Source organism: Bufo bufo, chromosome 5 (assembly GCF_905171765.1).
Source record: "Bufo bufo chromosome 5, aBufBuf1.1, whole genome shotgun sequence".
Classification (NCBI taxonomy): Eukaryota; Metazoa; Chordata; class Amphibia; order Anura; family Bufonidae; genus Bufo; species Bufo bufo.
The window spans coordinates 228441624-228513712 of record NC_053393.1 but is presented as its reverse complement, the minus strand read 5'-3'; positions in this window follow the sequence as shown (position 1 = coordinate 228513712).

The following is a 72089-nucleotide window of genomic DNA, read 5'->3' as shown; positions in this document are numbered from 1 at the left end:
CCTTCACAATGCTGGTTCTCATGCTAGAAACCTGGTAGCCCCCATTATAGTGAATGGGATGCGTCTGACATCAGTAGTTTACACCATATGTAACACATCCGGCAATTCTGGTATTCTGTTCCTTTGCCAAAACAGAATACCAGGATTTAAAACGGCAATTTGAACCTAGTCTAAGCAAGGATTAAACAAGCAATTGCCAATGGTTAACATACTTCTTTTTAACATACCTTAACCACTTCAGCCCCCAGTGCTTAAACACCCTGAAAGACCAGGCCACTTTTTACACTTCTGACCTACACTACTTTCACCGTTTATTGCTCAGTCATGCAACTTACCACCCAAATGAATTTTACCTCCTTTTCTTCTCACTAATAGAGCTTTCATTTGGTGGTATTTCTTTGCTGCTGACATTTTTACTTTTTTTGTTATTAATCGAAATTTAACGATTTTTTTGCAAAAAAATGACATTTTTCACTTTCAGTTGTCAAATTTTGCAAAAAAAACTACATCCATATATAAATTTTGCTCTAAATTTATTGTTCTACATGTCTTTGATAAAAAAAAAATGTTTGGGTAAAAAAAAAATGGTTTGGGTAAAAGTTATAGCGTTTACAAACTATGGTACAAAAATGTGAATTTCCGCTTTTTGAAGCAGCTCTGACTTTCTGAGCACCTGTCCTGTTTCCTGAGGTTCTACAATGCCCAGACAGTACAAACACCCCACAAATGACCCCATTTCAGAAAGTACACACCCTAAGGTATTCGCTGATGGGCATAGTGAGTTCATAGAACTTTTTATTTTTTGTCACAAGTTAGCGGAAAAAGTTCTATGAACTCACTATGCCCATCAGCGAATACCTTGGGGTCTCTTCTTTCCAAAATGGGGTCACTTGTGGGGTAGTTATACTGCCCTGGCATTCTAGGGGCCCAAATGGGGTGAGATAAATATCTTGGTCAAATGCCAACTTTGTATAAAAAAATGGGAAAAGTTGTCTTTTGCCAAGATATTTCTCTCACCCAGCATGGGTATATGTAAAATGACACCCCAAAACACATTCCCCACCTTCTCCTGAGTACGGCAATACCAGATGTGTGACACTTTTTTGCAGCCTAGGTGGGCAAAGGGGCCCATATTCCAAAGAGCACCTTTCGGATTTCACAGGTCATTTTTTACAGAATTTGATTTCAAACTCCTTACCACACATTTGGGCCCCTAGAATGCCAGGGCAGTATAACTACCCCACAAGTGACCCCATTTTGGAAAGAAGACACCCCAAGGTATTCCGTGAGGGGCATGGCAAGTTCCTAGAATTTTTTATTTTTTGTCACAAGTTAGTGGAATATGATGATTTTTTTTTTTTTTTTTTTTTCATACAAAGTCTCATATTCCACTAACTTGTGACAAAAAATAAAAACTTCCATGAACTCACTATGCCCATCAGCGAATACCTTGGGGTCTCTTCTTTCCAAAATGGGGTCACTTGTGGGGTAGTTATACTGCCCTGGCATTCTAGGGGCCCAAATGTGTGGTAAGGAGTTTGAAATCAAATTCTGTAAAAAATGACCTGTGAAATCCGAAAGGTGCTCTTTGGAATATGGGCCCCTTTGCCCACCTAGGCTGCAAAAAAGTGTCACACATCTGGTATCTCCGTACTCAGCAGAAGGTGGGGAATGTGTTTTGGGGTGTCTTTTTACATATACCCATGCTGGGTGAGATAAATATCTTGGTCAAATGCCAACTTTGTATAAAAAAATGGGAAAAGTTGTCTTTTGCCAAGATATTTCTCTCACCCAGCAGGGGTATATGTAAAATGACACCCCAAAACACATTCCCCACCTTCTCCTGAGTACGGAGATACCAGATGTATGACACTTTTTTGCAGCCTAGGTGGGCAAAGGGGCCCATATTCCAAAGAGCACCTTTCGGATTTCACAGGTCATTTTTTACAGAATTTGATTTCAAACTCCTTACCACACATTTGGGCCCCTAGAATGCCAGGGCAGTATAACTACCCCACAAGTGACCCCATTTTGGAAAGAAGAGACCCCAAGGTATTCGCTGATGGGCATAGTGAGTTCATGGAAGTTTTTATTTTTTGTCACAAGTTAGTGGAATATGAGACTTTGTATGAAAAAAAAAAAATAAAATCAGCATTTTCCACTAACTTGTGACAAAAAATAAAAAATTCTAGGAACTCGCCATGCCCCTCACGGAATACCTTGGGGTGTCTTCTTTCCAAAATGGGGTCACTTGTGGGGTAGTTATACTGCCCTGGCATTTTCCAGGGGCCCTAATGTGTGGTAAGTAGGTAAATGACCTGTGAAATCCTAAAGGTGCTCTTTGGAATATGGGCCCCTTTGCCCACCTAGGCTGCAAAAAAGTGTCACACATGTGGTATTGCCGTATTCAGGAGAAGTTGGGGAATGTGTTTTGGGGTGTCATTTTACATATACCCTTGCTGGGTGAGAGAAATATCTTGGCAAAAGACAACTTTTCCCATTTTTTTTATACAAAGTTGGCATTTGACCAAGATATTTATCTCACCCAGCATGGGTATATGTAAAATGACACCCCAAAACACATTCCCCAACTTCTCCTGAGTACGGCGATACCAGATGTGTGACACTTTTTTGCAGCCTAGATGCGCAAAGGTGCCCAAATTCCTTTTAGGAGGGCATTTTTAGATATTTGGATACCAGACTTCTTCTCACGCTTTGGGGCCCCTAGAATGCCAGGGCAGTATAAATACCCCACATGTGACCCCATTTTGGAAAGAAGACACCCCAAGGTATTCAATGAGGGGCATGGCGAGTTCATAGAAATTTTTTTTTTTTGGCACAAGTTAGCGGAAATTGATATTTTTAATTTTTTTCTCACAAAGTCTCCCTTTCCGCTAACTTGGGAAAAAAATTTCAATCTTTCATGGACTCAATATGCCCCTCACGGAATACCTGGGGGTGTCTTCTTTCCGAAATGGGGTCACATGTGGGGTATTTATACTGCCCTGGCATTCTAGGGGCCCTAAAGCGTGAGAAGAAGTCTGGAATATAAATGTCTAAAATATTTTACGCATTTGGTTTCCGTGAGGGGTATGGTGAGTTCATGTGAGATTTTATTTTTTGACACAAGTTAGTGGAATATGAGACTTTGTAAGAAAAAAAAATAATAATTCCGCTAACTTGGGCCAAAAAAATGTCTGAATGGAGCCTTACAGGGGGGTGATCAATGACAGGGGGGTGATCAATGACAGGGGGGGTGATCAATGACAGGGGGTTGATCAATGACAGGGGGGTGATCAGGGAGTCTATATGGGGTGATCACCACAGTCATTGATCACGCCCCTGTAAGGCTTCATTCAGACGTCCGGATGCGTTTTGCGGATCCGATCCATCTATCAGTGGATCCGTAAAAATCATGCGGACGTCTGAATGGAGCTTTACAGGGGGGTAATCAATGACAGGGGGGTAATCAATGACAGGGGGTGATCAGGGAGTCTATATGGGGTGATCACCACAGTCATTGATCACGCCCCTGTAAGGCTTCATTCAGACGTCCGGATGCGTTTTGCGGATCCGATCCATCTATCAGTGCATCCGTAAAAATCATGCGGACATCTGAATGGAGCTTTACAGGGGGGTAATCAATGACAGGGGGGTGATCAGGGAGTCTATATGGGGTGATCACCACAGTCATTGATCATGCCCCTGTAAGGCTTCATTCAGACGTCCGGATGCGTTTTGCGGATCGGATCCATCTATCAGTGCATCCGTAAAAATCATGCGGACATCTGAATGGAGCTTTACAGGGGGGTGATCAGGGAGTCTATATGGGGTGATCACCACAGTCATTGATCATGCCCCTGTAAGGCTTCATTCAGACGTCCGGATGCGTTTTGCGGATCGGATACATCTATCAGTGCATCCGTAAAAATCATGCGGACATCTGAATGGAGCTTTACAGGGGGGTGATCAGGGAGTCTATATGGGGTGATCACCACAGTCATTGATCATGCCCCTGTAAGGCTTCATTCAGACGTCCGGATGCGTTTTGCGGATCGGATACATCTATCAGTGCATCCGTAAAAATCATGCGGACATCTGAATGGAGCTTTACAGGGGGGTGATCAGGGAGTCTATATGGGGTGATCACCACAGTCATTGATCATGCCCCGGTAAGGCTTCATTCAGACGTCCGGATGCGTTTTGCGGATCGGATCCATCTATCAGTGCATCCGTAAAAATCATGCGGACATCTGAATGGAGCTTTACAGGGGGGTGATCAGGGAGTCTATATGGGGTGATCACCACAGTCATTGATCATGCCCCTGTAAGGCTTCATTCAGACGTCCGGATGCGTTTTGCGGATCGGATCCATCTATCAGTGCATCCGTAAAAATCATGCGGACATCTGAATGGAGCTTTACAGGGGGGTGATCAGGGAGTCTATATGGGGTGATCACCACAGTCATTGATCACGCCCCTGTAAGGCTTCATTCAGACGTCCGGATGCGTTTTGCGGATCCGATCCATCTATCAGTGGATCCGTAAAAATCATGCGGACGTCTGAATGGAGCTTTACAGGGGGTTGATCAATGACAGGGGTGTAATCAATGACAGGGGGGGTGATCAGGGAGTCTATATGGGGTGATAACCACAGTCATTGATCACGCCCCTGTAAGGCTTCATTCAGACGTCCGGATGCGTTTTGCGGATCCGATCCATCTATCAGTGGATCCGTAAAAATCATGCGGACATCTGAATGGAGCTTTACAGGGGGGTAATCAATGACAGGGGGGTGATCAATGACAGGGGGGTGATCAGGGAGTCTATATGGGGTGATCAGGGGTGATCAGGGGCTAATAAGGGGTTAATAAGTGACGGGGGGGGGTGTAGTGTAGTGTAGTGGTGCTTGGTGGGACTTTACTGAGCTACCTGTGTCCTCTGGTGGTCGATCCAAACAAATGGGACCACCAGAGGACCAGGTAGCAGGTATATTAGACGCTGTTATCAAAACAGCGTCTAATATACCTGTTAGGGGTTAAAAAAAACACATCTCCAGCCTGCCAGCGAACGATCGCCGCTGGCAGGCTGGAGATCAACTCTCTTACCTTCCGTTCCTGTGAGCGCGCGCGCCTGTGTGCGTGCGTTCACAGGAAATCTCGGCCATCGCGAGATGACGCATATATGCGTGACTCTGCGCAGGGCTGCCACCTCCGGAAAGCGATCCTGCGTTAGGCGGTCCGGAGGTGGTTAATACAGGTGCTGACTAAAAAAATGCAAAATGTTTTGTACTCAACATTTAAGACATTGATTACCCAGAACAAAACTTTGGGGCTCATTCACTTATCAGAAATACGTCTATATTAGGCGTATTTCTGGTACAGATTGCGGCACAAAGGTTATTTGCGGCGCAATCTGCGACTTTTCTCTGCCCACACCAGGGCTAAAAAAAGTGGGCGGAAAAGGGGATGGGCCATCTGGCCCCTCTAATTCAGCATTTTCTATGCCTGTTTTAGGCATAGAAAATTGTCTAAATTTAAGACAGCAAGGAAACTGGCCTACATTTAGACTGGCGGTGGATGTGCCGAAGTTATGTAGAGTCCGGGGTCTCTTCATAACTTTGTCAAATTCACCGTCAGCTGAAGGGCTTATTAAGACCGGCGTCTAAAACGCTGGTCTTCATAAATTACCCCCTTTGTTTTCAGATTTAAAAAAAGTTGTAAAATAAATCATTGCTAAATCTATTGCAACCAACACTACACACGTAAGAAAGGAACCTTCCAGTTGTAATCAACAATTCCAACCAACTCCAGTAGTTATATCTCTGCCAAGCAGTGGGTCCTCCCAGTTATACGCTCCTGTTGGCTCCGGATAGAAAGTGCTTTTTCTTTACTTGATTGGTGTCAGCACCTTTACTACATAGCCACTGTGAAAGCAGCGATGATCTTGTACATTACACTTCATTCCTGCATATTACCTGTTCGCTAGCCTTTTTCATGTATTCTGCAACTGTTATTAATTCCCTCCTGTCCTGAACCCACAAACTGAGAAAAACAGCCATTCAAAAATGCACTTGAATTATGAAGAGTCTCTGGCAGACTCAAAAGCAGTATATACAGTAAAGCGTGATTTAGTGCCGTGTGCCAAGAGATATTTTACCCCAAATTATTTATTATTAGTTGTAGTCTATAGGTTTCCACCTTCTGGTACAGTTAATGTGCTTATCTCAAATAAATCCTCACTCTCAATTTATAACCACCCTATAAGATTACTGACCCAGGACTTTAAGTGCAGGGGGGGAGGGGGGGGGGAGTAACACATGTGTATTATATGAAGTGAGAAGTGGGAAATATTTAACCCACTGAACGCTGACAAAGTGGAAAAAGGTTATGTAGAAGACCTAATGTACAGTACTTGTGTGGGTAAAGTATTTAGATTATTTTTTTTACCACTGTTAAAATCGGAAACTGATGATGCTCAAAGAGGTTGTGCATTAATATCTGATCGACTCCCGACACCTCTGCCGACCCGCTGTTTGAAGAGGAGACAGCACTTGTATTAGCACTGCTTCCACTTCAAGATTATACTGCGAGTCATCACGTTTGCAGCGATGGCGCAGTGTAATTACCAGTGTTCTTCACATTTAAGTGATTGAAACAAGCACTTGTCATTACACTGTGCGCTGAGACTTCCGAGACGATGCGCAATGAGGAAGAAGTGATCGTACTAGTGCCGCCTCCTCTTCAAACAGCAGATCAGCGAGGGTGTCGGGAGTCGGACCCCCCAACGATCACATATTAATGACTTTTCCTGAGCACAGGTTATCAATATTTGCTGCCTGAACAACCCGTTTTCACAAATAATGGATAGATATATAATATTAAAGATTATTGTTATATACTCAACTATTAAATCCATCATGGACCCCTTGTCGGTGGACCCGTCGTTCCCTGCTGGTCTTTCTTTACTGTATTTCAGTAAAGATGGGCACTAGAAGGAGGTACTTGATAGAGAGAGGTTACTGAAGTCTAATGCAGAAGAAAGTACAGCAGTCTCCAAATTTCATGCAAAAGATAAGTATCTGTTATTGTGAAAGGAAATATTCACAATTGGTCTCAGAGATTGAACATCCCATATGAAGAAATAGATTCAAGGGACGCATGAGGGACATGTCAACTCTGCGACCAGTCATTGGCTGCAGAGGCCACATGGTCCTAGTAGAACAGGACATTTACCAGCGGGATCCCGAGCATGGCAGCAGCAGTGGGGGACAGAAGAAGCCAGAATCCAACTGCAAGGAGCTGGTAATTTTGCTTCCCGACACTAGCAGTCAGGGAAGGTCTGGCCAAAAGGCCTGCAAAGGTGGACAACCCCCTATGAGGCTGGGGGAGGAAGCGCTACACAGTAATAGTAATAGAGTAGACCTGCTCAGTCTCTGTTTACTATTCTACAGTGATGATGTACCATCCATACTATATAGGAGATGGCCAGGCACAACAATTCATGGTATCAAGATGAGTAGCTGCATGTTCCAGGTAGGCCAGCCACTTCCTGTTCAAATTTAAATCCAAGCAAAGAAGAAGAACAGCACTCCAGAAAGTAGGTAGGATTCGGGTGATTTTATTAGCACTTTGTACTCAAAACCATGTGACATCCCTGATTTATATTAGTTGATTGATAAAAAAAATTCAGGTTGTGTAACCAGTGCAAACAATGGGGCACATTTATTAAGACCGGCGTCTTAGACGACGATCTTATTATCCCCTATACCTGGTGGTGGATCTGCCAGAGTTATGTAGAGGCCCAGGCCTGTTCATAACTTCGGCGGATCCACCACCGATTCATAGCTGTCTTACATTTAGACCATTTTCTACGTCTAAAACAGGCATAGAAAATGGTAAATGAGACAGGCCTGCCGGTCCGTCCCCTTTCCCGCCCACGCCATACCCCCTTTTTTACACCTGGCGTGAGCAGGGAGAAGTCGCAGATTGCAGTGCAAAGGACCTTTGCGCTGCAATCTGCGACAGGAATACGCCTAAGGCTACTTTCACACTTGCGTTCGGGGTTCCGCTTGTGAGTTCCGTTTGAAGGCTCTCACAAGCGGCCCCGAACGCATCCGCTGGCTCCGCTTGGCCTCCGTTCTGCTCAGCAGGCGGACACCCGAACGCAGCTTGCAGCGTTCGGGTGTCCGCCTGGCCGTGCGGAGCCAAACGGATCCGTCCAGACTTACAATGTAAGTCAATGGGGACGGATCCGTTTAAAGTTGACACAATATGGTGCAATTTCAAACAGATCCGTCCCCCATTGACTTTCAATGCAAAGTCAGGACGGATCCTTCTGACTAACTTTTACACTTAGATTTTTTTCTGAAATATAATGCAGACGGATCCGTTCTGAACGGATATCATCGTTTGCATTATAGGAGTGGATCCGTCTGTGCAGACACCAGACGGATCCGCTCCGAACGCAAGTGTGAAAGTAGCCTAATATAAATAACCCCCACAATTTTAAAATGTTTATTTAATTAGTGGGGTTGCCCGGTTTCAGAGCTGAACTCAGACATAACCCTTTCTGCACCCATTCAGCCCCTATGAGTTAACCAATTCAGTCCCCCAGCCCCCTTAAGGGGTTTACCAGCTTTTTACACATTTTTTAATCCCTCCCCACCCCCACACTCCCTGCCATACCTGTGGAGTCAAGCCTACTTCCTTTCTTCCTGTCACTCAGTTCTGACTCCTTTGGTCCACTGCTCTCTTTGTCTTGTGCTCCAGTCCACACATGAAAACTTCTGGAAAGGATGGGGCTCATGTGCATCGCTGCAGCCAATGACTGGACACAGCAGTGATGTGTCCCCCAGTGGCATGTGACCCAGTGATGTGTTGCGGATGAGGAGGGTTACATGCCTGATGCCATGTTTAGTCCCATTCAGTTAACCCATTAATGAATTACACAGGCCTAAACTGTGCAATATGCCATTCTACTGTGTAGAGATGGGAGCCTACTGTGCTGGTATAAGAAAGGTAGGTGAGCAAAAGTTTTAATACATGTACGCTATAGGGACAAAAGTATTAGGACCCATCTCTTAATGAATTCAGGCATTTCATTCAGTCCTATTGCCACAGGTGTATAAAATCCAGCCCCTAACCATGCAGTCTGCCTTTATAAACATTTGTGAAAGAATGGGTCATTCAAAAGAGTTCATTGAATTCAAGCATGGTACTGTAATAGGTTGCCATCATTCATGAACTCAGTTCATGAAATTTATTTCTTCTTGATATTCCATGATCAGCTATGAGTGGTATTATTGCACCGTGATAGCATTTAGGAACTACAGCAATTCATCAGCACAAAAACTGTGCATCCGGAGCTTCTTCATATGGGTTTCCATGTCTCAGCAGTGTCAGATGGAACATTCCACCACTGAAGTGTGAACCACTGGAAATGTGTTTTGTGGAGTGACAAATTGCACTTCTCTATCTGGCAGTCAGATGCTCAAGTCTAAGGCCACTTAATTCCAGTGAAGGGAAATCTTCCAACTTTGTGGGAAGGTTCGGGGAAAGCTCTTTTCTGTTCCAATATGGCTGTGCCCCAGTGCACAAAGCCAGGTACTAAAAGGCATGGTTGGGTGAGTATGGTGTGGAAGAACATGACTGGTCCACATAGAGCTTTGACCTCAACCCCATCAAACACCTTTGTGATTAACTAGAACGAGACTGTGAGCCAGGGCCTCTGATCCAACAGTGTTTGACCTCACAAATGTCCTTCTGGATGTATGGACAGAAATTCCCATGGAAACACCAAAATCTTGTAGAAAGCTTTCCCAGAAGAATGGAAGGTGTTTTAACTACAAAAAGGGGGGCCAACCCTATATTATTTCCTAAGGATTTAGAATAGGATGTCATAAAGCCCACTGTAAGTGTCCCAAAACATTGTCCATATAGTGTATATAGCAAAACTATAAGATTCCCTAATCAATCAATTAATAATAGGAATAGCCCTTTTAAACAATTTTCAGGATTATGTTCTGTGAACTGATGAATCAAAAATGGAAATTTCTTTTAACAAAGCCTTCCCTAATAACGAAAGATTACAAACAGTCAAATTTGGTAGTACTGTCATGGTGTGAGGATGCTTTGCTGCTTCAGAGCCTGGGTGGTTTACTGTAATCAAAGATTATTTCAACATTGGGAGATGTTAAAAGAATCAGGCATTCCCCAGGACAAAAAATTTTGACCATTGTTCTGTCACAATTTTCTTGCATACATATAACATACATCCATGTCCTACCTTTTCCACATGTTTCTGAAGCCCCGTTTTCTTCGCCGGAAGTGAAGTTTTCTTAGACTCGGTGACGTACCAGGTCCCTTGCAGGAGCACCGAAGCCTCTTCTTCCGGCTGCTCACCGGCACAGATGGGCGGGCTTTAGCGCTGCTCTAGCTAGTAAAACGGCTAGGGCAGCGCTAAAGCCCACCCATCAGAGCTGGTGACATCACTGAACACACTACCGGGCGGAAGCCTCCGCCCGGCAGTGTGTTATTGTAAACAAAAGAGCCTTTGCCCTGCGCGATTTAGCGCAGCTCAAAGCAGAGCATCGGAGCATGAACTGCTCTGATGCTCCATTTAGGGGGCTGCCTGGGTGAAAATAGAGGTTTGTCCGGGTTCAGCTCTGAACCCGGATAACCCCTTTAAGTGGCAAATGGATGTTACAAGTTGGAGGTGTGTCTGTCACGACCATGGTTAAGGTCGTGACTCCTGATCCGCATGCTGTTGCCTGCGGTTTGGTTTTTGTCAATCACATGGTGAGGGCGGCTGGATTGTTGCCTCACATGTGGTTGCCGCTGGCAACATGTTTGTGCTTGGCAGCTTGCTGCAATCTGCATGCGGTTACACCTGGCAACCTGTCTTTGTAGATGTGCCTTTTTATATGTTTGGTGTGCACGAAGTGAGTGTGTGCACTTTGATAGTTTCCCTTCACTTGTGGCTGCCCGAGGTAACGTGTTGTATTCTGTACATGTGGTGTCAGTGTCTCGGCCTTCTGGCTGACTCCGAGGACACGGTTGCCACGCATGTCGTTGCCTGCGGTAACAGCTGCAGTGTGATAAGGGTTTGTACACTTCTCCTGTATGTGGCTGTTTTCCCTTCCCTGGTGTTGGAAGGGTTAACTCCCTTCTGTGTGTGTGAACACTGGGTGTGTCTGTGTGGGTGTGGCTACTTGGGCCTATATAGCCTCTGCTGAGAGCAGTAGTCAGAGGGGTACTTCAGCCATGGTCTGCTGGAGTCAGCCTCCTACTTTTATACCACCTGCCATATACCACCTTGTGGTCATAAGCAAATGTTGCTATGTGATGTTAAGTTTATGTTTATGTGGTGTCTGTTATTATTGCAGCTATGGTTCTGGCTCCCTGTGTGTTTGTGTGCTGTGTCCTTTTATGTCTGTGTGTGGACTTCAGCACTTGTGTCCAGGGATCCAGTCAGTGTGTCTGTGGCAGGTAGGGGTGGAAGTCTTTCACTCTCCTGCCATATCCATAGTCTGTTTATATCCCCTTGCAGCTCGGCCAGCTTAGACTCCTGTTTCTCCGCATCCAGGAGGAACAGGTGGTCTACCCTGCTCTTAGTTCAGGGATCGGCGGAGGGTGAGTAGGGATCCGAGGTTCCTGAGCATGAGCCCTCCTACCTTCAAGGTCGGCTCATGCAGCTAGGAGTCAGGGTCAGATTAGGGATGCGTTAGGAGGTGACCTGCTCCCTTATTCTGTTGTCCAGGGGCCGAGCAGCGACTAACATCTCGTGGCATCGCACGGCTGAGGGTTTTCCCCATCCTCAGCCGTGACAGTGTCCCTACACAGTTTGCGATTTTCCAATCAGTTTTGACAGTGCCAGGGTGTCTAGGGACAAGTAAAATGGTAACAGTTATTTACAAATTTATCATGTCCAGGAGGAATGAAAGAGAAACCACACAAAGCACTGTTATTAGAAAACATTATTTTATGGGGAATTCCTATTTACTTAATTAGACATGTCGGGAGTGGTGGCCGGTTCTCTTGATATGATATGTATGTCAGTATTATACTGTTATTATTCCCCCTTTCAGTTTTCTGTATTTTTGTTAATTTAAAACTGAAGTTTTGAAAAAAATACGTCTTGGGCCTTATTCACACATCAATGTTTGATCAGTGATTTCCATCAGTGATTGTGAGTAGTGTGTGAAGCATTTGAAGTGGATATCGGTTTGAAATTTAGTAAAATTTCAATTTGAAACAAATCTGAATTTTCTCGCGCTTTGTGGTAACGAATCAGGTTTTCCAAAAATGGCAGCTGCATGTGTAACAAAGCAAGATCACCTGCAGATAGCCATTCCCATTTCACTGTGAGCTGAGCATAGGGAGAGATATGGCAAGCGCTCATGCACTAGGGACAGTGTTGCTGAAAACGATTAATAGAAGAATATTGGAGAGGGGCAGTGCAGGGAGACTGCAGGGAGAGTACAGGGGGACTTATTCTGTGTCAGTTTTATTTACTTATTCCTACATTACCTTAAATGTAATTCAATACTAATAAGATGGAAGACTTTATTATTCCAGTTCCCGCGTGCCAACAAATATCATCCAGTCTGCACCTCTTAGGTGCCGTGATCAACACTGATTGGTGCCCCTGTAGTGAAATCGCGGGTATACGATTGGTTACAATGGCAGCCTGGACGCTTGTGAAGCCTACCAGGCCTGCCATGTTAAATTCCCTGTGAATAGCATGAAAAAATGCTATTCACCCTAATAGATCTCTATTAGGGGGCTAATAGTTTTTAAATAAAAAGTTTAGAAAAAAAACCCATTAAAATATTAAAAGTTTAAATCACCCTCCTTTTCCTATTTTACATATAAAAATATATTAACAATAAAAAATAAACATATCAGGTATAGACGTGTCCGAAAATTTCTGAACTATTAAAATATAAAAAAAATTCCTGTGCAGTGAACACTGCAATGAAAAAAAATAATTAAAACACATGCTTCGCCATTTTTTTGTCACCTTACCGCCCCCAAAAAATTGAATAAGGCCTCATGCACACGAACGTATTTTCATTCCGTGTCCGTGTCCATTTTTCTTGCGAACCGTATACGTAACCATTTATTTCAATTAGTCCGAAAAAAAAGGAAGGTACTCCGTGTGCATTCCGTTTCTGTATGTCCGTATTTCTGTTCCGCAAAAAAATAGAACATGTCCTATTATTGTCCGCATTATGGACAGGGATAGGACTGTTCTATTAGGGGCCAGCTGTTCCGTTCCACAAAATACGGCATACACACGGATGTCATCTGTATTTTTTGCGGATCCGTTTTTTGCGGACCGCAAAATACATACGGTCATGCGCATGAGGCCTAACAGTGGTGAAAAAGTCGTATGTACCACAAAAATGGTACCAATAAAAACTACAGTTCATCCCGCAAAAAACAAACCCTCATACAGCTCTGTGGATGGAAATATAAAAAAGTTATGTCTGTAATAAAATGGTGATGCAAAGAAAATTTAGATTTTTTCAAAGGTTTCTATTTTTTTTTTAAGTAGTTAAACAAAACAAAAAACCTTTACAAGTTTGGTAGTGCTGTATTCATATTGAGCTGAAGAATAGGAATGTCATGTCATATTTAGTTTTTTTTTTCAATTTAACCCCACAAAGATTTTTTTTTTTCTTGTTTTCCAATAAGAGACATGGTAAATTAATTGGTGCCCTTGAAAAATACAACTTATCCCGCAAAAAATAAGCCCTCATATGGCTATATAATCGTAAAATTTTAAAAGTTATGGTGGTGAGGAGAAAGCAAAAATGCAAAACCAAAAATGGGCCTGGTACTTAAGGGTTAATATTCTTAGTTTACTGTCACATAACCTGCAGGAGATTGCAGGCAAGAACAACAATAATTTGCATATTGGGTCCCCACACCTACCACAGCATGATGTGCTGTCCGCATCTTTTGTGGCCCCATTGAAATGAATGGGTCTGCACCCGTTCCACAAAATTGCGGAACAGATGAGGACCAAGAAATACAGTCGTGTGACTGGACCCTAAGGTCTTAGGATAGATCTGGTCAAATCTTGCAAAGTTTGCATCTATGCTTCCCTCCTATCCAGGGCCGTCTTTAATATTGATTGGACCCTGGGCAACAATTTACTTGGGCCCCCTGGATCCTGCCTTCCCACACCCTAGCATGCAATCACGCCCTCCACCACAACACACACAAAAAAAATAAAAAATCCACACACCTCGTAGATCAGTGCTCAGGATCAGTGCTCTGGGCAGCTGGGCTCAGGGCTGGAAATGGGCACTGCTCTGCAGTTCAGGAAGGAGACGTCACGGCATGTGGCATACGCAAAAGGGCAGGGGAGGTCGGGTGGAGGAGCAAGCAAGTAAGTCCTTCACTATGCGAGCCATACCGCTCGCATAGTGAAGGATAGGATCGGGACACGGAGCCGACGGAGCGGAGGCAAGATATTTTACGACAATGTCATTGAATTTTATGGGCAGTGGCCAGCAGTGCTCAAGAGGCAGCTGCCCCTTTTGCCCCACGTTAAAGACGTCCCTGATGGGGGATCTGTGGATGACGTACTGTTATGGGGGATCTGTGGATAACACACTGTTATGGGGGATCTGTGGATGACACACTGTTATGGGGGCATCTGTGGATGACACACTGTTATGGGTGCAACTTTGGTTGATGCACTGTTATGGGGGATCTGTGGATGACACACTGTTATGGGGGATCTGTGGATGACACACTGTTATTGGGGGATCTGTGGATGACACACTGTTATTGGGGGATCTGTGGATGACGCACTGTTATGGGGGCAACTGTGGATGACGCACTGTTATGGAGGCAACTGTGGATGACATTGTTATGGGGGTTCTGTGGATGACATTGTTAAGGGGGGATCTGTGGATGACGCACAGTTATGGGGGCACCTGTGGATGACGCACTGTTATGGGGGCAACTGTGGATGACGCACTGTTATGGGGCCAACTGTGGATGACGCACTGTTATGGGGGCATTTGTGGATGACTCATTGTTAAGGGGGGAATCTGTGAATGACACTGTTATGGGGGGAATCTGTGGATGACACATATATAGCATCTTATGCTATGTATGTGTCATCCACAGATCCCCCCCATAACAGTGTCATTCACAGATTCCCCCCTTAACAGTGAGTCATCCATAAATGCCCCCATAACAGTGCGTCATCCACAGATCCCCCCCATAACAGTGTCCTGCAGCCTCCTCTGACCTGTAGATTGTTACATTGCATACTGCAGCCCGACCCACCCCGCAGTCCTCTGTTACATTGCTGCTCCCCCCTCTGTATTGCAGATATGGGCTCTGTGTGTTCCCCTCGTCCACGTTGGCCGACCTACCTGTCCCCTCCCTCTCCTCCTCCTCTGCCTGGGATGTCATATTTGGCGGGGCCTGTCTCTCCTGCTTCCCCGGCAGCCCCTCAGCATGCAGACCCCTCTGATGCTTCTCAGCCTGGGGCTGGTCCACTCCCTCACCCTGCAGCCCCCTGATGAGTTCCTCTGGGATGGGGTCTCTCTTTTTTCCCGGGGACAGTGGTCAAAGGCCCGGGATAAACTTTGGGGGGCGGTGCGGAGCCTCCAGGAGGTGCAGAGAGTCTGGCTGAGATGCGGAGATCAATGTGGGCTCCAAGGGGCTCAACTGGAAGAGGCAGTGATGGAAAGGGCCGAGTGCCTGCTGATCTGCAAGCGTCTGCAGATGGAGGAGCCCTCCCGGTACCTGCTCTGTACTAGTACTCACTATCGAAGTAGCGTAGCAGGCAGGCCGGCCGGCAGCGTAACGTCACTCACTGCGTCATGTGCCTGCTCTTCCCACTTTATTAAAGAAGCAGGCGCGTGACAAAGTGAGTGACGTTACACTGCCGTCCATCCATCCTGCTGCACTACTTTGATAGTGAGTAATGTACTAGTACAGTCATTGAATTTGTGCGTAGTGGCCAGCGGGGCTCAAGAGGCAGCTGCCTTGGGCCCCCCAGGAGCAACTGGGCCCGGGGCAGCTGCCCATTTTGCCCCGCGTTAAAGACGGCCCTGCTCCTATCCGTCTGAAATGACGGCAGTTAGTAAAACTGGAGATTTGGTAACGTCGTCTCCTGGTACTAATATCACCATATGCATGATTAGACCTTGCCAAAAAATGTACTGTAAGATTCAAACAGCATTTATAGCATATCCCAATTAATAAAACATAAATGGCAGACCTGTGTAATTAAGAATAAGACATATGATAGAGGTAATCTGCCATTAGATGTTGGCACACAAGCCATATCTTCCGGCATACCGCGCAGAGGAAGTAAATTAGATTTCTCATATAAGTTCAAAGGCATTTTCATGATATTATATACAATGAACAGAAACTTTATAAAAAAAATTACTTCTGCAAAATGTTAGACATTAATAATGCAGAGCTGAGTACAGAGCAGTAAATTAGGAAAAGAGATTAAGGACAAAGTAGTTAGTAATTTGTGATGTGTTTAGTCCAGACACACAGACTGCAAAGTAAATGTTAAAAATAGTATAAAAGATATGGGTTGAAAGCACAAAAAAAGAATGTTAAGGTAAGAATTAAAAAGTGGAGCAGAGACAAGCAGGCATGTCTACACACCATTACGGACATATTGCAGCAGTATAGCTGCTATTGGCACGGCGGTTCTGGAAGGATGGAATGGGTGAGTACCGTATATACTCATATTATTTTAAGGTAATTTTTGGCTTGGTAAAACATTTTTAATAATCTACACAACCCCGTCAAGAATTCATATTAAGAAATCACAGTCCGTAAAGAAAAATAAGTATTTTATGAAACTCAAATCTCTAGGGGTATCAAATTCCTTTTAACACCAAGCTCTTTAACACCAAGACAGGACTATTAAAATCAACATGACAGCGACATATATGGCTATGGGTAAGCACATGGCAGCACCCTTTCTGGTGTCAGATGCCTTCTTCTCTGTCTCCTGACCTGTAAAATGGTGGCCATTTTGGAAAGCTTGGCCGAACTTAATTGCAATAGATTTGGATACAGCTGAAATCTGAATTTTTGGAAAATTCAAGACAAATTTGATTAGTTTAGAATCAATTTGTTCATCTCTAGTTTCTAGTCTAAGTGGAATCTGCACAGCAGGCTGTTAGGAATTTTAGTGAGTGGTGAGGTGGGGCGATGGGCGACATCTAGTACCCAGCCATGGTCCATGTGCAGTGTCCCCCTACGTGATTCTGGGCACCGCAAACTTGTTTTTATTGTGTTTTATTGTCATTATATTATGCCTGTATGCTGTAATTCCTCTCATGTCATATTCTCCCATGTCACAATGTGATTCTACATGTAAGATCCTTTACACAGGCTTAGTTAGGGTGCACTACACTAGTTTCTCCACAGTGTTACAGTGTATATATAGCTTAGCTCAGGCCCAAGTTAGGCAGAGTAGAGTGCAGTTTAGTCAGAAAGCAGCCATGAAGTAGCTGCTTGCTGAGGGAGGCCTCCTGCCTCTCTGCTCTCTCCCTGTTGGCTCCACAGTCCAGGGTTAAAGCCTACAAGATTCACCCCAGAAGTGAGAAGTCCACATCTACAGCTCACTCCTCCGGGGTGACCAGTGTCCAGATACTAAAGCAATTATTCAAGGGGATTTTTATATTGTCTTAAAGTCAAAGGATAGCACACGGCCATAAGACAACCCAAACAAAAATTTACTTTGAGGAGGTCGCCAAAGCCATCCATGAGGACCCTAGAGACTGTCAGCCCCGCCTGGAACGGAGGTCGGGCACGGTCATCACCTTTGACAAGGACCGGGGTTTTGGATTCATCAAAGACCATACTACTGGCCGAGACCTGTATGTTAATCGAAGGTCCGTCAAGCGGAGTTACTTACCAGGGTGCATGCACAACCTCCGGGAGGGGGAACAAGTAGAATTCACCCCTGCTGAGGGCCTGAGGGGTCCGTATGCCACAGCAGTGACCCGCCCGCGGCCTAAGTCTGAAATTTGGGAGGACTCAGATAACCCTTCTTTCCCAGAGACTGATCAAGAGGTCCCACTGGAGCCCACTCGAACCACCTACCAGGAGAAAGCTGCGTTCATTGGACCTAATATCTCCTGGAAACCCACTGTATTGTAGAAGCCGGCCAGCCCGTACCCATCGCCAGAGCTTCCTCGCAAGGACAGAACCCTAGAGGACATCGCGTAAAGAGAAAAGTTCCACGCTCACCTGGAAGGTATGCGACAGGAGAAGGCGTTTTCCACAGCCATTGAATCTGATGTTTCCCACGTAGCCTAACAAGCCAGAGTTGAGGAACAGATTGCCAGATTGGAAGTCCATCTGGAAGGCCTGCGCCAGGTCGCTGCGCTCAGAGCAACTCAGCACAACTGTGACACAGACTCTACCAAAGAACTGCAATTAGCAGAGAAAAACTGTGACCTATCCACCAACTCTGCTACATCAGAGCCTACTGCTGCTGTTCCTGTGGTTCCAGCATCTATCAGCGATGATCCCATGATTGCTGCATCTATGAGGAGACTTTCCTATGCCACCAGCCGGGTTCGCCCACGGTAGGTACCTGCTCCATCACCTGTAGGACCAACACAATGGGTAGGTCCTTTTTCCAATTTACTTACCTGCAAGTGCAGTTGAGAGGGTTAATCCTCTATATGACCCGAACTACTGGCCCCAGTTAAAAGCAGAGCCTGGATTTACCATCCATGATGACCGGGGTGGAATGGACATCTATTTGTAAGTAGGCCTGCTAGGCCAACACCTGCACCAATATTCTTTAATGACTGTTCCAGTATAGGTGTCCTTTGTTGCAACAATGTGAGCTGCTGCCAGTTCCCCACGGCCCAGTAGCAGTTTCTTTAAGTCACTTTGCACACCAATGCCCGCATTGTGCCTTTTTCAGGACTCCCTGTCTGACAAGACTGTATTCTTCATCACCGTTGTGCCTGTTTTTGCACATACAGTATTTTCCCTTTAACCCCCTTTTCAGGTTGATTTTGGATTTTTGCTATGGACATATTTATAATGTTTTAAGCTATATGCCCAGAAGGACATTTTCTGTGATCATTGCACTGACTTATCTCTTAAAAGTTTTATATGCTAAAATATTATATTTGCACTTTGATATATGCCAATACTTATTGGGACTCTTTATTACTTGCCAGGGACTTTATTGCCCTTACTCATGATCGTCGCCCATGTTTCCCTGTAAAGCACCGAAAAGTGTCAATGCCCATTATTCACCCAGACTACTGATATACACTCACCTAAAGAATTATTAGGAACACCTGTTCTATTTCTCATTAATGCGATTATCTAGTCAACCAATCACATGGCAGTTGCTTCAATGCATTTAGGGGTGTGGTCCTGGTCAAGACAATCTCCTGAACTCCAAACTGAATGTCAGAATGGGAAAGAAAGGTGATTTAAGCAATTTTGAGCGTGGCATGGTTGTTGGTGCCAGATGGGCCGGTCTGAGTATTTCACAATCTGCTCAGTTACTGGGATTTTCACGCACAACCATTTATAGGGTTTACAAAGAATGGTGTGAAAAGGGAAAAACATCCAGTTTGCGGCAGTCCTGTGGGCAAAAATGCCTTGTGGATGCTAGAGGTCAGAGGAGAATGGGCCGACTGATTCAAGCTGATAGAAGAGCAACGTTGACTGAAATAACCATTCGTTACAACCGAGGTATGCAGCAAAGCATTTGTGAAGCCACAACACGCACAACCTTGAGGCAGATGGGCTACAACAGCAGAAGACCCCACCGGGTACCACTCATCTCCACTACAAATAGGAAAAAGAGGCTACAATTTGCATGTGCTCACCAAAATTGGACTGTTGAAGACTGGAAAAATGTTGCCTGGTCTGATGAGTCTCGATTTCTGTTGAGACATTCAAATGGTAGAGTCCGAATTTGGCGTAAACAGAATGAGAACATGTATCCATCCTCTGATGGCTACTTCCAGCAGGATAATGCACCATGTCACAAAGCTCAAATCATTTCAAATTGGTTTCTTGAACATGACAATGAGTTCACTGTACTAAAATGGCCCCCACAGTCACCAGATCTCAACCCAATAGAGCATCTTTGGGATGTGGTGGAACGGGAGCTTCGTGCCCTGGATGTGCATCCCTCAAATCTCCATCAACTGCAAGATGCTATCCTATCAATATGGGCCAACATTTCTAAAGAATGCTATCAGCACCTTGTTGAATCAATGCCATGTAAAATTAAGGCAGTTCTGAAGGCAAAAGGGGGTCCAACACCGTATTAGTATGGTGTTCCTAATAATTCTTTAGGTGAGTGTATATTATATGTGACGTATTTGCCTAGAATGTCTTTATAGTACATTGCAAAGTCCACATTTAGATTTGCTCTTTTTGGAGGTGATTGTATATGGCGTATGTTTTGGTGTCTTTCAGGTGACCAGATTCCTGTCCTGGATGTGTCGGGGGCGACACATGTTATACAAGCGGGGTATGCAGTGTCCCACTATGTGATTGTGGGCACTGCAAACTTGTTTTTATTGTGTTTTATTGTCATATTATGCATGTATGCTGTAATTCAACTCATGTCATATTCTCCCATGTTACAATGTGATTCTACATGTAAGATCCTTTACACAGGCTTAGTTAGGGTGCTCTACATGAGTTTCTCCACAAGATGGGGCAGTGTTACAGTGTATATATATCTTAGCTCAGGCCCAAGTTAGGCAGAGTAGAGTGAAGTTTAGTCAAAGAGCAGCCATGAAGTAGCTGCTTGCTGGAGGGAGGCCTCCTGCCTCTCTGCTCTCTCCCTGTTGGCTCCACAGCACAGGGTTAAAGCCACAAGAATCCACCCAGAGGTGAGAAGTCCACTTCTACAGCACACTCTTCCGGGGTGACCAGTGTCTAGCTACTAAAGCAAGTATTCAAGGGGATTTTTATTATGTCTTAAAGTCAAAGGATAGCACACGGCCATACTTAAGGGCTTCCCAGGCACCTTTGCAAGCAGATGTAGGACACAGCTTCCGGCATCCACACCTCCAGTTTAAACCCTGAGGACAGATAGACCATCTGTCAGAAAACACTTGAAAATAGAAGTTCAAGGACTCTGCAAACCACCTTTAAGTCAGGTTAGAATCAGGCGAGAGTTTTTACCAGCCAAAGACATTTATTTCTTCAAAGCCTAGTCTAAAGCAGTAGCTTTCTTACATATATATAGGACTAAGAGCCTGTTTCTTCTGAGGACTTACATTTCCCTACCCCTGTATGCATGAGACTGTATTTCATACTGGGATGTACCAAAGACTGTTTTATAAACTGGATGGAATTGATACTAGGAGCAACGTTCAGTAAAAGTTATAATTTGGATTGCACCATCCTTGTCTCAGTCTTCAGTTCCTCAATTAACACTACAGTAAATGGTTGTACCACCACAAAAGGTACTGGCATCACTACAGCAAGGGACCTTGCCATAGGCACATTAATACAGACCATCAAGGTCACCTCGAACCACCATCTGGCCTGTGTCCCTTACACTAGAGTGTGCCCCAGAGAATTCCTGTGCCATTCTCCTTATCACTTATGCGAGCCTGCCCAGGGACGACATAACCGTGAGTAACCAGAAGTGTATTTACCTCCTAATGCTCACACCGTGACCTCATGTATAATTTCCCTGTCAGTCTGGCATACTGCACATGGGAATTGTCACAATGAATGACCAATGAGAGGAGGCGCTCAAAGGGTAAATACATAAGGATACAAAGTCCTTTGATAGGGTATATAGTTTGCTCACCTCTTGATGTTATACAAAGTTGGGCACAACAAGTGTGAAGATGGAGGTTGGTGCAGTCGGTGCTATATGGGTCTCCAAGGGAAAAGGCCAATCAACCAAAGGAGGTGAAGGAGCATGAGAAGAGAGGTAGGTGGACTACTTGTGTCCAACTTTAAGGTGATAGCTGGCAGGTGCAAAACCACGACCGCAAGCCGACAGATTATACCATCTATTCTGCTGCGACTCTGAACAGCATTCATTCAAGCCTCACGCTGCACTTCCCCAGATTTGATAAAGGTGTCCTGAGTTTCCCAAAACGTGTTGTCCTTGTGAAAGCACTCAATAAATGGTTTTACAATCTGTCACCTTCTGACGTGGTTTTTCGCCTGCTAGCTATCACCTAAAAGTGGGACTTATAGGGAACCTGTCATCAACTTTATGCAACCATACTAACGGCAGTGTAAAGTAGAGACAGGTGAGTTTATTTCGGAGGTCTGTCATTTAAAAGTTAAAAGTAAATGGTTGCCGACAACCAACCTCACAATCATTGCAGACTGGGCCTGGAAAAGAGTCCCGGCCACCTGAGAAGAGTCATGAATTCCTGCTCTCTCTGCCCACCTGCTGATGACTGACAGTCTTCTACCTAGTTTTCTCCCTCTCTGTCTAGGAGAGAACTGCCAATGATCAGCAGATGGGTGAGAGTGCAGGAGATTATGAATAACCATGACTCTTCTCAGGTAGATTTGACTCTTTTCAGGTCCTCGGCTGCAATGATTATGAGGCTGGTTCTCAGCAACCACTTCCTTTTAGCTCATGAGTGGCACACCGCTGAAATCAGCATTTATGTGACTAATTTATGCTGCCCTCAGTGAGGTCAGCAGAAAGTTGATGACAGGTCCCCTTTAAGTAGTTTACTTGCCTCTCTTCTCGTGCTCAAGGGTATTATGTGTGATAGGTTTTAGTTGGGCTGGCCACAGGGGCCCTGATGCTGCCCCATGATGGGGCCTAAGATGGCTTAATTTGGAGGATTATTATTGTGGGTGCCTAAGTGGAGTCTGCACAGCAGGCCCATGGGAATTTTACTACTACTCTGAGTAGCACTAATAACATTTTTATGGGCCTGCTGTGCAGACTCCACTTAGGCACCCACAATAATAATCCTTCTTATTAGCCTACAGCTACAGGGCATGTTGGGAGTTGTAGTTTTGCAACAGATGGAGGGCCGCAGGTTGGGCGTCCCTGATCTAAGCAGTCTGTTTACCACTCCAGTGTGAGTATGCACAAGAACTTATGGTGATGTCACAAGGGTCATGCTGTAACAGGTGTGAGCACTCTCATTGACATTGCTGAATGTGTACCCTTTATGGCTTCAGAATTTGTGGTAGCGTCACAGGTTTGGGTGTGACAATTACACAAAGCTGACAGACAACCATGTCAGCTCCACCACGGAGCAGGGGCAGTTAACGATGGGGAATAGCCATCACAAGTACTGCGTACCTTGTAATTTAAATGCTAAGGTGTGCAGCAGACAAACGGCCATGGTGGCTACAGTATGGAGCTTGGGTTGCCCAAGTCATGGTAGTTCTCATTCAAGTCTCTATAGCTCTTGATAAAACAGTGTCACCACCACTCATGGCTTCTTCAGGGGTATGATATTAGTGCATGTGGTGATTTCACAAGGTGGTAAAATAATAAAAGACCCTGTCACTGCCATAATTTAATGTATCTTCTTTAAGGCCCCAGAGTAAGCTGTAACATTCCAGGTGACGATGTCACAGCTTGAGGCATGGCAGGCAGGATTGTCACAAAGGGTGCTCGCCTTATATATTGAAGCATCAAAAGGTGTCCGGTTGACAAAAGCACAAGAATAATAACATATGGTGTGTTACTTTTAAAGGTTTCAAAGAGAGTTATAATGCTACTGAAATTATATCATTCAGGAGTTGTGTGAAACATTTAGTGGTGCTCCAAAAACTGCTCAGTATCATGGACACCCTAGATTAAAACAAAGTAGGTGTATAATTGAACATATGATAAATATTATCAAGGAAGTAACCCTGGACAGCTACTCAAGGAAATATGACGGTAAAATGCAGTTTAAGGCAGGTCAATGGACAGTGATGCAAATTTAAAAAAGTCAATGTCAAGCGAAAGTTACAGGAACTCTTAGGAAGTCCATGGGACCTTCAGCAAAATGTGGCATAGAGGAAGGCTAGATAAGCTGCTTTCACAACTAAGAGTGAACCATTTAATTTGTTCCCTAGTGATAAAGTGATGTTTGGCACAAAGAACAGTAATCACAATGATAACAATTTAAAAAATCAACTGCATAGGCAACAAGAAAGCCGAAAAGTAGGCCTGCAAAGTTAGGTCACTGCTTACGTAGTTTTTATTGAATTACTAAAATTACATTTCTTTCTCCATTTGTTCATAGATGGATGTGGTAATCAAAAATTTTTACAATCATAACTTTCAGCTAATAACACTAATTAAACAGAATAAAAAAATAGAGGTGGGACGAATCCAATTTTTTTTGAATCCGAAAAGGTTCTCGAATGTATCGAATCTTTCGAATCTCCAATCCTACGAATCCTGTACATAAGAATTGTGTGAACGGTTTAAGAAACAAAGTGATCTAAACACTTATGGGGGGGATCTGTGGATGACACTGCTATGGGGGGATCTGTGGATGGCACTGTTATGGGGGGATCTGTGGATGGCACTGTTATGGGGGGATCTGTGGATGGCACTGTTATGGGGGGATCTGTGGATGGCACTGTTATGGAGGATCTGTGGATGGCACTGTTATGAGGGATCTCTGGATGGCACTTTTATGGGGGATCTGTGGATGGCACTGTTATGGGGGATCTGTGGATTTCACTGTTATGGGGGATCTGTGGATGGCACTGTTATTGGGCATCTGTGGATGGCACTGTTATGGCGGATCTGTGGATGGCACTGTTATGGGGGATCTCTGGATGGCACTTTTATGGGGGATATGTGGATGGCACTGTTATGGGGGATCTCTGGATGGCACTGTTATGGGGATCTGTGGATGGCACTGTTATGGGGGATCTGTGGATGGCACTGTTATGGGGGATCTGTGGATGGCACTGTTATTGGGGATCTGTGGATGGCACTGTTATGGGGGGATCTGTGGATGGCACTGTTATGGGGGGATCTGTGGATGGCACTGTTATGGGGGATCTGTGGATGGCACTGTTATGGGGGATCTGTGGATGGCACTGTTATGGGGGATCTGTGGATGGCACTGTTATGGGGGATCTGTGGATGGCACTGTTATGGGGGCATCTGTGGATGGCACTGTTATGGGGGGCATCTGTGGATGGCACTGTTATGGGGGATCTGTGGATAGCACTGTTATGGGGGATCTGTGGATGGAACTGTTATGGGGGATCTCTGGATGGCACTGTGATGGGGGGGGGGATCTGTGGATGACACATACACTGCTCAAAAAAATAAAGGGAACACTTAAACAACACAATGTAACTCCAAGTCAATCACAATTCTGTGAAATCAAACTGTCCACTTAGGAAGCAACACTGAGTGACAATCAATTTCACATGCTGTTGTGCAAATGGGATAGACAACAGGTGGAAATTATAGGCAATTAGCAAGACACCCCCAATAAAGGAGTGGTTCTGCAGGTGGTGATCACAGACCACTTCTCAGTTCCTATGCTTCCTGGCTGATGTTTTGGTCACTTTTGAATGCTGGAGGTGCTTTCACTCTAGTGGTAGCATGAGACGGAGTCTACAACCCACACAAGTGGCTCAGGTAGTGCAGCTTATCCAGGATGGCACATCAATGCGAGCTGTGGCAAGAAGGTTTGCTGTGTCTGTCAGCATAGTGTCCAGAGCATGGAGGCGCTACCAGGAGACAGGCCAGTACATCGGGAGACGTGGAGGAGGCCATAGGAGGGCAACAACCCAGCAGCAGGACCGCTACCTCCGCCTTTGTGCAAGGAGGAACAGGAGGAGCACTGCCAGAGCCCTGCAAAATGACCTCTAGCAGGCCACAAATGTGCATGTGTCTGCTCAAACGGTCAGAAACTGACTCCATGAGGGTGATATGAGGGCCCAACGTCCACAGGTGGGTGTTGTGCTTACAGCCCAACACTGTGTAGGACGTTTGGCATTTGCCAGAGAACACCAAGTTCGGCAAATTCGCCACTGGCGCCCTGTGCTCTTCACAGATGAAAGCAGGTTCACACTGAGCACATGTGACAGACTTGACAGAGTCTTGAGACGCCGTGGAGAACGTTCTGCTGCCTGCAACATCCTCCAGCATGACCGATTTGGCATTGGGTCAGTAATGGTGTGGGGTGGCATTTCTTTGGAGGGCCGCACAGCCCTCCATGTGCTCGCCAGAGGTAGCCTGACTGCCATTAGGTACCGAGATGAGATCCTCACACCCCTTGTGAGACCATATGCTGGTGCTGTTGGCCCTGGGTTCCTCCTAATGCAAGACAATGCTAGACCTCATGTGGCTGGAGTGTGTCAGCAGTTCCTGCAAGACGAAGGCATTGATGCTATGGACTGGCCCGCCCGTTCCCCAGACCTGAATCCAATTGAGCACATCTGGGACATCATGTCTCGCTCTATCCACCAACGTCACGTTGCACCACAGACTGTCCAGGAGTTGGCGGATGCTTTAGTCCAGGTCTGGGAGGAGATCCCTCAGGAGACCGTCCGCCACCTCATCAGGAGCATGCACAGGCGTTGTAGGGAGGTCATACAGGCACGTGGAGGCCACACACACTACTGAGCCTCATTTTGACTTGTTTTAAGGACATTACATCAAAGTTGGATCAGCCTGTAGTGTGTTTTTCCAGTTTAATTTTGAGGGTGACTCCAAATCCAGACCTCCATGGGTTGAAAATTTGATTTGATCCATTTTTTTATTTTTGTGTGATTTTGTTGTCAGCACATTCAACTATGTAAAGAACAAAGTATTTCAGAAGAATATTAAATTAATTCAGATCTAGGATGTGTTATTTTTGTGTTCCCTTTATTTTTTTGAGCAGTGTATATAGCATCCTATGCTATGTGCCATCCACAGATCCCCCCATAACAGTGTCCCTGCAGTGTGAATGACCCCCAATACAGGGGCTGGGGGCCAGCATCTGGATTAGGAATGACAGCGGGGACCGGTGCAGTCCCTGTATTCAAATGCACCGGCCCCGCTCATTGTAGTATAATCTTATGATCTAACCTGCATTGTTAAGATATAATAATCCATCTGTATTACTTACATTACAACATTAAGTTCCGTAGCAGAGAGGAGGGAGGAGGCAGGCCGGGAGGACGGGCGGGCGGCACGTCACTCACTACGTCACGCCCCCGTGCCGCCTGCTTCATTCATAAAGTGGGCGGCGCAGGCACGTGACGTAGTCAGTGACGCGCCGCCCGCCCGTCCTCCCGGCCTGCCAACTATACTGTTATGCTACAGACCCACCAGAAAACTCACTAAGCATCTTTGTTAAATTACTAAACAAAACAGAATTTTTTTCTGTGCCGTGCATAAAAAGTTGTAGATCTATTGGTGAGGTGTTTGGCTTAACACTTGCTGGAGGGTACAAGTCCAAAGATATGAAATTTCGCAAGGATTCAACGCTCTTTCAAGGGACCCGGTACGTCACCGAGTCTAAGAAAACTTCACTTCCGGTGAAGAATTTCCTATAAGAAAATGGGGCTTCAGAAACATGTGGAAAAGGTAGGACATGGATGTATGTTATATGTATGTCTGTCTTGTACTAATGGAAAAAAGTCCTCAATCTGGACAACCCCTTTAATCTGCAGATGCCTTAATGAAAATTCTACAGGCATTAGCCTAGAATGTCTTTGTATATGACCATGCAAGAAGAAAAATAAACCTTTTCAGTGATAACAATGTCATTTCACTGTCTTTTAAGGCCTCTCCATGAATATTTGTAAAAGTAAAAGAACATATGTTCTTCAGCTAAGAAATGAAGGGAAGCTTAATGCAATATTTTAAATGCTGCAGGCAGGGTACCGATTATTCCGAAACCTGTAGACAAGTCTTCATTAGACAAGGGACAGAAAGAAGTTCATGACATATGTTTTATGAATTGGGACTGAAACACTTTGTTGACAGAAAACCATGTCTAAGAGAAAGCTGGTTATCAGAAGCATTAGGTTTTTACTTTATCAAGATGTCCCTGTTCCCTAGACATTGACAGTGCCAACAAGACAGCACTGTGAGTTCCAGCTGTCAGTGGGTAAATTATGTTAAGTAATAGATTGGGGACAGGGCGAGGGAGTGGTGAGAGATAAAGAGACTCTGCTATCTACAGTAGGAGGTGAATGTTAAATTTGAGGCTCTCTCATTCTGTGCCATGTAGGCCCTTTGCAGGATTGCGATGGCATTTATTTAACGTTAAAATTATACTGCACAGCTTTAAAATGTAGCAGAAATGTTCAATTATTGGTTTTGTGCCTGGGCGGAGTAATGTATCGGAACATTAGAGATAAAAGTTGTGATTTAGGAAGAGTGCACCTAGAAAAGCAGCATGCAGAAAAATGAAAAAAGTTCAGCTTCCAAAAAGTGACAGCCTTTATTTTAAGTGCTCAGTAAAAACCAGTCCAGACTCCACGTCTATGCGTTTCGGAACATAAGACTGTGAGCCTTGATCTGAAATACATAGACGTGGAGTCTGAACAGGTTTTTACTGAGCGCTGTCACTTTTTGGAAGCTGGACTTTTTTCTTTTTTTCTTCATGTTGCCACGCTTATTCCCAGCGTAGACTGTGCCTCCATTGCAATTTTAGTCAGGGGAGTGCAGCAAACTTTTTTCTTTTCTGTTACCTAGAAAAGCAAGTACTAAGCCAAAGAGATCAAGTCCAGCCTATAAATGAAGAGGAATGTACAATATATTTAATAGGGAGTCAATAATATACAGGGTTTTATGACCAGATAGCTAATATTATAAGAAATGGCGCCCACTAGCGGTAAACTTTCCAGCATTAGGCCTCATGCACACGACCGTTGTTTTGGTCCGCATGGATGTGTACCCATTCACTTCAATGGGCCGCAAAAGACGCGAACAGCACTCCGTGTGCTTTCCGCATATGTTGCTCCGTTCCGTGGTCCGGAAAAAATATATAACCTGTCCTATTCTTGTCCGTTTTGCGGACAAGAATAGGCAGTTATATTAATAGCTGTCCGCGCACATGGACGTCATCCGTGTTTTGCGGATCCGCAATTCATACAACGGTCGTGTGCATGAGGCCTTTCCTGAATATTAAGCTGGCCTCTGTATTTGTTTCCATTGGACAATCCCATTTAATATACTTGAAAATAATCAGAAATGATCCATATAAGAATGCTGAATACTGTCCATTAAAGGGGTTGTTCAAGCTCTTAGAAAAATGGCTCTCCCTTTTTCTTTTTGTTCTTCAGAAATAGTGCCACTCTTGTCCATAGTCGGGTATTGCAACTCAATCCTATTGCAATTAATAGCGTCATTGTTTCTGGAAGAAAGTCTATTTTTGTTCCTAATCTGTAGCTTCTTTTTTAGATGAATTTATTATTATTGTGATAGCTATCAGTAGCTGATAGCTAGTAAGTCATATCTGACCTCCATCTATATTTTATGGTAGTAATCTTTACATGTGTTTCTATAATTTTATGTAATATGCATGTTTATCAGGTCCATCTACCGTAACACAAAGGGGCACTGAGTGATCACCGATAAGGACCTGAGTCCAAATTGCCCCCAGCTCACATGCCCAAAATCATGCATGAGCACATGCATATAACTTACATGCCAGTATCCATATATTTTTTCTGTTTGCATAGGTGAACAGAAGAGTGCAGGAGATACAAATAATTGAAATTGTATACAGTAGACATAAATGTGACATCTAATATAAAAATGGAAACAGACTGTATACTTAAGATGTACTCACATATACCTTATAATTAAGTTCCTGCGATCTTTATATTTGAAATTTATGAAATATGTGAAAAATAATTCAAGGCTTTATTGAATGAACTTTTGACAACTGAAAAGTTTTTTTCATTTCAGGTCCGAGTGCTGTGTCCCCCCTTTCCCCTCATTAATCTTAGAGAGGAAGCCTGCAGTTGGGAACAGTGCCAATTTGACTCCTATCAACTTTTTTGCCAAGAAGAGCATTCTTCTGGTTATATAAAATTTATCATTCTAGTGATCAATAATGGTTTGCCAGAAAGTACCATTCACTAGGACTGAGGTGGCAGATGCCAGAAACTACACAGTGGACGTAGCCTTCCATCCACTATATAGTTTCTGGCAGTGGCAGCTGCCCAAAACAGCTGATCGGTGGGGTTGACGGAGCCCTACAATCTGTATTACTGCCATCGATATTGATGTATAGATCAACAATATCTAAGAACTGAAAAACCCTTCTAACCACCTTGAAGGTAATTTTTACACATAGTTAGAACCTATATAAAAGCTGAGTAACATTGTATGTATATACATTAGGCTGGGTTCACATCACGTTTTATGCCTCTGTTTGACGTATACGTTAGAAAAAAAGGATACAAAAACGTAGCATACCACGTTCTTGTATCCTGCACAGTCCAGTAAAAGAACCCACACACATTTTTTACAGTGGCAATAAACAACATCCGTTTTAGTTATTTTTTTACAATAAACCTCTATAGTGAATGGATGCCACTGTATGGCATCAGTCTGAGGCATCTGTTTAACGTATACATGTTTTGTATATGTTAACCCCTTAAAGACTCGGCCCTATTTCACCTTCTGGACTTGGCCATTTTTTGCACTTTAAGTGCTGATAACTTTAAAACGCTTTGACTTATCCAGGCCATTCTAAGATTGTTTTTTCGTCACATATTGTACTTCAAGACACTTGCAAATTTCCAAGTTTCAATTTCTCTTCTTCTATAATACACAGTAATACCTCCAAAAATAGTTATTACTTTGCATTCCCCATATGTCTAATTCGTCTTTGGATCATTTTGGGAATGATATTTTATTTTTTGGGTATGTTACAAGGCTTAAAAGTTTAGAAGCAAATCTTGAAATTTTTCAGAAATTTTCAAAAACCCAATTTTTAGGGACCAGTTCAGGTCTGAAGTCACTTTGCGAGGCTTACATAATAGAAACCACCCAAAAATGACCCCATTCTAGAAACTACACCCCTCAAGGTATTCAAAGCTGATTTTACAAACTTTGTTAACCATTTAGGTGTTCCACAAGAATTAATGGAAAATAGAGATACAATTTCAAAATTTCCCTTTTTTGGCAGATTTTCAATTTTAATAATTTTTTTCCAGTTACAAAGCAAGGGTTAACAGCCAAACCAAACTCAATATTTATATCCCTGATTCTGTAGTTTACAGAAACACCCCATATGTGGTTGTAAACTACTGTACGGGCACACGGCAGGGCGCAGAAGGAAAGGAATGCCATACGGTTTTTGGAAGGCAGATTTTGCTGGACTGTTTTTTTTTACACCATGTCCCATTTGAAGCCCCCCTGATGCACCCCTAGAGTAGAAACTCCATGAAAGTGACCCCATCTAAGAAACTACACCCCTCAACGTATTCAAAACTGATTTTACAAACGTTGTTAACCCTTTAGGTGTTCCACAAGAATTAATGAAAAATAGAGATACAATTTTAAATTTTCACTTTTTTGGCAGATTTTTCATTTTAATAATTTTTTTCCAGTTACAAAGCAAGGATTAACAGCCAAACCAAACTCAATATTTATGGACCTGATTCTGTAGTTTACAGAAACACCCCATATGTGATCGTAAACTACTACACGGACACACGGCAGGGCGCAGAAGGAAAGGAATGCCATACTGTTTTTGGAAGGCAGATTTTGCTGGACTAGTTTTTTTGACACCGTGTCCCATTTGAAGCCCCCCTGATGCAACCCTAGAGTAGAAACTCCATAAAAGTGACCCCATCTAAGAAACTACACCCCTCAAGGTATTCAAAACAGATTTTACAAACGTCGTTAACCCTTTAGGTGTTCCACAAGAGTTTATGGCAAATGGAGATGAAATTTCAGAATTTCAATTATTGGGGAAAATTTTCCATTTTAATCCATTTTTCCCAGTAACAAAGCAAGGGTTAACATCCAAACAAAACTCAATATGTATGGCCCTGATTCTGTAGTTTACAGAAACACCCCATATGTGGTCGTAAACAGCTGTACGGGCACACGGCAGGGGCGCAGAAGGAAAGGAATGCCATACGGTTTTTGGAAGGCAGATTTTGCTGGACTGTTTTTTTTGACACCATGTCCCATTTGAAGCCCCCTTGATGCACCCCTAGAGTAGAAACTCCAAAAAATTGGCCCCATTTTAGAAACTACGGGATAGGGTGGAAGTATTGTTGGTACTAGTTTAGGGTACATATGATTTTTGGTTGCTTTATATTACACTTTTTGTGAGGCAAGATAACAAGAAATAGCTGTTTTGGCATCGTTTTTATTTTTTGTTATTTACAACATTCATCTGACAGGTTAGATCATGTGATATTTTTATAGATCAGGTTGTCACGGATGCGGCTATACCTAATATGTATACTTTTTTTTATTTATGTAAGTTTTACACAATGATTTATTTTTTGAAGCAAAAAAAATCATGTTTTAGTGTTTCCATAGTCTGAGAGCCATAATTTTTTCAGTTTTTGGGCGATTACCTTGGGTAGGGTATGATTTTTGCGGGATGAGATGACGGTTTTATTGGCACTATTTTGGGGTGCATGTGACTTTTTGATCGCTTGCTATTACACTTTTTGTGATGTAAGGTGACAAAAAATGGTTTATTTAGCACAGTTTTTATTTTACATTTTTTACGGTGTTCATCTGAGGGGTTAGGTCATGTGTTATTTTTATAGAGCCGGTTGATACAAATGCGGCGATACCAAATATGTATACTTTTTTTTATTTATGTAAGTTTTACACAATAACAGCTTTTTTAAAACAAAAAAAAATGATGTTTTAGTGTCTCCATATTCTGAGCCATAGTTTTTTAATTTTTTTGGAAATTGTCTCAGGTCAGGGCTAATTTTTTGCAGGATGAGGTGACGGTTAGATTGGTACTATTTTGGTGGGCAACGCCTTTTTGATCTCTTGCTGTTGTACTTTTTGTGATGTAAGGTGACAAAAAATGTTTTATTTAGCACAGTTTTTATTTTTGTTTTTTTATGGTGTTCATCTGAGGGGTTAGGTCATGTGATATGTTTTTAGAGCCAGTCGATACGGACGCGTCGATACCTAATATTTATACATTTTTTATATTTATGTAAGTTTTACACAATGATTTCATTTTTGAAGCAAAAAAAATGGTTTTAGTGTTTCCATAGTCTGAGAGCCATAGTTTTTTCATTTTTCGGGCGATATCTTAGGAGGGTCTAATTTTTTGCAGGATGAGATGACGGTTTGATTGGCACTATTTTGGGGTGCGTGTGACTTTTTGATCGCTTGCCATTACACTTTTTGTGATGTAAGGTGACAAAAAATTGTTTATTTAGCACAGTTTTTTTTTTACGGTGTTCACCTGAGGGGTTAGGTCATGTGATATTTTTATAGAGCCGGTCGATACGAACGCGGCTATACCAAATATGTATACTTTTTATTTATTTATGTAAGTTTTACACAATAAGAGCTTTTTTAAAACCCAAAAAAATGATGTTTTAGTGTCTCCATATTCTGAGCCATAGTTTTTTTATTTTTTGGGCGATTGTCTCAGGTAGGGGCTAATTTTTTGCGGGATGAGGTGACGGTTAGATTGGTACTTTTTTGGTGGGCAAAAGCCTTTTTGATCGCTTGCTGTTGTACTTTTTGTGATGTAAGGTGACAAAAAAATGGTTTATTTAGCACAGTTTTTATTTTTAATTTTTTACGGTGTTCATCTGAGGGGTTAGGTCATGTGACATATTTATAGAGCCGGTCGATACGGACGCGGCGATACCTAATATGTATACTTCCCCCCCCCCCTATTTTTTACAATTTTTTTAAATCTTTATTTGGGGAAAATGACGTTTTTGTTGTATTTTTACTTGAAACTTTTTAAAAATTCACTTTATTTTTTATCCCACTTTGGGACTTGAACTTTTGGGGGTCTAATCATTTACAATGCATTCCATTACTTCTGTATTGGAATGCATTGGCTGTATGAGTAATACTGTGTGTATTACTCATACAGCTTCCGGCCTGTGAGATCCAGGGGGCTGGATCTCACAGGCTCGTAACCGGAAGGCAGCTTTGATGCAAAGATTTGAGCAGGCATCGGGTTCCGATCACCGCCCGCCGGGCGGCGGTGATTGGAACAACACATGACGTACCGGTACGTCATGGGTCCTTAAGGACTCGGGAACCATGCCGTACCGGTACGTCATGGATCTCTAAGGGGTTAAGCAGATGGGAAAAATGTGATGTGAACCCAGCCTTACAGTACTTGTAATCATCCTGGGTTTCACACAATTCTAGCTGTCATAGGAAATAGCTTTCTACAATTTAGGATATTGTTAAGTTTTTGTTTACAGATTAATGTTCAGCGCCTGGTGTCAGGACTGCACTTCCCAGAATACCAGAGCAGACTGCCTCACCTACTGCAGAAGAAACTACGTTGAACTGAGTCTTACTAGCTAGCACAACAAAGTCCTCTTTGGGGATGGAAATGAAGCACGTATTGTATTACTACTTGATCCTGAGCAGCGGCTTCTGCCTGTGGAGGCTGCAATCAGTTCAACAAAATGGTCTCCACTAAAAGATGAAGGCTAACATAATATTGGGGCAAATTTACCAATCCTGTTTAAAATATGGACAGTGTAAACTTAGTCCTGTGACGGCTAACCGCTGTGGTAAAACTATGTCTCCCAAGATGCAAATATCCAGTGACCAGTGATTGGCTGCAGCAGTCTCATGGCAAATCATCAGTGGAGCAGGAAGAACATAGCCTGGCAGGTTAGCCGGTAAGTGTTGGAAGAGAAGTGGTGTGGGATTGGTAAGGTGAATATTACTTTCTTTGCAAATTTATAGGATTCTAAGTGTTTAAACCCTAGTAAACTATAATGCATTCAGCCGACAGCTATAGAAGATGTATGATGACCTTAATTGCTTTCGATCAGGTGTTATTGCCATGGGAAGCTATATTTCCTGGAAAAATGTTGCATAATATGCTGAGTATTGAAATGAATAGCCATCCATGTACCACAAGGTTCATAAAAGAGGATCATGAGTAGTCCCTAATAGTGATGAGCGGCAGGGGTCATATTCCAATTTGCGATATTTCGCGAATATTTCGTAGAATATTCGTAGAATATTTGCAAATTCGAAAAATTCGTTATATATTCTACGATTTTTTTTATTAAAAAAATCGGCAAGGTAATGATCGTGTAATATGCGAATTTTCGTATTTGAATTTTAGAATTTTCAAATTTTTATTGCAAATTTTTCAACTTTTAGACAAAGAATATTATAGCACTATATTAGCTAAATTGCTCTATATTCGTTTTTTTTTTCGAATATTCGCTATATTGCTATAACTTAGTTTTTTCGAATATTCGTAATTTTCTAAAACAAGAATAAATAGCAATATAGCGTATATTCGAAAAAAATGAATATAGAGCAATTTAGCTAATATAGTGCTATAATCTTCTTTGTCTAATAGTTGTAATTTTTTTCTCATCTGAAGTTCAGATTGGAAAAAAATTACAACTATAAAAAAAAAGATTATAGCACTATATTAGCTAAATTGGTCTATATTCTTTTTTCTTTCGAATATTCGCTATATTGCTAAAACAAGAATATATAGCAATATAGCGAATATTAGAAAAAAAAATTATATAGAGCAAAATTCGCAAACAACACTACTCCTAAAGTCAAGTATATTGCAGCCTTCTTATTGGCCCACAAGCTAGAAGCAGGGAGAGATCATGTGTACTGATTAAAAAAAAAAATGTGAATATTTTAAAAAAAAATAAAATAAAAAAAAAAAGTCGAATATTCGAAATTACAAATATATATCACTATATTCGAAATATTCGCGAATTTTCGAAGTACCTATATTCGCGATAAAAATTCGAAATTCGAATATTCGTGATCAACACTAGTCCCTAATAGGGTTTATGAACTGGTGTTATTTTTATGGAAGAGGCCCTCTCATGTGGAAATTATCTGACATTAAGAATTAATGATAATCATTATTATCCTTTTTTTTTATTAATATAGTGATTACTAGTAACAGTATCACTTTAGGGACATTATTCATCGTTAAAGGGGGTTTTCAGAATTTATGTTATTACAGTTTAATTACTTAAAGGGAATCTGTTAGCTCCAACCCATTTGAACAAGACAGTCTAAATATGCGCCACATTTTTCTAAATGGCTGCTGCTCGATGTTAAATCTGGTGCACCTTTAGACTGTCTAGTCTAAGCTTATACCATTAGCTGGCTTACTTTATTAAACTTATAACTTGTGGGCCTATGCAAAGAACCAATGAGGCACTGTGTGGCTATACCTTCAATAACCAACACATGTAAAAAAAAGAAAAAAAGATGATAAAAAATAATCTCAATCACGTATGGCACTCAGCCAGAAAAAAAATGGTGTAATAAGGTAACAGCACACAAAAAGAATAAATGTGACCAATGCAGAAGTTATCGATATAAACAGTATATCAATATAGACAGTATATAATTAGACAGCCATATATCTAAATTCCACTCGTCATGTCATTCAGTAAACTGTGGAGACAGGATAAATATAATTATAATAATAGCAAAATACTGTCTAGAAAAAAAAAAAAAAAACATAGTGCATAAGGGCGATACCATAACACAGACCAGGGTAGCAGTGCAGAAGTACCCCAATGTACATTTTGCCAAGCTCCTTCCCAGGGGTGCGGTTACTTTACTTTACTATCTTTTTTTTTCCACTTCTGCTTCCTTTCATAATTACTGGACTGGACCATATATTAGTAACGGTTCAATGTTTTATATGGTGTTTAACACTGTCTCATGCCGGGAAAAGCATTTTAATAATTGTTCTATTATTGTGATAATGAATTAATAAACATGTATTAATATTCAAATTATATTTTGTGTGTTTTTTTGCATTTTATTTGGGGTCATTGGCTTACTTTATGCCAGAATTTTGCACCCAATTTATGAAATGTTGTTTGCTTGGAGCAAAGCATGTATGCTTCTTTGGTGCAAATCTTGCTAGAATTCTCATATACATTAGTAAAGCACCCCAAAGTATTTTGGAAAGTTGCATCCTTAGAAACTCAAATTGTGCTTGTGACTTTTTTATTACTGTAAATTATTTACATGCCACAAAGTAAAGTATACGTATTACATACTATATATATATATATATATATATATATATATATATATATATATACTACTTTCATTTCCCCTGAATTTTACATTCTGATGTTGAAGGAAGACATTGTTTTTCTTACAGGTATCCCACTCCTCTTATCAGTAAGTCATTAAGGATAATGGTCTGGATGGAGTACGAATGCTCTGGCTATGCAAACACTTGTACAGGTGATTAGTCTTCATTTACCTTAACTAAACACTTAAAATATATTTAACATTTTCTATACAGCTACAGTGCCATGCTTAGCGTTCCTATTTAAATAAGACCTGTAACCTCTCCTGACATGTCTGTTTTAGTAACTACAGTGCCTTGCAAAAGTATTCACGCCCCTTGACTATTTTCGTATTTTGTTACATTTCAGCCTTAAGTTCAATGTTTTGTTAATCTGAACTGTATGTGATGGATCAGAACACAATAGTCTAAGTTGGTGAAGTGAAATGAGAAAAATATATAAATAAAACTATTGTTTAGAAATAGAAAACAGAAAATTGGCTTTTTATTTGTTAGGAAGCCCATAAAAAGCTCTGGTACAACTAATTACCTTCAGTAGTCACATAATTAATGAAATGATGTCCATCTGTGTGCAATCTAAGTGTCACATGATCTGTCATTACATATACACACCTTTTTTGAAAGGCCCCAAAGGCTGCAACACCTAAGCAAGAGGCATCACTAACACTAAACACTGCCATGAAGACCAAGGAACTCTCCAAACAAGTAAGGGACAATGTGGTTGAGAAGTACAAGTCAGGGTTAGGTTATAAAAAAAATCCATATCTTTGATGATCCCCAGGAGCACCATCAAATCTATCATAACCAAATGGAAAGAAAATGGCACAACAGCAAACCTGCCAAGAGACGTCTGCCCACCAAAACTCACGGACCGGGCAAGGAGGGCATTAATCATGGAGGCAGCACAGAGACCTAAGGTAACCCAGGAGGAGCTGCAGAGTTCCACAACAGAGACTGGAGTATCTGTACATAGGACGACAATAAGCCGTATGCTCCATAGAGTTGGGCTTTATGGCAGAGTGGCCAGAAGAAAGCCTTTACTTTCAGCTAAAAACAAAAAGGCATGTTGTGAGTTTGCAAAAAAGGCATGTGAGAGACTCCCAAAATGTCTGGAGGAAGGTGCTCTGGTCTGATGAGACTAAAATTGAACTTTTCGGCCAAAGAAAACGCTATGTCTGGCACAAACCCAACACAACACATCACCCAAAGAACACCAACCCCACAATGAAACATGGTGGTGGCAGCATCATGCTGTGGGGATGTTTTTCAGCAGCCGGGACTGGGAAACTGGTCAGAGTTGAGGGAAAGATGGATGGTGCTAAATGCAGGGATATTCTTGAGCAAAACCTGTACCACTCTGTGCGTGATTTGAGGCAAGGACAGAGGTTCACCTTCCAGCAGGACAATGACCCCAAACACACGGCTAAAGCAACACTTGAGTGGTTTAAGGGGAAACATGTAAAGGTGTTGGAATGGCCTAGTCAAAGCCCAGATCTCAATCCAATAGAAAATCTGTGGTCAGACTTAAAGATTGCTGTTCACAAGTGCAAACCATCCAACTTGAAGGAGCTGGAGCAGTTTTGCAATGAGGAATGGGCAAAAATCCCAGTGGTAAGATGTGGCAAGCTCATAGAGACTTATCCAAAGCGACTTGGAGCTGTGATTGCCGCAAAAGGTGGCTCTACAAAGTATTGACTTTAGGGGGGTGAATACTTATGCACATTGACTTTTCCTGTTATTTTGTCTTATTTGTTGTTTGCTTCACAATAAATAAAAAACAAACGTCTTCAAAGTTGTGGGCATGTTCTGTAAATTAAATGTTGCAAACCCTCAAACAATCCATGTTAATTCCAGGTTGTGAGGCATGAAAATACGAAAAAAAAGTCAAGGGGGTGGTGAATACTTTTGCAAGGCACTGTATATGCATTCTCCATGTAATATCAATTCTAGAACATCTATTCCCTTGGCTCTGTGATGTACCATTTCACTAGCAGTTTGCAGTGAAGGTGTAGATGGATGTTAACCATTGGGGGTGGGCAGTCCTGTACAGTCTGACACTATCCAATCAGTCAGACTGTGCAGGGACACGCTCCTAACAGGTAACGCCCAGCTGGACCTTCATTGCAAACTGCTGGTAATTCAGTCACAACTTCTTCCAGGAATAATGAAGGAATACTACATCCGAGTCAGGGCTCATTCACACGACCGTGGTTTGGTTATGCATCCGAACTGCATTTTTTGCGGCTCAGGTGCGGGCCCATTCACTTCAATGTGGCAACAAAAGATGCGGACAGCACTCCGTGTGCTGTCCGCATCCGTTGCTCCGTTCCGTGGTCCCGCAAAAATTATAAGTCATGTCCTATTCTTTTCCGTTTTGCAGACAAGAATAGGCATTTCTATAAAGGGCTGTCTGTTCCGTTCTGAAAATTGCGGAAGTCACACGGGCGGCATCTGTGTTTTGCTGATCCGCTATTTGTGGACGGCACGTTGTGTGAACAAGCCCTCATAAGAATAGATGCTCCAGAACTGTTATTACAAGGGGGATGCAAGTAGTTGCTAAAACATACATTTCAGGAGCGGTTACAGGCCTTCTTTAAAACCATGGGCTAATTTTACAAATTTGATTGCTCCTAGACCTTGCCATAAAATGCACCAATTAATAAATTACATTTTAGACCTATTTGTGAATTAAATGCACCAAAAAGAATAATCTATTGCATCTAGCATAACTGTTTTCATTTTTTGAGGCTGCCTAAAACTACTATGACCTTGATGCTACATTTTATTCTATTAAGTACTTGTAGTGTCAATTTTTTCAGGAACCCAAGGAAATACTACTCTGCCAGAAACACAGGGGTTAATGTCTCCAGCATGCAGGGAGTAGCGTAAGCACTTAGGGCCTCCCTGGCTTTTTTCACTTGCGCCACGGCATATTATCACAGTTAGGTGGATTAGAACTTATCTTGACTCTGCTTTCTCTCAGAGCTTCTTTGCAACTAAGCCACCAAGATATAAATATGAAAAAAAATGTGTCGAGGGCTCTGAAGAAAACAAGTCGGAGAGGCAAGGCTATAGTGCTGATAATGATTTTTAAATGTTTATTCAATAACCAATATATTTTTTTTTTAAATCAAGGTCAAAGAAAATATTAATTCATTTGTTCATTCATTCATCTATTTATTATTCCACTCATTAGTACTGCCAGTGCTCAATCAGGCCGAATAATTGGTTACAGTTGTAAAATACATAAAAAAATAAAACTAACTAGACTACTGTACTAGTACTATTAATGCATCTGGGTGTGAACATTTGTGTGTTACTTAGTATTAAAACATTTCAGGTGATCTTAAAATATGTAAATATTTTCATAGAAAAGGATATTGAAGATTTATTCTTAAAATGTTTCTCTACATTTCTGTCAACATTCACATCCCTATAATATGGAGCAATAGAGATCTACAGCATACTACATGAAAAATTAATTCAAAGTCAAGATATAAATAAAAAAGAGAGTCTGGGAGTAAAAGCTGGCAGGAAAACCATACCCCTTTTATTGAGATTCATCCTCATTGGATTCATTCAGCTTCTCCTTAGTAGTCATCAAATTGGTAACGAAACAACTGTCTGCTCTGCTGCTTATTAATCTATGTGGGAATGATGTCTACGTGTTTCTGAGTATATGAACATACATGGACAGTTAACATAACAAATACCAAAAAGCAGACATGGCGAAAAGTAAATTGCCACAGATGTTCATGGATAGTAAAGGGTTCATCTCATCAAGACAACCCCTGTTTGTATGCCCTATAAGAGCACATAGATGTCATAGAGGGGGTCACCCTGGAATACTGTGGAAGCCTATGGCCAGAAGGATTGTTACACTGCAACTCATGAATATGGACATTGGGACAAATTTACAAATGTTATCTAGTAGTGAATGCTAGATTCTTGCCTTCTTTATGCCACCTCTTGAGTGGTATATTTCAAGACAGCATTTTGCACCAAAAATTAGCACATACCAATAATAAGTTTGGCCCATTTTATGACTCTACAAAGTCCTACCCATTTTACTAGACATTTTGAAAATGTCTTGCAAGTCACAAATATTTATTCTTTTTGGTGCAAATCAATAATATAATTAATTATATAAACTGATTTGCCCAAAATGATGGCACAACTAATTCTGGAAGTTTGGCGCAACAACAATAGTAAACAATTATTCTTGTTGAAGAAAGGACAGATGATTCATTTTAGGTTAATGTTGGGTTCAAACTGTGATGCCAATCATGATGATTCAATATAACGAAGCTAGAGGGATCTGCTCTGCAAAAAGAAACAGAAGTGAGACTTTGCAGACATAACATTGTCACTGCAACACTTAGGTTCTCGCTTTCTCTTACTTGTTCCATCTGCACATAAATATATTTCTTGTTTGTTTGTTTTCTACGCTTCTTTTGATGCTGACAGCCACCCCCTGGTCATCGTTCATCTGCCCATGGTAACTTTTGGACAAAATAAAAGACTCTGCATTAGTAATCAGATTAGAGGTCCTACAAATTGAATTCAGCTTCTCTCAGTGTCCCCTCAGCTGGCTGTCATTAGAAGTAAAAGGCTGGTCCTTGGCAGACACCCAAACAACAGTTAAGTGAATTTCTAATTCTGGAGATCTGACAGGTCGCTGACCATAACTGAGGGTGGACATAATTCACATTTCAATCACAGTCATTCACAATTGCATCTTTTGCTTTTTTGATTGTAGATAGTCAACTGCAAAGTATCAACTTGATTTTTGAAGGTGATATAGTTTATATAGTAATTGTAATATGGTAAATTTTGATGTAAAAAGTTCCTATATAAGAAATTTGCACGCCTGATTATTATTATTATTATTTACTATTAAAGCGCCATTCATTCCATAGCACTGTACATAAGAAAAGAGGTATACATACATAATACAGACAGTTGCACTAAGCATGAACAAGACGACTTACAGATTGTTACAGAAGGAGAGACGGCCCTTACAATCTTCATGATAGATACTTGAAAACCAGTTGAAAGGGCAATAGACCTTTTACCACTCATACATGTATTCAGAATATTTCTAATATAGCATAATATTTAGCCTTAAAAATGTATTTCATTTTATAATATTTAAACTGATGCTAATACTTCCCACCTACTATAAAAGGTCATGGCTAATAAATGCAATAGGTATTGGGCATGCTAAACATTTTGCATAGATAATATATTAGCCAGGAAACAGTGAAACACAACATGTTTAGGCACTCTGTAGAACCCTGTTGCCCTTTATTTTTGGCATTTCATGTGTCTCTGAGCTAATAAACCCCATCTCCAAATAAAGATTTGTAAGTAAATCAATGTTTTAAAAAATTACAACTGGAAATCTAAGACTAAAATTGTTAGTCTTTTTGACATTGCAGTAACCCATGTGTGAGAGCTGGAGAATTAGGACCTTAGAGATGAACAATAAAGAAGGGAGCATGGTAGAAACATTCATAAGTGGATTTAGCATAGCAAAAGAAGAGCCTAAATCTTGAAGTGTATGGCTGAATCTCCAGACTGAGGCTCTTAAAGTGGTGTGCTCTCCAGTCCCAACCATGGGAGTTCCGAAAATTGCTGAGCGAGTGTGCTCGGTTATTTTAGGAAGTGCCATAGCAGTGAATGGAGATCACATCACACATGGATAGCCACTTCTCTATTTACTATAAGGGGCAGTATACTCAATAAAACTTTACTTTTAATAATATATAGGAGATAAAAAGGCCCCTACAGACAGACAACAAGTAAGACGTGCGTACCCTCAGTGTGGTATAGTGAGAGAGCATTGGCGGTTACAAAACAAACATAAATATTGATAGTGGGCTGGACAAATATAGACGTGGAAGGTCAGGCGAGAGGGTGTTGGTGTGTACTACCCACTGGCCCTAGTGCCTCCCTGCTTGTCCTAGTCCACCCTAAAACGTGTGTCTAAGGGACGAAGTCCAAAAAACCCCCCAAGGGTGGTGGTGTCTGCAGGGGTGGAGTAACCGGCCGGTTACTCCACCCCTGCAGACACCACGACCCTGGGTCTTGCTTAGATGTGGGCCTACAGCCATACGCTGACCGCAGCCACCAAAAAGCTCAGCCACATATTGACTGCAGCGAGTGTACAGGTTATTCCCTAACTATTGGGCCACGAGCCGGCAGGGATAACCCTCGTTTATGCCCCGTGTCCCCTGAAGAATCCTGGGGCATCTATCGAAGAAACGCGTCGGGACACTTGAGTATTCCCCCGTCTAATCCCTTTTTTTGGTTTTTGGTGGGGTAAAATCTCTTATCATCTGCATGTGTGTTGTTCCAATGTATGGAATTATTTTTTTGTTAGGGCCTCATTACGGCTTCCAACACAGGATCAGAGTTCCAGTGTAGGCCACCCCTTGCGGGGCTTTTTGGACCCCGTCCCTTGGACACACGTTTTGGGGGGGACTAGGACAAGCAGGGAGGCACTAGGGCCAGTGGGTAGTACACACCAACACCCTCTCGCCTGACCTTCCACGTCTATATTTGTCCAGCCCACTATCAATATTTATGTTTGTTTTGTTACCGTCAATGCTCTCTCGCTATACCACACTGAGGGTACGCACGTCTTACTTGTTGTCTGTCTGTAGGGGCCTTTTTATCTCCTATATATTATTAAAAGTAAAGTTTTATCGAGTATACTGCCCCTTATAGTTTTCCCTGTTGCAATTTTTGAGCAGTATTCAGGGGGGTTTCACTGCCTTTCCTGACCGACCATCTTTATTTGACTTCTCTATTCACCACAACTGGACTGCAGGAAACAGCTCAGTCAGCGCTTTGCTATTTTCGAAACTCCCATGGCGATGTACAGATGGTGGCCGCATTTGCATGGTACACTCTTCTTCACTTTTCCCATTCTGGATATAGGAGTGGTTCCCAGAGGTGGGACCAGCACCTATCTGACATTGATAGCATATCCTAGGGACATGCCAACAATGTCTGAGATGGTAATACCCCTTTATGGCAGATTAATGATTCTTATATACTGTATATTAAATATACTGCAGTTATACTCCACCAAATACAAATCCATATGTTAATGTCTACATGTCAAAATCTCAACATTTCTGTTACTGTCTTTATGGACATGGAAGCTAAAAAATATTAGAAAGCAGAAGAGAAAAAGTTGTCTCTGAAGTTTGTCTTGAAAAAGACTTAAAGGAAATGTGTCACCAAAAAATCTGCCAGTTAAAACCAGACAGTAGAACACATCCTTTTTTCTAATCTGTTTTTATTTTCTGTTTGCAGATTTATTTCTTCTATTTTCTGAACATGGTTATGGGGGCTGCCATCTTGCCCGAGCTGTTCTTAACAGTATTTAGAAAGCATTAAGAAAATTGCCTTACAGTCGCTACATGGGCCATAGACACAATTGTCTGGAGGGGACCTCACTGATTATACACAGAGGTGATATCACTACAGGCTGGATTAGAATGACAGATAAGCAGGTAACTACAGTAAAGTGGTCTGTACAGACCATGAAGTGGTGCCTATTATTAAGCTTAGTACTGTGAGAGGGCGACTAGTAACAAAATACAATCCCAAAAATCTTTATAATGTCATTCAGAAATCAAACAATAGCATCAAATTTTGTACAACACAAGACAAACGTCACACAGCTCCATGCAGGAACCATATTTTTGGTCCAACAGCAGGGTCCGTTCCATTTGTTGGCACAAAATATATATACTGTAGCTCCTAGTAGGAGTTTCAAATATTGCTACTAAAAGCTATGTGGGGTTCACAAATAAATGATATGAGACTATATGAATTAAATGAGTGTCAACTAAATGGCGATGAGAAAATGTATAGATTTAAAAATGAATCTAATTCACTCATTTATTGGATTAACTCTACACAAAATCTGAGTACTTTACCATCATTTCAGAGATAGAATTATATTTCTCAACATTTTGGGTTAAGTCTGTAAGAATTATCTCTACATTAAAACTTCCCAACATGCAAACTTGATATCTTTATTTATTACTTTCTGGTAGTATCATTTTTGCTCTTGGGATGAGGAAGAGAACAGAATTTATAGAATAGTTTAATTACAATGTCACAGTGGATTCATTAGTATGACAGCTGTCACTGCAAATAGGCTAAGTGGAAGCTCCTGTGAGCCCCTTGGGTCATGATAATTGATGTAGTGAACAGAATGCTGCATTTACTAAACAATAGGATGGGTGCCTATTTTGACCCAGCCAGGGCAATGACTACAATATGGGAATCAATAGCAGCCGAATCTCCCTCTGTGATCGCTGGGATTGAAAAGCTTTAACCTCTGCCATGGGCAAATCTTCTTTCAATGAGTATGATGAGTATGTAGTCCAGGGGATCTTTGATGTGGGGTGGCAGGGTGCACTCCAAGTATGCAACAACCTGCTGGTTCAGGTTCTGCTCTTTGTCTAGCTGCTGCTGCTGGTGAGTAGTTTCTTCAGTAGGTGGGTGAAGAAACTCCTCATCAGTGACTCTAGACTTAATTTGCTGCTGATGGAACTGATACTGCTCCTGCCCCCCCCCCACCCCCTCCAGCAGCCATGGTAGTGGAATGTAAGTGCAGAGGGCCCTCCGGTCAGACCTGCGTGAGGATGGGCGATGGCGCACATAGGCAGCGGCCAACTGACTACATAGGATGTCTCGATAGTAGTTCAGTTTGTCCTCCCTCTCAGCGGGCGTGAAAAAGGCGCCAATTTTGGACCAGTAGCGAGGGTCTAACATGGTGGAGAGCCAGTAGTCATCCCTCTGCCGAATGGTGACAATTCGGCTGTCACTACGCAAGCAAGTGAGCATGGATCAGGCCATTTTCGCAAGTGACTCAGAGGGACTCTCTGCCTCCATCTCCAATGCATACTGCCATGGTGTGTCTGGGCCCTCTGCCTCGTCTTCCTAATCGCCCTGTAGCTCCTCTTGCTGCTCCTGCTCCTCCTTTTCTGTCACCTGTATAGAAAAACCACCCATTTCTCTACGCATTGCTTGTGCTCGAATGTCCTCCTCCTCTAGTTCAGAACCCACAGGGCTCATGTGGCCGTGAGATGTAGTCGCCACGTCTCCTGTCCCCTGGCCAGCCAGATTTAGCAATATCTGTTCCAGGACATGAATCGGTGGAATGACGTTGTTCATCCCGTAGTCCTGGCGACTGACAAACAAAGTGGCCTCCTAAAAGGGCCCAAGCAAACGACAGGTGTCACGCATGAGCTGCCACTGGCTAACATCAAAGTTACACAGGGAAGTACCTCTGTCTGCCTGTATCATCAAGAAATAGTTTATGGCCTTTCTCTGTTCATATAGTCAGACCAACATATGGAGGGAAGAATTCCAACGGGTGGAAACGTCGCATATCAGCCCATGTTGGGGCATGCCGTTTTGCCGCTGCAGCTCAAGGAGGGTGTGCTTTGGGGTGTACAAGTGGCTGAAGTGCATGCAAAGTTTCCTGGCCATTTTCAGTATGTCTTGCAGATGGGCAGAAGACTTCAGGAACCGCTTTACAACCAGATTGAACACTTACGCCATGCAGGGCGCATGGCTCAGCCCTCCTTGACACAGCGCCGACACCATGTTCTTCCCGTTGTCGGTCACCATGGTTCAGATTTTGAGTTGTCGAGGAGAATGCCAGGATTCGATTTATTGATGAAGGACGCAGAGCAGTTCCTCCCCTGTTTTACTCCATTTGCCCAGGCAAACTAGGTGTACAGTGTTACACCGCTGTGCCCTGCACATGTGGTATGCTGGTGGGGCACTGTGAATTGCCCCTACAGTGGAGGCTGAGGACACGGTGGAGGATGAGGAGGCAGAGGCGGCCATTGTCGCAGGATCAACGGCGTGAGAACAGGGAGGCGGAAGCGGTATCACCTGGCCAAGTTGCTGGTGTGGCTGGGCAGGAACCACATTTACCCAGTGGGCCGTAAAAGACATATATTGTCTTTGACCCTAGTTACAGCTTCACATGTCGGCGCTGCCGTGCACTTTGGCAGACACTCACAGGCTCAAGGACTGGCCCACCTTCTTCTCTACATATGTGTTCAGGGCTGGTACTGCCTTTTTGGCAACGAAATGACGGTTTGGGACTCTCCACCTCGGCTCAGCACAAGCCACCAGTTGTCTGAAAGGTGCAGAGTCCACCACTTAAAAAGGGAGGGACTGCAGCACCAGCAACTTGGCCAGGAGCATGTTCAGCTTCTGCGCGGTTAGATGAGTGCACGCATACTGTTGTCTCTTGGCAATCGCTTCAGTGGTCGATTGCTGACAGAATGACTGACGAGGAGTAGGAGGTTGAGCAGGATCATCAGGACCAGCAAATGATGGGAAGGACAGACAGCTCCCTTCGGCTAAGGTGGTGGAGCGTGGACGCTGTATGTGTTGATGCAGGGCACCCTGGCCTTGCTTCATATTTTGCCCACAAATCCGGCAAGTCGCCATGTTCATCTCCTCCGGCGGCCTAATAAAAAATTGCCACACCGCCAACTATAGCATTTTCCCACCAACACTCCGTGCTGACTGCCTGCCACCACTGCCTCGATGAACCCCTGCACCACTACTTTCCAGGCTGGTAGGCTCCTGCAAAGTGCGTGGTATACCCTGGGCACATTTGGCTCCCGACCTCCCACTGCTGCCATCCTGCTGACTCACAGCCACGCTGCCACCCTGCTGGCTCAGCCGCTGCTTCACGAGCAAGCTGCCACCCTCTTTTCCTGATGATGAAGCTCCTTCTTCACCGGGCTCCCAAGTGCGATCAGCTACATCATCATCTGCTACTGTCTGCACGTCACTGATGTCTCCCTCAATGGGGGCCTGACCACTCGCAACACCTGCACCCATGCGACTCTCCTCATCACTACTTGTCCGCCTACCGGAGGAAGCGGCGGAGGTCTCCTCCAGATCTTGGCTGGGCAGAATCTCCTAACTGTCCTCTAGTAGCTAGTCCTCGCTGAAAAGTGGAGCCGAGCCTACGGCATATAATACTTCTCGTGCTGAGGGAACTGAAAATTACAGAGTAAAATTCAGGACTAGTAGGAGCACAGGGCCATGTCAACTAAGCGTTGTGTCAGAGGAACCCACCGACTCTTGGCTGGGGGTGTCTGATGTCACTCAAAGACTGAGTCAACCATTCAAGCACCGCTGGGTTGCTGGTCAAGACTTGACCGCTAGATGACAAGGGGAGCTCAGGCCTCTTTCTGTGACTCCTGCTGCCACCCCCCTTCTTCTGCTGCCTGCGACAGAAACATTTTGGCCACTTGCCGTTCCCTTTGAAGGGCCTGTCGACTGTCTGTCTGACATACTGTATGTTCTGCCCAGCAGGGATAGAAAATGATTCTAGTTCTGCCTCAGTCTTGGTATTTCTGAAGTGTTTAGTGTGATCATAGCACCATCTAGTGGTGTTAAGTTGTATTACACTTAGTTTTTCCTGTTATAATACTACTGCATTGTGGGTGGTGCACTGCATTGTGGGAGTGTAAAGCATCCTGGGAAAGAGAAGTCTCTAGTCTCCAGGACACATCAGCAGAGCTGTCCTATGCATGCCTCCTTTTCAAACTCTATCATCCTTGTAAAAGCATATCTGGTGAGAGATCTACCTTTGTTTCAGGGATAATTGTGTGTTGCAGAGCTGTTCAGCTAGTTGAAATTGTTACTCAGGGAGTTGTTATTACTGGTAGCTAGCCATGCAATCTTATGTACAGGCAGCCATTTTACCATGTCCTTCAGTGTTAATGTAATGTTATAGTACCTGCTACGCTATGCTTAATACTTGTTATTTGTATTCTTGTAGTTTTACCAAACAATCCTGTTTCACCAATCAATCAATCAATCATATATAATCAATCAATAACATATGTACGGCCTGTTGACCAATAAACAAGTTAGACTACAAAGAACAGTCCTCCTATTTGGAAGACAGGAATGGTTTATGCTGAATGTCAGACTGCACACTGTGTGAACGTGTATGAAAACAGAACACTGTATGATAAAAGAATTAAATTAAAATAATAGCCCCCAAAAAAGGGTGTAGTACAATGTTACTTCACCACAGACCAGCAATTAAGACGTATTCTTTTTCCTATTTCTACACCCCAAAAAAAGAAATATGATAATCAGAATTCACCGCAGAACGGCTAATGGAACGTACGTATCTTTCCTATTAATACAACAGGTAAATGGCTGTAGTACTATGTACAGTACCTAACTTCACCGCTGAATGCCAATTATGACATATATTTTCTCCTTTTTTCCCTATTTATACACCTCAAAAAAGAAATATAACAATCACAATTCACTGCAGAATGGGTGATGGGACGTACATATATTTTCTTTTTCTACACTACGTAAATGGCTGTAGTACAATAACAATGCAACTTCACCGCTGAATGCCAATTATTACATATATTTTCTCCTTTTTTTCCTATTTCTACACAAAAAATAAATAAATGTAACAATTACAATTCACAGCAGAACGGGTGATGGGACGTATATATATTTTCTTTTTCTACACCACGTAAATGGCTGTAGTACAATGTAACTTCACCGCTGAATGGCAATTAAGACATATGCCGTATATATATATATATATACACTCACCTAAAGAATTATTAGGAACACCATACTAATACGGTGTTGGAGCCCCTTTTGCCTTCAGAACTGCGTTAATTCTACGTGGCATTGATTCAACAAGGTGCTGATAGCATTCTTTAGAAATGTTGGCCCATATTGATAGGATAGCATCTTGCAGTTGATGGAGATTTGAGGGATGCACATCCAGGGCACGAAGCTCCCGTTCCACCACATCCCAAAGATGCTCTATTGGGTTGAGATCTGGTGACTGTGGGGGCCATTTTAGTACAGTGAACTCATTGTCATGTTCAAGAAACCAATTTGAAATGATTCGAGCTTTGTGACATGGTGCATTATCCTGCTGGAAGTAGCCATCAGAGGATGGATACATGTTCTCATTCTGTTTATGCCAAATTCGGACTCTACCATTTGAATGTCTCAACAGAAATCGAGACTCATCAGACCAGGCAACATTTTTCCAGTCTTCAACAGTCCAATTTTGGTGAGTTCGTGCAAATTGTAGCCTCTTTTTCCTATTTGTAGTGGAGATGAGTGGTACCCGGTGGGGTCTTCTGCTGTTGTAGCCCATCCGCCTCAAGGTTGTGCGTGTTGTGGCTTCACAAATGCTTTGCTGCATACCTCGGTTGTAACGAGTGGTTATTTCAGTCAATGTTGCTCTTCTATCAGCTTGAATCAGTCGGCCCATTCTCCTCTGACCTCTAGCATCCACAAGGCATTTTTGCCCACAGGACTGCCGCATACTGGATGTTTTTCCCTTTTCACACCATTCTTTGTAAACCCTAGAAATGGATGTGCGTGAAAATCCCAGTAACTGAGCAGATTGTGAAATACTCAGACCGGCCCGTCTGGCACCAACAACCATGCCACGCTCAAAATTGCTTAAATCACCTTTCTTTCCCATTCTGACATTCAGTTTGGACTTCAGGAGATTGTCTTTACCAGGACCACCCCCCTAAATGCATTTAAGCAACTGCCATGTGATTGGTTGACTAGATAATTGCATTAATGAGAAATAGAACAGGTGTTCCTAATAATTCTTTAGGTGAGTGTATATTTTCTGATTAGTAAACTCCCCCCCAAAAAAAATTAGCACAATTCACTGCATAACGGGAATTAAGACAAATTCATTATCCTATTTGTACACCCCAAAATAAGAAATATGACAATCACAATTCACTGCATAACGGGTGATTGGACGTATGCATATTCTTTTTCTACACCACATAAATGGCTGTAGTACAATGTAACTTCCCCGCTGAATACCAATTATGACATATATTTTCTCCTTTTTTTTCCCTATTTCTACACCACAAAAAAATTAATATAACAATCACAATTCACTGCAAAATGGGTGATCGGTCGTACGCATATTTTCTTTTTCTACACCATGTAAATGGCTGTAGTACAATGTAACTTTACCGCTGAACAGCAATTAAGACATATATATATATATATATATATATATATATATATAAAAAAAAAATACCACAGAATAGCAATTAAAACGTATTCTTTTTCCTATTTCTACACCCCAAAATAAGAAATATGACAATCACAATTCACCGCAGAACGGCTAACGGGTTGTACGTATCTTTCCTATTAATAAACCACGTAAATGGCTGTAGTACAATGTACAGTAACTTCACCACTGAATGCTTTTTTTTCCTATTTCTACATCACAAAAAAATATATAACAATCACAATTTACCGGAGAACGGATGATGGGACATACATATATTATCTTTTTCTACACCCCGTAAATGGCTGTAGTACAATGTAACTTCACCGCTGAACAGCAATTATGACATATATTTTTCCCTTTTTTTTTCTAATAAACCCCCCCCCCCAAAAAAATAAATAGTAAAACAATGTAAAATCAAAGCAGAAAGGCTAATGGTGCATACATATCTTTCCTATTAATACACCCCGTAAATGGCTGTATCACAGAACTTGCATTCCAATCACAAGCAAGGTTTGCTGGTGATGTATCATATAGTGCAAACAACCTAAAAGCAATTTGGATACCCAATAAGTGCAGCAAGGTGCAATAGAATCTCTCCCATCGCACCCCTGTTCTCCTTTTATAACGTAGATAATCCCTATACTTTCCCTACACCGTGACTAATCTTTCCCTGAACTTGAAAATAGTTTTTGTAGCACAATAAAGTCTTTCCTAGCACTGTCCTTAGCGCCTGCTGATGTCTCTCCCTGCACTAAGTACACTGGAAAATGGTTGAATCCAAGATGGCTGAGGCTATTTATAGGGCTGTGGCATCATAGGGGCTGGCTGGCTGCTGATTGGCTGCATGCATGGCATTGTGGGTGATCCCTCATTCTCCTAACACATGCAGCAGCCATTTTAGGAAAAAATGTGATTCGTTACCATGAAGCGTGAGGAAATTCGGATTCGTGCAAATAGAATTTTTCCTGAACTTCGGATCGAATTCCACTTCGTTAACTTTGATTCGCTCATCTCTTGTTACGACCACCCTTCAACCCATCAGCGGTGGCCGTGCTTGCACACTATAGGAAAAAGCACCAGCTTATATGCGGTCTCGCGGTCTCAACCACCAGAGAGGTGGTCACTTTTTGCTATACTGTGCAAGCACGGTCATCGTTGCTAGATTGCAGGGTGGTTGTAACCATGGAAACGAGCAGTGCATAATGCGATGGAAAAATAAATCCTGCCAGTGAAGGAAGCAATATGGACAATGACAATACATTAGTAAGGAGCTTGTATTAACTTTCACTGTATAATAAATGCCACTTGTTGACGTGATATAACCTCTTTAACTAAATGATGGGGCCTCTACAGAAAGGGTAAAATGGAAACAAAATAACAAGTAGTGACAGATTGACCTAAACTGAAAAGTTCCAATGCAGAAACAGACAAGCCAGGTCAGACCAGGAGAGACAAAACCGAACAAATCAGGAGACACAAATCAGAAACCAAATCACGCCAACATCAATACCAGGAGAAACATACAGGACAAAATCATAGATAAATAACCAGAACCAATAACAAGCTAGGAGTCAGTATCAGGAAGTCACATCACGATCCAAATTGTCAGGCAAAGGGTGGATGCATCAAGCCACATTTTAAACCACATGGCATTATGCCCAGTGGAGGGCAGGACCCATAGATTTATTGGTCAGCTGATTCGCAGAGGAAATCCAAGGTCAATGAATCTTACCTATAAATGATTTTAAAAAGTCATCAGTTTAAAAGTCATCAAAGATATCCTAAAGCAGGAAAAGCTTTTGGTGAAGCTGCTGACAAGTTGAGTTTTATATCCCTGAGATCTTTCAGACTATTGCCATCCTCCAGAGGAACCACAATGTATCTAGACAGCATGGCTTTGGTGAATTTATAAAGCTCCACACCTTCAATTGCCCTGTCTGGAAAGAGTAAAGGCGTTTGAAACTTTTATTGATAGGCTGATTCTTAGGAACATTTTTATCCTGTACCATTCTTGTAGTAGAAGTTTGAAGACTTTCAGCCTCTAGGGACCTTCCTGGCCTTATAAGCAGATGAGTTGTGATTGGTGGTGAATGAATCAAAATTAACGAAGTGTACTTCAATTCAAATTTCAGGAAATATTTGATTTGTCACAAAGCGAAATTTCCTTGTGATTCATGGTAACGAATCAATTGTTCCTGAAATGGCGGTAAAAAACAAAAAACATACATACTCACCTAATCCATTTGCTCGTGGAGAGGTCGTTGCAGCGATCTTGATGGAAGAAAATGCACCAAATCTCGCGTATGCTGACGTGTGATGTCACCATGCTGTCTGGGTGTGGTGATGTCATCAGTGATGGGGGTCATCACCGTATTCTGACGCCCATAACTTTTTTATAGTTATGTCTATAGAGATGTGTGAAAGCTCATTTTTAGCAGGACGATCTGTAGTTTTTGCTAATACCATTTTGGGGTATGTGTGACTTTTTGATCACTTTTTATACATTTTTTTGGGAAGTAAAGTTATGAAAAAAGCAGCGAATTGTCAATTTTTTATTTTTTTTTTCGTTACGCCATTCACCATATGGGATAGTTTTTTTTAAATATATTAATAGTACGGGAGTTTTTGAATGCGGCGATGCCCATGATGGTATTTGTTATTAGTTTATTTATTCTTATTTTGACTTGGTGGAAAAGGGGTGATTTTAATTTTATTTTTGTTTTTATATTTTTCCCCCAAAAAATACATTTTTTTACTTTGTTAGTTCCCAAATTGGTCCCCAACTTGCAATCATCAGATTGTAATTTGTATAGAATAATGGAATTGGCTCCATTATTCTATACAAAAATTACTATATTGCAGTTCAGTGCTCCCATCTGCTGGCCTGCACTGAAATATACAAGTAATTAGCCTGGAAGCCTAGTACAGGCTCATTACTGTGTATGAATGCCTTCCCCAATCTCCTCCCAGAGGAGGCAGTCTGGCTTCCGGGTTGAATCCTTCTAAGACCACATAGATTTGAGGTCTGAGATGGGGGTTTCTGACATGGAGGTCTAATGGGGGTTTTATCGGAGGTCTGATATGGGGTCTGACATAGAGGTCTAAAGAAGGCCTGGTCTGAGATGGGGGGTCTCATCTGAGGTTTGATATGGGGGTTTGATCTGAAAGGTAAGGGGAATTTTTTTTGTACTGGCGCACAATATAAAGGGGCATCTGTGTGGTACCAGCATTCTCAGGGGAACTGTTTCTGCAGTATAGTATTGGGGAGCACAGCTGGCACAGTACTGGGGGTGGCAGGATGGGGTGTTGAGAAAGTGGGGAGGATGATGGAAGCGCTGTATATAATGTTTTCCAAATATGTCTTTAAAAGGGTTGTCCCCTTTATTTTTTGTATGAGCGCTGTCTTCCACTGCAATTGCTGCGGCGAGCAGTGAACAGAGCTGTGAAAACACCCTTTTGTGCTAAATACTACATTTGCAGCCTTTGCTGCATTTCTGACAGTCCATTAAAACCGTTAAATACTGCTGTTATATTGTGGTTTGAAAAAAACATCCTTTTTGTGCTAGATACTACATTTGCGGCCTTTACTGTATTTCTGACAGTCCAATGAAACCGTTAAATACTGCTATTATATTGTGGTTTGAAAAAAAACTTTTGTGCTAGATACTACATTTGCGGCCTTTGCTGCATTTCTCACAGTCCAATACAGCCATTAAATACTGCTGTTATATTGTGGTTTGAAAAAAACACCCTTTTTGTGCTAGATACTATATTTGCGGCCTTTGCTGCATTTCTGACAGTCCAATACAACCATTAAATACTGCTGTTATATTGTGGTTTGAAAAAAACATCCTTTTTGTGCTAGATACTACATTTGCGGCCTTTACTGTATTTCTGACAGTCCAATGAAACCGTTAAATACTGCTATTATATTGTGGTTTGAAAAAAAACTTTTGTGCTAGATACTACATTTGCGGCCTTTGCTGCATTTCTCACAGTCCAATACAGCCATTAAATACTGCTGTTATATTGTGGTTTGAAAAAAACACCCTTTTTGTGCTAGATACTATATTTGCGGCCTTTGCTGCATTTCTGACAGTCCAATACAACCATTAAATACTGCTGTTATATTGTGGTTAGAAAAAAACACCCTTTTTGTGCTAGATAGTACATTTGCGGCCTTTGCTGCATTTCTGACAGTCCAATACAACCATTAAATACTGCTGTTATATTGTGGTTTGAAAAAAACACCCTTTTTGTGCTAGATACTACATTTGCGGCTTTTGCTGCATTTCTGACAGTCAAATAAAGCTGTTAAATACTTCTGTTATATTGTGGTTTGAAAAAAACACCCATTTTGTGCTATATACTACATTTGCGGCCTTTGCTGCATTTCTGACAGTCCAATACAATCGTTAAATACTGCTGTTATATTGTGGTTTGAAAAAAACACCCTTTTTGTGCTAGATAGTACATTTGCGGCCTTTGCTGCATTTCTGACAGTCCAATACAACCATTAAATACTGCTGTTATATTGTGGTTTGAAAAAAACACCCTTTTTGTGCTAGATACTACATTTGCGGCTTTTGCTGCATTTCTGACAGTCAAATAAAGCTGTTAAATACTTCTGTTATATTGTGGTTTGAAAAAAACACCCTTTTTGTGCTAGATACTACATTTGCGGCCTTTGCTGCATTTCTTTGTGCTAGATACTACATTTGCGGCCTTTGCTGCATTTCTGACAGTCCAATACAACCATTAAATACTTCTGTTATATTGTGGTTTAAAAAAAAAAAAACACCCTTTTTGTGCTAGATACTATATTTGCGGCCTTTGCTGCATTTCCGACAGTCCAATACAACCGTTAAATACTGCTGTTATATTGTGGTTTGAAAAAAACACCCTTTTTGTGCTAGATACTACATTTGCAGCCTTTGCTGCATTTCTGACAGTCCAATACAACCGTTAAATACTGCTGTTATATTGTGGTTTAAAAAAAAACACCCTTTTTGTGCTAGATAGTACATTTACGGCCTTTGCTGCATTTCTGACAGTCCAATACAACCGTTAAATACTGCTGTTATATTGTGGTTTGAAAAAAACACCCTTTTTGTGCTAGATAGTACATTTGCGGCCTTTGCTGCATTTCTGACAGTCCAATACAACCATTAAATACTGCTGTTATATTGTGGTTTGAAAAAAACACCCTTTTTGTGCTAGATACTACATTTGCGGCTTTTGCTGCATTTCTGACAGTCAAATAAAGCTGTTAAATACTTCTGTTATATTGTGGTTTGAAAAAAACACCCATTTTGTGCTAGATACTACATTTGCGGCCTTTGCTGCATTTCTGACAGTCCAATACAACCGTTAAATACTGCTGTTATATTGTGGTTTGAAAAAAACACCCTTTTTGTGCTAGATACTACATTTGCGGCCTTTGCTGCATTTCTGACAGTCCAATACAACCGTTAAATACTGCTGTTATATTGTGGTTTGAAAAAAACACCCTTTTTGTGCTAGATACTACATTTGCGGCCTTTGCTGCATTTCTGACAGTCCAATACAACCATTAAATACTTCTGTTATATTGTGGTTTAAAAAAAAAAACACCCTTTTTGTGCTAGATACTATATTTGCGGCCTTTGCTGCATTTCTGACAGTCCAATACAACCGTTAAATACTGCTGTTATATTGTGGTTTGAAAAAAACACCAATTTTTTGCTAGATACTACATTTGTGGCCTTTGCTGCATTTCTGACAGTCCAATACAACCATTAAATACTTCTGTTATATTGTGGTTTAAATAAAAAAAACATTTTGTGCTAAATACTACATTTGCGGCCTTTGCTGCATTTCTGACAGTCCAATACAACCATTAAATACTCCTGTTATATTGTGGTTTAAAAAAAACACCCTTTTTGTGCTAGATAGTACATTTGCGGTTTTGCTGCATTGCTGACAGTCAAATAAACCCGTTAAATACTGCTGTTATATTGTGGTTTAAAAAAAACACCCATTTTGTGCTAGAGAGTACATTTGCGGCCTTTGCTGCATTTCTGACAGTCCAATACAACCGTTAAATACTGCTGTTATATTGTGGTTTGAAAAAAAACACCCATTTTGTGCTAGATACTAGATTTGCAGCCTTTGCTGCATTTCTGACAGTCCAATACAACCGTTAAATATTGCTGTTATTTTGTGGTATGAAAAAAACACCCTTTTTGTGCTAGATACTACATTTGCGGCCTTTGCTGCATTTCTGACAGTCCAATACAACCAGTCAATACTGCTGTTACATTGTTGGTTGACGAATTCACATTTTTTGTGACTGTGAAGTAATTGTATAAAATTCACCTGTCACACTGTTGTGTGACCTCAAGAAATGTTTTCTCTTTATGACACCAGCACAGCCTTACTGTCAGTGAACTTAATTGTTGACTATTGGCGGTTACATTGTCACCTGACATAAACCATCTGTTATTTTGGTGGGTGAACGCAAAGAATGAGGGACGTGGCCCTGGTCGTGGTGCTGCTGGTGTTGGTGGAGCTCCTGTTGCAGGGAGAGGATGTGGTCGATCCTTGCCAGCTACACGCACAAGTGAAACACCTTCCTCAGGTGCGAGTAAGCGACAGAACCTTCAGCGTTATTTGGTAGGGCCGAATACGGCTCTACGAATGGTGAGGCCAGGACAAGTACAGGCGATAGTGGATTGGGTGGGTGACAGTACCTCCAGTTCCTTTACATTGTCTCCCACCCAGTCTCCTGCTGAAAGATCAGAGTTGGTACCTGCATCCCATATCCATCAGTCTTTCACCTCACCCCCTTGCAAATCAGCCAAGCAGTCTGAGCCCCAAGTCATGCAGCAGTCTCTTATGCTTTTTGATGACTCTGCTAGCAGGGTTTCCCAGGGCCATCCACATAGCTCTGCCCCAGAAGTGGAAGAGATTGAGTGCACCGATGTCCAACCACTTATGTTTCAGGATGAGTACATGGGAGGACCACCGCAGCACGTCTCGGATGATGACGAAACACAGGTGCCAACTGCTGTGGCTTTCTGCAATGTGCAGACCGACGAGGAAGGCAGGGGTGAAGACTGGGTGGAATATGATGTGGAGGATGATGAGGTCCTTGACCCCACATGGAATCAAGGTCATGCGAGTGACCTGTGTAGTTCGGAGGAAGAGGAGATGGTCGCACAGAGCCACCAGCACAGCAAAAGAGGGAGCAGGGTGCAAAAGCGGAGCTGCCGTCCCCTAGACAGTGCGCCTGCTACTGCCCACCACACCAAAGGACCGAGCACACCAAAGCCAGCTCCAAGGAGTTCCCTGGCGTGGCAGTTCTTCAGACAATGTGCTGACGACAAAACATGAGTGGCTTGCACGCTGTGCAATCAGAGCCTGAAGCGAGGCATAAACATTCTAAACCTGAGCACAACCTGCATGACCAGGCATCTAAGTGCAAGGCACGAGCTGCAGTGGAGTAGACACCTCACAAACCAAGAAAGGTCTCTGGCTCCTCCTGCTTCCTCTTCTGCTGCAGTCTCGGCCTCTTCATCCCCTTCTGGAGTGACAGTGGCACCTGCCACCCCGCAAACAGAGAATGTGCCAGCAACGCCACCACCTCGGTCACCAAGCATCTCCACAATGTCCCATGGAAGCGTTCAGCTGTCTATCTCCCAAACACTGGAGCGAAAGAGGAAGTACCCCCCTACCCACCCGCGATCCCTGGCCCTGAATGCCAGCATTTCCAAATTCCTGACCTTTGAAATGCTGTCATTCCGTCTGGTGGACACGGACAGTTTTAAGAATGTGAAGGCGGTGGCTGTCCCACAGTACGTTGTGCCCACAGTACGTTTGTGAAGTTCGGCCGAACCCGTCGAACCTGAACATCCTGGTGTCCGCTTAACTCTAGTTTTAGATGAATGCCTTGAGAGCTGGTAAATTTGTTCTTCATGAACATTAAACAAGTATAAAATGGTCTGCAGGCTAGAAAATCAGGTTCAGCTATATAGTCAGGTTATATTACTCTAGCAGTTGATACATATGTAAAGCAGTAAAGGTGGTGTTCAGAGGTTTACAGCTGCAGATGAGCAAAGATTAATTAACTCTATTAAAATATTTTTCTCATGAAATACATTTAGATTTTACTTTTAATAAATATATGCTTGCTAGCAGTGGCGTAGCGTGGGTTGCCAGCTACCCAGGGCAAGCCAAAAATTGTGCCCCACCCCGGGCACAACCCTTTCAACAGATACTGTAGTAGATCACTAACAGTCCTATGTAACACCACAGATAACAGTGATAACTCTCTGTTTACAGATAATGTAATAGATGTTTCCTGCAGTCCTCTGTAACACCTCAGATAACACAGTGATAACTCTCTGAGTACAGATAATGCAGTAGATGTCACCTGCAGTCCTATGTAACACCTCAGATAACACAGTGATAACTCTCTGAGTACAGATAATGCAGTAGATGTCACCTGCAGTCCTATGTAACACCACGGTTAAGAGTAATAACTCTCTGAGTACAGATAATGTAGTAGATGTCACCTGAAGTCCTATGTAACACCTCAGATAACACAGGGATAACTCTCTGAGTACAGATAATGTAGTAGATGGGTGTGAGCCCCCAGAATTCAGAACACGCACAGTGTGACCTGAAGTCTGGGGCCAGGATGCGGCAGGGTGGGCCATATTCTCAATCTCCTCCCCCAACTCTACCGTGAAACAGATATGTGAATGGACATTATTATATACAGTAGAATACAGCACCACATACCTGTTACATCCAGTGACATCTCCTGTGATGGAGACTTTCCTCAACGTTTTCATTCGGAGATGTCCTTCCTGGTGTCTCAACACTTTCATCCTGCTGCCCCCACTGTGCTAGAGCCAGACAGATAGTCCCCCATTCACCATAATATTATTCCCCCTGTATATTATAATGGCCCCCTCTTTATCATTAATATATTGGTCCCTCTTTATTATTAATGTAATAGCCCCCTCTTTATTATTAATATAATGGCCCCCTCATTATTATTAATGTAATGGCCCCTCTTTAATAACAAAGAGGGAGCCATTATATTAATAATAAAGAGGGGGCCACTACATTCATAATAAAGAGGGGGCAACTACATTAATAATAAAGAGGGGGCCATTATATTAATAATAAAGAGGGGGCCATTATATTAATAATCAAGAGGGGGGCATTATATTAATAATAAAGAGGGGGCCATTATATTAATAATAAAGAGGGGCCATTATATTAATAATAAAGATGGGGCCACTACATTAATAACAAAGAGAGGGCCATTATATTAATAATAATAATAATAATATGTTGGCCCCCTATTTATTATTAATATAATGTCCCCCTTTTTATTATTAATATAATGTCCCTCTCTTTATTATTAATATAATGTCCCCCTTTTTGTTATTAATATAATGGCCGCCTCTCCACTTTTATTAGTATGATGTCCAGTCAGTGGTCCTCCTCTTTCTGCTCCTGCCCCACCCCCATAGTGCCCCCAGTGCCTCTGCAATTAGGGTAGGGTACATAAAAAAAAAAAAGAATACTTACCTCTCTCCATCACAGCTTATGGCATCCTGTAAAGGGGGTCTGTCATTTTGGAGAAAAATTAATCTTTAATATATGCAAATGAGCCTCTAGACACAATACGGGCACAGATGAGGATGGGACCAACATAGATAGCTTCTGCTGACCAGCGCACATATCCCAGGTCAGCCTGTTTTACTGCAATAAATCTGGTGACAGAAGACTTTTAAACACACACGGTATTATTGGGAAAAACAGTGGCTTGTTGGTACGAAGCGTCCAAAAATCATGCCTTAATGAGGGCAAATTTCTGCCCCTGCTTATACACATACACGTTAATGTCATGAGAAATGGTGGCTTGTTCTGCACAAGCATCCAAAAATTATCCTCTAACAGTAGCAGAATGCAGAATATTTACAGTATACAGTATACACGTGTTAATTGTCAGAAGTTGAAAAAGCCTGAAACACTCAGCAGCAGCACAGTGTGGATGTAGAAAGGATAAGTTGTTCGGCACTCTCAACCATGCACCCCCTCCTCTGAACGAATCTCCGCCTACTTACAAAAGCTGCACCTTCCCCAGCTATCAGACTCCCTAACTGACTTATTGTATTTGGAAATCACTCCAAACAGACGTGGAAATGACAATTAAAACTCTTAAAACACAGAAACGCCAGGGACCAGACTGCTTTAGTACCAAATGTTTTAAAGGCAATGCGCCAAGATTCCCCAGTCCACCGGGACACCCTCCATGAGACCATCACCATGATCCCTAAACCTGATAAAGACCACCTCAACAAGGTCAATTATTGCCCTATTTCTCTTATTAATATTGATATGAAGCTTCTCACTAAAATACCAGCTAATCGCCTTAATACCACTCTCTCTTCCCTGATAAGTAAAGATCAAGTGGGTTTTGTCCTGCAACGTCAAGCCCCAGACAACATTAGACGCATGGCCCATCTCATCAATGCATGTAATACTCGGAGGGTCCCTGCCATGTTGCTTTCCCTGGATATACACAAGGCCTTTGATACCCTAGCCTGGCCTTACCTCCTCTCTGTACTACATACCTGTGGATTCCCCACTGAATTTCTCACCTGGCACCACGTCTTGTACGCTGACCCTCAGGCAATCATCCGCTATAAAGACTTCTGCTATAAAATGTTTTCTCTCCCCTGCTTTTCATACTGGCACTCGAGCTACTAGCTATGCGCATCCATGAAAATGTAAATATCCGAGGAGTGGAACTCGCGTCTATTTAACACAAACTATGCATATTCGCGGATGACATGCTTATGTTAATCACCTCATATCTCCCTCTGAAACCAGCTCCTAGAATTATTGAAATTTGAGGAAGTGTCAGGTCTCTCTATCAACAATGCGAAATCCCAAGCCTTTAATATATTGCTTCCAGAGCCCATGTCCTCCATTTACTCCCATTTCCCTTTTCAGTGGCCATTGGGACACCTGGATTACCTGGAAGTTCAGATAATGGCCTCCTATAATATCCTTTACTCTCATAATTACCTGCCTCTCACCCGAAAGTTAAGGCATCTTCTAGAAAATTAGAGCCGTTATCACATATCATGGATAGGGAGAATTAACTCGCTAAAAATATTTTTCTTACCTGAACTGCTTTACTTTTTCGTTCTCGACTCATATTCTGAAGACACTACAACTCATGTCCCTTCAATTTGTCTGGAACAACTCGATCCCTAGAGTTCCATTTTATACAGTCACAGACTCTGGGGAAGTCTTGGCATGACCAACTACCAGAGGTACTATCTGGCTGCCCAGATAGCTCAGTTAAACGCTGCTTTATTCCTCCAAAGAGGCCCCACTGTGACTTTCTCTTGAAGCCCCAAAAGTTGCTCCTCTTACCATAGACTCCTTTTTGTGGATGCCACCTGCCTTCCGACCCACCATTATTGATCCCAATCTTAAGCACTCACTTACCGTCTGTAAATTGGTAAAATATTAGGCCCGATTAATATCACCTCACTTACCACTATTGTCACCGCTGAATAAACCTCTATTTCCCCCAGGACAGCAATCCCTGTGCTCGTTTTGAGACCCTGGACAGACTGTAAATGGACTCACTAGGATCTACTACTTGCTTTCCCACAACGGTATCACTACAATCACCTCTTTGCAAAGTAAATTCAACCTACTGCCCACCCAAACCTTCCATTATCTCCAGCTGAACCACTTTGTTAATTCCCTCCTCAAAAACACATCTACACCCGTGTCCTTGATCCCCTTTGAGACCTATTGTCTCCATTACCCACATGCTAAGGGCGTTATCTCTGCCATATATGCTAACCTTAACCATAACTCATATAGAACACAACTCTCATATGTCTCCAAATGGGAAGCAGATTTAGGCTCAACACTCTCTAATGCACAATGGAAACAAATCTGGGAGTTGACACACCAAAAAAAGCGCCCAAAATACACTGATGGTGGAAACCTCTTATACACTCACACACGATCAAGCATATGCAAGTTGGAATATTGAGGACCTAGCGGTGCAATGGCAGATTGTTCTGTCTCTGTGAGGACAGTCTCTGTGAGGACAGTCTTCTTGACATGTACAGCACCCATTGCAAGCCACTGTACTTTTTCAAAAAGCATTGCACAGCAAAATTTATCACATGCGCCATGCATGTGTTACTTCCTTCAAATGTTCCTGACATTTTTGTTGACCACCTTGCCCAGTTGGAGACAGGCAGGAGGATGTTTGCTGCTTGATGCATTTTAACAAGTGATCGGCTATGTGGCTACTCTTGCCCAGGCTGATCAGCATTAACATAATATGGCAACACTTTACACATATGATAGGAGGGAGGGGAAGTGTGAGTGACACTTTGCTCTGCTTCTGTTGGGGGTGGGGGTCCATGGAGGAGGCGGAAAAGCACCTGGTGTGGAAAAAAGACTGGCACAAACGTGTCAATAGGACCTGGCCTTGTTGCTGCAGTGCTGCCTCACTGCTGCCATGAAAAACACTGACCCAATTGGCTGTGAAAGACATGTACTTTCCCTGCCCGTAACAGCTGCTCCAGGTGTCTATGATGGCGTCCACCTTGCTGCACAACAAGAATTGTAAGGACGCCCCCCCCCCCCAAAAAAAAAAAAAAAAAAGTTGGAGCCCACCAACTAATGCTGTCAGTGGGATCCAGTGGGGCCAGACTAATCTATACATCAAAAAGAATGAATGTCCCCCCACTAGTAAAGAACAATCAAATACCAAAAATCTTTATCTTTATTAAATTATGCAAATTTCTCAAGAGGAAGCTGTATAGTGAAATGTACGTCGGTATTGGAGGCACTCTGTATGCTTTTGATTATTACGGGTTATATTCTGACTCGCTAGCATGTGATGTAATTCGATGTGCTTGTTTAGCTGTCCTTTTGTTCTATTCTCTTTTTTGGACATATATTATTTTTACTAAGTATTTTGACTTGCGCAATGCTCTTTATATACGTATTTTTGTGATCCTGAGATAGAGTGGGACGCTATATTGAGATGGATGTAGCTCATTGAATATATATAACCATTTACTGCAGTACCAAAAAATCCTCTTGCACATGTATGCCGCTGTTGTTTTTATATGTTCACGATTTGCATAATTTAATAAAGATATTGATTTTTTCGTATTTGATTGTTCTTTATTAGTGGGGGGACAATCATTATTTTTGGTGTAAAGAATTGCAAGAAGTGTCCCACATTTTCCACCACGTCACAGTACAAGGCAAGGATGGCTTTTTTTGAGAAACAATGCCGGATAGGTATCTTCCAGTGAGGCTGAGCGTATGCCATCTGTTCCCTAAAGTCAGCAGAATCCATGAAGCAGTACAGCAGCAGCTGTGCCACCAACAACTTTGCCAAGTAGGCGTTAATTTTGCACAAGAGCGAATTACTAGGCCAGCAGTTTTGTTTCCTGTCCACACCTTCTGCTATCGATGGTTGATGATGGATTTAAGTGGGAGGAGAGGAGTAATATGAATGGGAGAAGCAGTAACTGATGATGATGATGACAAGGATAATGTACTGCCTGGGCATGTGGCCTGGCTGCCGCAAAGGGCACCAAAAGAAGGAGGATAGTTTTGTTGTGCTAGCTAATGGCCTCTTCAATTTCCCATAGTAACTGATGATGCTGCTTCATGTGCTGCAATAGAGCCATGGTGCCTGTGTTTGTGTTTAAATGCCACCAGCTTATTTTCATCCTGTGGATCTTGCACACAGCAATGCTTTTGTCTTCTAGAACTGTGGTGAAAAACTCCCAGATGGGAGATATTCACACAGAGCTAGTGGCAACCAAGCTTGGCTTAGGTCTGGCACATATTAAGCCTGCACCCACAGTATTAGCGGCATCACCAGTTCTCAAACTCACCATAATAGAATCAGATCTGGCCCTGGCAGTTTTTTGAGGATCCTGGCCATACATTGCCTTTGCTCTTTATTGTCGCGGCTGAGGCTACCACCCTTCTCCTCTCCACTCTGATCAAGCTTCCAGGTCCAGTCCAACACATAATCATCATCATATTTATTAGCCTCCCCGCCATTGTGATATGTCATCAGGGGCTCCTTGGACCCCTCCTAATTCCCTGCTATGTATTTTACTCCCTACTGCCACTACCGTGGCTAAAAGTGTCAACACTACCACCACCAACATAGTTAGGCATAGGGTCCACGACCTCCCCCTGAACTTCCTCCTCATGGCAGACCAAACTCTGACTGTTCTCACACAAGTCATCAACAGAGAAACTCTTTACAGCATCCTCCATTGCATGTGGTGGAGTTTTGTTGCCTCTTTTGCCGCAGTGGGAGGGACCACTGAAGACAGAGATGATGCAAATAAAAGGCTTTTCTGGGGCCGCAAGCAGGAGGAATTCTATGACCCCTGGCTCCAAGAGGTGACCTCAACATCATCCTGCTGTGGCTGAGAAGAGGAGTGAGCCATGCAGTCCAAAATCTCATCCTCTTTGTCCTAAATAATAATGTGGCATCTATCTGAAGCCAGGGAGAACTGTGGCCTACTACTGCTGACTGGATGACTGGTGCTGCTACTGCTGCCTGCACTGCTACCCACATTCTGACTCGCAGGTGATGAGATATGGGTGTTTCAGTTGCCACTCTTCTGATTATTAAGCATTTTATTATGGGGTCTATAAATGAAAAGTCATGGGTTTCAGATTATTAAACAGTACTATCAAAATTGAAAGTGTTTTTTCTGTCATTTAAAAAGAGGAGTAATTAAATGTCTCTCACCTATAAACACATTGCACACTGATATTAACAATTTACAATAGTAATATTGCAGTTTTGCTGTACTGCTTTTGGTAAAATAGTGAACGATTTCTAGAAGTAATATAACAATGAGTTCATTAACACAGGTATAATAATGGTGTTAATGCCATTTTGGTTTCTTGAAGTAATAAAACAATGCATTCACAAACAGAGGTATAATGAACTGAAATGGCCAATTATAAATGGTAAATATAAACTGGCTTTTTTTTTAAAAAAAAGGGCAATTCTTCCTTGTTTCCAGCAGAATGTATGCTATTGGAGTGCTAGCATTAAGCCTATGAACTGTGGAATTTTTTTTAGGATTAAAAAATCTGGCTGGTTGTTCATACAAAAAAATATGGAATCTGTTTTGCAGAACTTGCTAGCATGCTGCATGAAACAAATGGGGCAGTGACCAATCCCTGACTCTCTCCTAAGCTTTCCTTGATAAAAGTCTAAAATCTACCAAATTATTTCTCCAATTTTCTCTTATAGTGTCCCTATAGTGCCCCTAGTGCAGCTAGATCAATGGCTTGTGTCTGCAATTGTATCTTGGCAGAAACAGCCACAACACATCCTTTCACAACCTCAGCTGTATGCAGAATGGTGTTTCTTCTTTCTGTGCAGAAGCACCTGGCTGAATACTGCTCACTGATTGGCTGATCAAGGTGTTTATAAGCCTCTGATCAAATCAGGGAAGCACTTTTCCCTCCCTCGAGGGGTCATATGATCCTCCATCTTCTTCCTTCCTGTCATTTTCCCCACCAATTTTCACAGTACAATGGCGTGATTTACGTTTTTTTTTTACCTCAGATTAATTTGGCAATCAGTGTTTTGTGAAATTGTTTAAAATCAATTTGCTCATTTCTACTGAAATGTACTTAAATGTACCTCAGTGGGTGCTCATGCTTTTTGCTTTATTATGGAGGAGGCATTTGAATGCCTCAGATACCATGAACACAAGTGCCCTGGAGGCAGTCTCTTCATGTGCAATGTCCCAGGATCTCTGATGGCTGCAGCACCCAACCAGGAGAGCGCTAGAGCAGTCTTTAATGTAAATGGGTCTTTAGCATCTATTACTAACTGATCTTCTACAGTATATTTTAAGGTTTTAAATCAAATAAAAACACATTACATTACACTGCAGAGATTTGAAGTTTTTTTTTTGTCATCACCTTAAAGGATTATTTTTAACATCTTATCTGTGGAAGAAGAGCTGATATGAGCAATGCTTTGCAAATGATCGTCTATGCCTGTATACTGTAAGACCACCGTATCAGGGCACACACACTTATATAGGAGTAGTTACAGCATGTGATGAAGTACAATGCCTGGTTAACAGCTGTCATTACTTTTCCTAAGGCATGATTATATTGCATTCTTTAACACTATGTGCTCTTGACCTTCCAAAAGAATGTCTTCAGGTCCTCAAGCCATTCTTTTATCCTTTATCTGCAACCTCCAATGAATGACATTTGCTGTGCCTGAAAATAAAACACATCAGCTGGAATCAAAAGCATACTGACATAATATGAACTACATGTAACACTTTATTGTAATCATGTCACTCCACTGTGTACTGTCTTCATATTTTCCAGACCATCCGAGTTCATGATAGAAGGTTTATCACAATGCGATTAGTGGTCCAGACTGAAAACTCAACTGCATGAGATATGTCAAAGGAAAGAACGAATGGAAAAATGAATTGCCTTTACTCATTTTTTTTTTTTGTTAACATACAACTGATTAATATAATCTAATCAACATATATTTCATATACTCTTCACATATTCCTTGACTTATTTAAGGGGTTTTCTGTGAGAATAGGTCATCAATATAAGGTTTTTGGGGTTCTACACCTAGTACCCCCACCAATCAGCTGTTTTGGGTTGCCACCAAGGCTGGAAAATATACAGAGGACAGAAAGTTCCCTCCACTGTTTAGTTTCTGGTTCTGGCATTTTGAAGCTGAGCCCCCATTCACTTGAATCAGTATCACAGGGCATATGCTTCCGACTCCATCCACTGTACAGTTTCTGGTGCCAGAAGCTGCCCAAAACAGAAGATGAACAACAGCACATAAATTATACAGTGGCATTATTTATTTAACAAAAACTAGGTCAACATGTAGAAGTTGTGTGTGAAAAATTAAGTACTCCCTTACTGCTTCCTTACGAATTAAGAGGGTAAGTAGCAGCCAGGTGCTGCTAATTAAATGCCCTTGATTAATTGATTAGCAGCAAGTGTGATCACCTTCATAAAGATAAACATTTTGGGAGTTTGCTGGTCTGGAGCATTGACGTGTGTTTTAACACAATGCCAAGGAGGAAAAACATCAGCAATGATCTTAGAGAAGCAATTGTTACTGCCCATCAATATAGAAAGGGTTATAAGGCTATTTCCAAATTATTTGAAAACCATCATTTAACAGTGAGAAAGATTATTCACAAATGGAAAACTATTAAAAAAACTTGAAAATCTTTCCAGGAGTGGATGTCCCAGCAAATTCACCCAAAGTCACACCATGCAATACTTAGAGAAAGAGCGAAAATCCAAAAGCTACCTATAAGACTCTACAGCTCTCAGCATGTTAAATGTTCAAGTTCATGACAGTACAATTAGAAAAAGAAAAGACAGAGCAAGTATGACTAGTCTAGAAGGGTTGTCAGGAGAAAGCTTCTTCTTTCTAAATATACTATCAATACCTACCTTGTACCTACTTCCCAAGATACACAAGGGCCTAAATAATCCATCAGGTAGACCTATAGTGTCTGGGGTGGGCAATATTCTGGAACCTCTATGCCATCTGATTGACTTCCATTTAAAACCTCTTGTAGAAATTCTCCCATCCTAGACACATGATAGTCTTGACCTTTTGGGAAAGATTGACGGGATCCATATGGAATAAGACACTCTCCTGGTAACATGCGATGTGGAGTCTCTTTACACTTCCATCAGACACCATGATGGCATCTTGGCAGTATCCAAGTCTCTAGTGATGAATAATCTGGACACTAGATTAAGCGAATTTCTGGTAAGAGCTACTAGATTTGCCCTGACCCACAATTTTTTCATTTTTAAAGAGACTTTTTATTTGCAATTACAAGGGACCGCTATGGGGGCGGCCCTTACGCCGTCCTATGCAAATCTCTTTTTGGGACAGTGGGAGAGGGAGATCTTCATGACAAACCCTGCCAGAGGGATTGAGAAGGTCCAATTTTGGGCGAGATATATAGATGATATCTTATTTCTCTGGCAGGGTTTCGATCCAGGAACTGGGAAATTTCATTCTGACACTCAATGGGAATTTGTATAACATAAAATTAACTCACAAATGGAGTGCAAATGAGATTAAGTTTCTGGATATTATACTGAGGAAGGAAGAAAATGGCTATATTTAAACGGAGCTATTCAGGAAACCCACGGCTACGAACAGCTTCCTACATGCTTCCTCTGCACATCCACAACATCTTATAAATAATATACCAGTAGGACAATTTTTACGTGCAAGACGTATATGTTCGGAGGAACATACTTTCAAGAAACAGGCAGCCGATTTAGCTACTCGATTTCGAGAGAGAGGCTATAGTGGGTGGGCTATAAAAAGAGCCCAGACCCGAGCATTGCATGCAAATCGCAGCAAACTTTTACATGAGAAAATGATCTCTGCACAATCTGGACCTGTAAGGTTTATTACCACCTTTAATTCGAGATCTCGAGAAACAAGTAGAATTCTAAAAAAGTATTGGCCGATACTTCTCTCTGATGAAACTCTGAGGAAATATTTACCTTCCCATCCTTTGGTGGCATACAGAAGACCTCAAAGCCTGAGAGATATGCTGGTCCACAGTTACCACAGAGATGAACAATTAGGTAAAGTTTTTGGATCAAAGGGCCCCAAATGGGGCTGCTCCCCTTGTGGGAAATGTGTGGCATGTCCGAATGTGTTAAAGTGTGATCCCTTTCAGGACGCCACGCGACAAAGGATGTATAAAATCACTCAGGATCAATTGTACTTCAATTGGAGTGATATACCACGCAACATGCCAGTGTGGAAAAATCTATGTTGGCATGACTACAAGAAAACTCAGAAGGAGGGTACGGGAACACGTGTTGGATATTCTGCCTGCTAAAGATGAAGAATTCAGTTCACATCTAAAACCACTTCCTCGACATTTTAAATTGAACCATCAGAGTGATCCGACCGTATTAAAAGTGAGGGCCATCGATCGCATTTATACAACAACCCGTGGTAGTGATTGGAAGAAGAAGTTGGCGCAAAAGGAAACCAGATGGATCTACACTTTCGGTATTCTTTCCCCTCATGGCCTAAATGAATATAACAGTTTTGTCCCTTTTCTGTAGGGCCTTTAATTAGGCTATGGTAAGGAAATTAATATTGATAGGGGTTCCCTATGGCTGCTGGCTATGTATATTTGGTTGTCTTTTTATTAGTTTTTAGCAGTTTTTTTAACATGTTTTATGTGTTTCCATTTAGTGGCATGGAAGTTTCGACTATGTATGCAGAACCGAGGATGGACTTTTGGACTAATTTGGACTTTACCACACATGTATATTGGTTGTGTCGTTGTTGCATTATATTACACTAGGGGTACTGATTTTTCAAAAATAACATGATTGTTAGTATAGTTTTCGTATCCACGTATTCTGCTTTATGCAACACTTAACTCTTCGTAAATTTGGGTCTCTTTTTTCTATTACACATTATACACCTACTATCAACACATTATTATATCTCTTTTCTACATTATTATATATATACACTGCTCAAAAAAATAAAGGGAACACAAAAATAACACATCCTAGATCTGAATTAATTAAATATTCTTCTGAAATACTTTGTTCTTTACATAGTTGAATCTGCTGACAACAAAATCACACAAAAGAAAAAAATGGAAATCAAATTTTTTAACTCATGGAGGTCTGGATTTGGAGTCACACTCAAAATTAAAGTGGAAAAACACACTACAGGCTGATCCAACTTTGATGCAATGTCCTTAAAACAAGTCAAAATGAGGCTCAGTAGTGTGTGTGGCCTCCACGTGCCTGTATGACCTCCCTACAATGCCTGTGCGTGCTCCTGATGAGGTGGCGGATGGTCTCCTGAGGGATCTCCTCTCAGACCTGGACTAAAGCATCTGCCAACTCCTGGACTGTCTGTGGTGCAACGTGACGTTGGTGGATAGAGCGAGACGTGATGTCCCAGATGTGCTCAATTGGATTCAGGTCTGGGGAACGGGCGGGCCAGTCCATAGCATCAATGCCTTCGTCTTGCAGGAACTGCTGACACACTCCAGCCACATGAGGTCTAGCATTGTCTTGCATTAGGAGGAACCCAGGGCCAACCGCACCAGCATATGGTCTCACAAGGGGTCTGAGGATCTCATCTCGGTACCTAATGGCAGTCAGGCTACCTCTGGCGAGCACATGGAGGGCTGTGCGGCCCTCCAAAGAAATGCCACCCCACACCATTACTGACCTAATGCCAAACCGGTCATGCTGGAGGATGTTGCAGGCAGCAGAACGTTCTCCACGGCGTCTCCAGACTCTGTCACGGACATGTGCTTAGTGTGAACCTGCTTTCATCTGTGAAGAGCACAGGGCGCCAGTGGCGAATTTGCCAATCTTGGTGTTTTCTGGCAAATGCCAAACGTCCTGCACGGTGTTGGGCTGTAAGCACAACCCCCACCTGTGGACGTCGGGCCCTCATATCACCCTCATGGAGTCTGTTTCTGACCGTTTGAGCAGACACATGCACATTTGTGGCCTGCTGGAGATCATTTTGCAGGGCTCTGGCAGTGCTCCTCCTGTTCCTCCTTGCACAAAGGCGGAGGTAGCGGTCCTGCTGCTGGGTTGTTGCCCTCCTACGGCCTCCTCCACATCTCCTGATGTACT